General features: G+C 48.1%; 3 protein-coding genes and 1 long non-coding RNA gene across 7 annotated transcripts; 1 reads left to right on the top strand and 3 right to left on the bottom strand.

Annotated features, from left to right (window-relative positions):
• Positions 1 to 2,294: 2,294 nt before the first annotated feature.
• On the bottom strand, positions 2,295 to 9,570 carry RND1 (Rho family GTPase 1). Its single transcript, XM_035101064.3, has 5 exons — positions 9,436 to 9,570; positions 8,625 to 8,712; positions 6,681 to 6,790; positions 4,449 to 4,583; positions 2,295 to 3,327 (listed from the first exon to the last, which is right to left on the bottom strand). The coding sequence occupies exons 1-5, from the start codon at positions 9,553 to 9,555 to the stop codon at positions 3,082 to 3,084; spliced, it is 699 nt and encodes a 232-aa protein (XP_034956955.1). The 5' UTR covers positions 9,556 to 9,570; the 3' UTR covers positions 2,295 to 3,081.
• Positions 9,571 to 23,382: 13,812 nt separating this feature from the next.
• LOC148686695 (uncharacterized) lies at positions 23,383 to 27,975 on the bottom strand. Its single transcript, XR_015947921.1, has 2 exons — positions 27,864 to 27,975; positions 23,383 to 23,879 (listed from the first exon to the last, which is right to left on the bottom strand). It is a non-coding gene; the product is annotated as an uncharacterized LOC148686695 (long non-coding RNA).
• Positions 27,976 to 39,746: 11,771 nt separating this feature from the next.
• Positions 39,747 to 52,325, top strand: DRC2 (dynein regulatory complex subunit 2). 3 transcript variants are annotated; one of them, XM_035102886.3, is made up of 10 exons: positions 39,747 to 40,497; positions 42,412 to 42,542; positions 43,215 to 43,354; positions 45,108 to 45,275; positions 45,716 to 45,885; positions 46,001 to 46,139; positions 47,884 to 48,081; positions 49,342 to 49,560; positions 51,077 to 51,229; positions 51,916 to 52,325. In XM_035102886.3, the coding sequence occupies exons 3-10, from the start codon at positions 43,223 to 43,225 to the stop codon at positions 52,207 to 52,209; spliced, it is 1,473 nt and encodes a 490-aa protein (XP_034958777.3). In that variant the 5' UTR covers positions 39,747 to 40,497; positions 42,412 to 42,542; positions 43,215 to 43,222; the 3' UTR covers positions 52,210 to 52,325. The 3 variants fall into 3 exon arrangements, with proteins under 3 accessions (XP_034958777.3, XP_060128125.2, XP_088518996.1); XM_088662870.1 differs by lacking the exon at positions 39,747 to 40,497 and adding an exon at positions 41,707 to 41,853; XM_060272142.2 differs by lacking the exon at positions 42,412 to 42,542.
• A 1,097-nt stretch (positions 52,326 to 53,422) lies between these two features.
• Positions 53,423 to 61,137, bottom strand: FKBP11 (FKBP prolyl isomerase 11). Of its 2 annotated transcripts, XM_035102905.3 has the most exons (6): positions 60,988 to 61,137; positions 60,529 to 60,594; positions 58,981 to 59,068; positions 56,565 to 56,598; positions 55,459 to 55,529; positions 53,423 to 53,662 (listed from the first exon to the last, which is right to left on the bottom strand). In XM_035102905.3, exons 1-6 carry the CDS (start codon positions 61,114 to 61,116, stop codon positions 53,445 to 53,447), a joined length of 606 nt encoding a protein of 201 aa, XP_034958796.3. In that variant the 5' UTR covers positions 61,117 to 61,137; the 3' UTR covers positions 53,423 to 53,444. The 2 variants fall into 2 exon arrangements, with proteins under 2 accessions (XP_034958796.3, XP_088518998.1); XM_088662872.1 differs by lacking the exons at positions 60,529 to 60,594; positions 60,988 to 61,137 and adding an exon at positions 59,722 to 60,419.
• Positions 61,138 to 69,750: the final 8,613 nt, after the last annotated feature.

The following is a 69,750-nucleotide window of genomic DNA, read 5'->3' as shown; positions in this document are numbered from 1 at the left end:
TCTGCCAGGTCTACCCAAGGGATTACTTAGTCTTAGGGCTTTGGATTTCAATGATTTTTAACCCTGTAACAGAATTAGGTTGCTACAGGATATTCATGAACCAACAACTTGGAAAGCAAAATGCTTAAAGCTTGCTCTAAACAGGATAAAACATGTAAAAACTAAGCAAATAATGATCAGCAAGTGAAACACAACTCTGCAAGTGTCAAGCTATTCAAACAGGGCTGGCTCTAGGCCCGCTCCCGGTGGCGCGGGGCGTCAGGCCACCAGGGGCACTGCTGCGCCCGCTGAGAGGCGCGGCTGAGGCTGCCCCAGGCGCACCTCCGCTGTTCAGCGGCGTCAGGCCACTCTCTGGAGGCGCGCAGGCCTGGGGCCGCCTCCACCGCGCGCAGGGGCGTTGCAACCCGCCCCCTGGCCAGCCCTACGGCAGGCTGGGTGGCGCAGTGCAGCTGCGCCCGCGGCAGCCCCCCTGTGCGCGGTGCCCGCCCGCCATGCTAGGAAACAGGGCCGGGCATGCTTAAGTATTCAAATGTACTCTCTTGTTCAGGTATTCTGATTGTAGATATGCAGAGCCCTTTTAACAAACAGTGGGTAGAGTTCATCATAAGGAGGGCTAGGACTCTTCAATCCTTTTATGAGGAAAGCTGGAATTCAGAAGACTGACTCTGGAAGGGCTCCTGCCCGTTTCCTGAGAGCTGCAGTTGTAACACAAGCACAGCCAGGCAGTAACAGCAAGATCACAACTTCTATAGGTGTGCCACTGTCTGCAGAATACCCACCATGCGGCAAGTTAGGGCAGCTGCCCTACTCTAGAAGCAGGGCTGGTGGGCAGAGGCGGAGCACAGCCCGGCGGAGCGCGAGTTCGCCATTCCCGCGCCGCACCCTCCCTCCAGCTCCCCGGCGCGCCCTCAGGCAAGGCCAAGCGCGGCGGGGAACCAGGGAGCGCGGCGCGGTGGGCGGGAACGCCGAACTCGCGCTCCGCTGGGCTGGGCTCCGCCTCCGCCCACCAGCCCTGCTGCTAGGGAGGGGCACAGCCCGGCGGAGCGCGAGTTCGCCGTTCCTGCCCGCCGCGCTGCGCCCTCCCTCCAGCTCCCCGTCGCGCCCTCTGGCAAGGCCAAGCGCGGCGGGGAACCAGAGAGCGCGGCGCGGCGGGCAGGAACGCTGAACTCGCGCTCCGCTGGGCTGGGCTCCGCCTCCGCCCACCAGCCCTGCTGCTAGGGAGGGGCACAGCCCGGCGGAGCGCGAGTTCGCTGTTCCCGCCCACTTTGTGGCCCCTCCCCTTCCGTGCCTTGGCCCCTCCCCTTGCCCCCCCCCTAGTTTTGATCCTGGGTATGCCCATGGCCTCAGACATTCTCAAGTTATCTTCCAGCAGCAGAGGTCAGGTAGTCAGTCATGAGGCCTCAGTGAGCTCTTTTGGGTAAAGAGAAGAGTACAGACAGCCTCGGGTGAGAAGCTTCTCTTACTCAAAGCAGTCCATTCCTTGAAACTACAGGATTAAAACTTCCATACTATATTCCACTAACCAAATTCAGAAATGGTGAAAGGATGCAGAATTCTAGCCCAGCTCAAGCTAAGGCTTCTTGTAGTGCAGGTTAACTGTGGAACACAACCAGGTGGGGGCTTAGATAACCACAAGGAAGGGAGGCAGTATGCAATTCAACATCATTGTTACCTGCAACCACTTTGTACACCACCACTGAAGTCTGCTTCCATAGTTGGTGCTTAAAAGGGAGCCACGACCTCCAGCATCCCAGCTTAATTAGATAGTGCTAGCATCACCTTACATTAACCTTTAGCTAGAGAGATTGCAAAAGGTATGCCCCTCAATATTATTCTAGCTGTATTCATTGTATTCCCCTCCACCCTAGAAGTATTGCATTTGCTAGGCTTTGGTATGAAGAAATGGTTTGGGGACTTGTCCATTGTACTGGCCAGTTAAGAGAATCAAAACTGCTGCACGAACTAATCAGAAGATCTGTAGCAGCAGACAACCTGTCCTAGAAATACAGCTATTCCTGAAACACACATTGTCACAGAGCATTGGGCATGTTCTAGAGCGCACGGAAGCAGAGCACCAATGAGGCAGATTTGGCCAACTGACTGCTCACTCGAGAACATCCCCCAGAATCTATTGCAATGGACAGAGGCACCATAAGACATGTCAATGAGGAAAAGGATTCCCTAAAAGGCTCACTTTGGTTTGGGCTAGGTATCTACAAGTCAATCTCTCCCAGTTTCCTCCATGACCAGGAAAATCCAAGAATGAAACCAACAAATAAGAAACCCCTCAAATGTGGATGTTAATCTGCATTATATTTTCATTAATAAATAAGTTTTTTTCTTTTAATAACACTGAACATTTAACAGATTTACCCCATTTCCTTTCCTTCCCATACACATAGAGACAATGTCTATAAAACAACCACTCCCTCGTCCTGCCCTCCACCCCCCTCCACCTGCAATTGTAGAGGGTGAAGAAGAGGGTACCCGGACACCTCTCCTGTTAGAGGGAGGAGGGTAAAAGGAAGGACATAATATTCGGAAGGCTTGGGGGGGGGGAGAAGGGAGAGGTGATCTGCACTCGGCCTGCTTCACACAGGCAATGGAGACAAGCAGCTGATGGGAAGAGGTGATCAGGGCCAAACGAAGATATTAACTGTGCATCAGAAAGGGGGCGATTCTTTAGAACCTTCCAAATCTATGTGGAACGACCACCAGAGCCACTGCTGTCCACGATGTTGCTATGCCAAGGCCCAAGGCTTTCCGGAGCAGGGTTGGTCTTGAGCCAACCTTCACCTTTGCAGTCCAGCCAAACTCCCCCTCCCTGCTTCATGTCTATCAGGAAGAAGCGCACACTGCAACTGCATGGAGGGAAGCATTGCAATGCGGAAGGGACGGCAGGCTTGCTCAAGCCGGCAGGGGAGTTGGGAATGGGATCCTTCTGGAGTCTCCAGGCCTGGCCCATGGGAGCCAGGCAGCCCCCTCCCTTCCCCACCCCAGAAGGGCCAGCTGGAGGGCCCAGTGTCCGCAATGGTTCCGCTGCCACCGCCACCCCCTACTCCCCGGAAGTAGGCAGCCCCTTCACATGACAGAGCAGCTTTTTGCTTTCTCCTTCTTGAATGTGGAAGAGATGAGCTCAGATCGGCTGGGAAAGTGGAGGAGTCTCTTGGGGAAACTTCGGGCTGGGCTCTTGGGGGGCTGGGGGCCAGGCTTGCTCAGGCAGATGGACGCCGCTGTCCGGAAGATGCTGTGGATGCTTTTCTCTGATGTGAAGGCTGAACACTCCAGGTAAGTCTCTGCTCCTAGCTGCTTGGCCACAGCACAACCCTGAAAGGGGGGGGGGGAAGAGGAGGGCATGAGGACCCAAGCCAAGGAACAGAGCTAGTGCTCCAAATTAGGACACACATGTTGAGATGGTTGGCACATCATTGTTTTTGTCCGCTATATATTTTTGTGTTTTTATACTATAAATTGCCCTGCAATGAAGGGTGGTATAAAAATGTAATAAATGAAATTATTAAGCCATAGTTAGATGGAGCACTATGGTTTACTATGAACATGCAGTGCACTGGTGCAGCATGTTGCTGAAAAGTTCTCACTCCCCTCCTGCCCCACTGGGAAACAAGCCAGAGTCCGGATTGTCATTTGAACCCAGGATCATGGTCTGCTTTCCCCAAAACAAACCACAAACAGTAAAGCCAAGATGCAGATGCCAGAATGTAGCCTTCTGAAATGCATCACACTTGGGCATTGGATTTGAAACAGTCCTATAGCCAGTGCAGCCAAAACACAGCCCAGGTGCCATGAAGCTGCCAAAATCCATCTCAAGGAGGGATGTTCCCATGGTGGCTTGTTCATACCAGCAGTTCCAACCATACCCCCAACATACAAGATGTCAAAGTTCTATTAAATTTCAAATTCCTCAGCATGTTTGTATTTCAGCAAGGTCACTTTATTATAGTTGGAGGAAGCCTTTGCAGAGAGGCTTGTAGGTTATAAACCCAGTGGATTTTAAAGAAATGTTTGTAGTTGGTATATGCAGTTGGAGTGCTATTCTACCCAACTTAGGACTTCTAAGACCACATAGATATATATATCTATACTTATCTATAGATTGAAAATATCATTCTTAGTTAGAATCATTTTGTGAGGGTATGTTCAGAATGCCTTTTTAAGTTGTATACAAAGCTAATTTCAGTTTGCAAGGAAGCAAATTCAAGCTCAAATTCCTTGAGGGATAACTTAAAACAAAACAAAAAAAGTATGATTTGAAGAAAGAATTTGAGCGTGAATTTAATCATGTGTGCCATCATATCTACAGGTGCAAGTAAAACCCTAAGCATAGAAGACTAAAAAAACTGAAGACATCTACTGCTCAAGGAAGGGATTCATACTGGGGTAGGTGTGTAGGTGTGGAGTACGTCACAGGTTATAAATGCAGACCTTACCTGTTCATAAGAGACAGGGGCTTGCTTTTGGTGGGACAGTTCCATCAAGGTGCTGAGGTCAGTACGCAGATCTATCTTGCAGCCAATCAGCAACACTCGGGTGCTAGGACAGTAGTCCAAGATTTCTGTCTTCCACTAGAAAAACATACCAGAGGAATTGAATCCTCTAGCGTTCCAAGACTGAAAACGTGTTCCAGGTAGATATATTGCCACATCACTATGACACAAGCTGTTTTGCTAACTGGGAGAAGTCTAACTTGGTGTTGACATTGCTTAATTTCTGCAGTGGGCATGGGATTTTAAAAAACACGAGTGTAAAAAGTTCTGTATGAAAATTCAAACGCGTATTCTCTCCCCCCCCCCCCACTCCCATAGACTGGGCACACCTGGAAGCAATCTCTATAGCCCCCTCACCATCCAACAGTTCTAACAGTTATGCATGACAAGAATTACAGAGCATTTGTGAAAATAAGAATAGAGAAGCAGCCCCGGAACCTAAAAAAACCAGGATCACAGCCCTAAATAGCTAAAGGCAGAGTTTAATTACTACCAGAAAAGAAACTGAAGGATAATATCCTTTATAGATCAGTTGGTTTGGTATTATTAATATGGTCATATCTTAGGCCAAACCTCTTTCAAAAGACTTTAAAGACCTCCTCTCTTCCTTTGAGCAGGATAGGCTATGAAAAAAAATGCAATTTCTAACAGAAAAAAGTACTGTAACACTAACTTAGCTGTCAGGCAGTGTATCCTCTGCAGCTTCCTGAAGAAGTGGATCAACTCACGTTTCCCCCTTAATAGCACCCAACACTGGGAAGCCATCCTATACTCCTTTGGCAATTGACTTCTCCGGATTTGTGCTTTTAATGTGTTTTCAACCCACCAAAGAATCCATTAGATGCTACCAATGAATTTGTGTCATATGGCTCACAAGTAATGTGACTCAACTACAGGACTCATTGACTGCCTTACTATCCAAGGAGTGCTTAGAAGACTTTCCACATAGATTTAAAGCAGCAAGTATGAACAAACATGAAGGGATTCTGAACAGAGACGTTTCTAAATATAACAGCTCAAAGTGGCAAGAAATTCAAGTTAGAAACAAAGAACTGTTATTCATATTTTAGTCTGATAGAGACCAGGAGTTTAGGGATACCTTGCTCTGGAGTATTATTGAAGACCAGGGAGGAAAAGTTAAATAGGGGGAACAGCAGCACTATCCATTTCTAATTTTCCAGATGGCACTTAGAAATTGTGGGTTCTGGGGGCTTTTAAGGAGAGGCAGACATGCATTTGTTTAGGTGGCTGGAGGGAGAGAATAACTAGATGAAGTCACTTTCAACTCTGGGGACACAGGATATGAGGCAGGGCCCTGGGCTCAGCAGGCCTGCTTTGCATGCAGAAGGACCCAGGTTCGATCCCTGGCAGCCCCAGGTAGGGCTTGAGAGACAAGACTGGGCAAGGCAGCTTCCCATGCTGCATTTTATGGCCTTTAAAACTATTGTCGCATAATTCTCCCAGACAACCTGGATCTCCAAGAAACGTAGTCTTGAGGGCCATTCTTCTTCAAACAGTGGTTGGGAAGGGGTGGGAGGAAAGACAGGGGTGAGTTTTGTGGAATGGGCAGACTCCATAATAAAGTTGGGTACCTCGTTTATATTGTGCTTGTGTATGCCCAGGCATAAATAGCCCTCAGTATTGGGTATATCTGCATGTGAAGTTAAAAGGGAAGAAATATTAACAGGGAGCGAGTTCCCCCTGCGCACCACACTTTGACAAAAGGGTCTCTAAGATCCGGGTACAGCTGGGATAGCTCAGCTGGTAGAGCATAAGGCTCTTAATCTCGGGGTCATGGGTTCAAGACCAAATTGGGCAAAAAAAATTCCTGCATTGCAGGGGGTTGGCCTAGATGACCCTCGTGATCCCTTCCAACTCTACAATTCCATGATTTTATGATTCTACACTGGGGGACCTGCATCCAACCTATTAGAGTTTCTACACCCCTAGTATAACTATGCCTGGTGGATGCGCATGGATTTCACAAGATCTGAGAGGAAGCATGGATGCTTCCCATGTAGGTCAGGGACCAATGACCCCTTTAAGGATGCCTCTCTTCCCAGGAGGCATGTAAGTCTGGTTTGTGGAGAATTATGTCAAACTATGTACCAGCAGGTACCCCCAATCCGACTCTTGGGCCTTATAGTAAGGGGGATCAGCACACATCTCTCTCACCTTCTTCAGTGCACTGTCCATGGTCTCAGGGCGGCTGACATCAAAGCAAAGCAGGACCGCATCGGAGTCGCTGTAGCACAGGGGGCGCACATTGTCATAGTATGGGGATCCTGTGCAGAGAAGAAGGTCATGGACCAGCTCAGGAGACTCTCCTCCCCCACCTCCACCAAAAATCAAAGCCAGTAAGCAGCATCCGATTCAAATAAGACTTTGATAAAGCTGCCTTTTTAGGTGAAAGGAAAAAAGAACCCACCCAGGGCTCTGCATGTTTATTCGCACCTATTTTAATATTCAGCCTTCTTAAGGAATAGCTTCACCAGGCTTTATATAACCAAGGCCATCTCTCCACTACCCTTCTGTACAAGCAGTATTGAGGGCAAGGTGTGTGTGTGTGCAGGGCTCCCATTTTTTTCAAGGGATTTTTTTTTGGGGGGGAATACAGGAAGGAACGGGTTGCTTAGCAACATCACTCATCAGCAAGAATAGATGAAAAAAGGTTGCATGTGTGCAAGGGATGTTATGGATGCAAGAACTGGAGGTGGGGGTGGGGAACTGCTGCGTAGATGCAAGGGGGTGGAAGAAGAGGAATAGGATCGCACAGCACCCCCCTTTTCGAAGCAGCAGCAGCAGCATCCAAAATGCTTCTGCAGCCCAGACACTGCGTGCCCAGAATAGCAAGCAGCCCCTGGCTCCCTGCACCAGCACAATCACTATGGCAACAAGGGGGATCCGAGTAGCCAGGGACCCCCACCACCTCCGGCCCCCTTCAAAAAAGGGGATGCTGCAGCCATTCCCCACCCCTGGTTGCTAGGGCAACTCCACTACACCCCTCTCCATGTGCACACACAATACCCTTTAAGAGCCCCTTATTGTTAGTGTCCATTTCCTCCCAATTTCACTACCAAAGTCCACACCAAGCCCCTTCTGCCCTGGGATCCCTCCTCCTTAACATGCACACAATGGACAAATCTCCTCCCCTCTGCATTCTACAGGAGGGGGGGGGAATGCAATAATAGGCAAAGCTGGAAGAGAGGGGGCATCACAGACCTTACAGCAGCTTCCAGAGGCTGCAAAAGATGTGGGAACAGACAGGAGTGTTGGGGAAGCCAGAGTGGGGGTGGCAGGAAAGAGGATTACTGCATTTTTACTTCAGCCCTGAGGGACTGGAGTCTCTCATTCTAACAGCTAGAAGGGCAGATTTAAGATATTGCCCACAGCTGTCCTGCTGTCCTGCTCTCCACACACACAAACAAGTGCGTTTTAGGGGAGCGCCCCCTGAACATGGGGTCTTGGTTCTTTTTTGGCTAGGATTCCAACTCTAAGACAGTCTAAAGTCTTTGCCTCTCCTACTCCTCCCTCCTTTGCAGGAGCCACCAGCTCTGCATACCAATGCTAGGTGCCCCCTTTTTCCAGCTCAGCACTGCAGTGCATAACACATTCTCCCTACCCCAAAACTCTGAATTATGAAGAAACCCCCACCCCTTCTAACACACACACACACACACACACACACACACACATAAAAAATTCAAAGCCATTTACTCGGGCTAGCCAGATCCTTCCTTTACAAGATCTAGGTGGGTAGAACAGAATTTAATCCACACCCACTATTATCATTGTATTCTCCCATACCCAAAGCTAAGGTAGACCAAGAAACAGAAACATAGACTGGACAGGATGCTCCCCCCGCCTCCCCCCCCCCCGCTGAGCCCTTGAGAAATCCTCCCTTCCTCATCTATATCTGTTCTCAGAACTGATTCACTTGTATTGTTCACCATTCTGGGATCTTTTGATAAAGGGTGGTATATAAGCTGAACTACTGTACTGTATTATTATTGCCACAAGTTACCCCCTCTACAAAGGCTGCTTGACTGCAGCGAGCAGAAGGGTGTAGCTTGGTCCTTAGCAGTGGGGCAGAGTCCAGAAGGGAAAAGGGAGCCTCACCAGATGTGTCCCACAGACTGAGCTCCACCCGTTGCTCCTCCGTCTCCAGGCACGCCGTATAGTTCTCAAAAACCGTGGGCACGTATGTCTAGCAATGGAGACAGGATACACAAAGGCATTAGCTATAACTTTCTGGGTTGCGGAGTGGGAGGGGAAGAACTATCAACTACAGTGTCAAGCTCTGCCAGGAGAACGTTACCGATATCCAAGGATGGAGAGGGCAGGGAGGTCAGTACCTTCAAGTACAAACAGCGGTGGGGTCAGCCCCCGACGACGTGGGTGTTCAAATGATGCCCATCAGACGCATCACCAGACGCCGGTGAGCAGAAGCCGTTTAGTGCGCAGCTATGTGCATCAAGCCCATTTCACAAAAAGACCGGGGGGGGGGGCGGACCGAGGCCATATTGCCTGCCGTGCGAGCAGGTGAGATACGACAGCAACGCGCGCGCCCCTTCCGAAACTGCAAGCCCTCTCTGGCGCTAAGCTCCACAGGGCAGGCAGGCAGGGAGAATCGGTGCCCAAGGCGGAACCCGAAGGGGGCCTGGAAAGCCGGGGAGGCGACGTCGCATCGTAGTCCCTGGAGGCGCGGGACACCGTTACGCCGTCGAAGCTAAGTCGGTCTCCGCAGGATCGGGAGCCGCTGCGTCGCAGCTTCTCGAAAGTTAAAAGCAGGGCGCGGGCCGAATAAAGATGGGGCAGCCAGGGAGCGCTTTGAACGATGCAGCGTCTCCCCTCCGACGATCCAGGACAGGCCCGACCCCCGACGACGCCTCCTGCAAATGGAGGCCCCGATCCCGGTTCGTCCACTTACCTCCGGGTAGCAGTCCTTGGCCAACACTTGCAACATGGCAGTCTTCCCGCAGTGCACATCCCCGACGAGAACCAGCTTGCAGCGGGCCACCACCGGCTGAGGCGTCCTCCTCTCCCTCATGACGGCGCCGAGGAGCGAAGCGGGCGCACCGGCAAACGTCTTTGCAGCTCCAAAGGGAAAGAGAAAATCCTGCGCGACTCCCTCCCTGACTGCAGGACTCTACTAAGCCCAGCGGAGGGGGGAGGCTACCTTTATAGAGAACAGGAGACAGACGCCAATGACCAGCGGAGGCGGGACTCTGCGCAGCCAACCAGAAGAGGCCGGGCTCCAGCCTGATGACCAGTGATAGAGACCAAGGTGGCTGAGTCAGAGTTTCTTTCCCTCCTTCCTCCTCAGGTTAGAGATACATTCCGGGGGCTGGGAGGATTTCTCACCTTTCGGCTCAGGGTAAAATTGGGGGAGAGCCTGAGGGGGGTTACGGCAAAAGAAGAGCGTTCAAGGCACCGTGGGGCAAATAAAGTTGAGATTCCTGCATTACAGGGGGTTGGACTAGAACTCTGGGGATCCCTTCCAGGTCTAGAGGTTCTATGGTTCTAAGTGTAAATCATTTAAAGGGGATCCTTGGTGTTTGCTTTTTCATGTGGCTAGAGCCACATGAAAGCAGGCTTAAAGCTTAGGTTTTTGAAAGGGAGTTAGAATCATAGAATTGTAGAGTTGGAAGGGACCTTGAGGGTCATCTACTTCAACCCCCTGCAATGCAGGAATCTTTGGCTCAAGATGGGCCTCGAACCCAAGAACCTGAGATTAAGAGTCTCATGCTCTATTGACTGAGCTATCCTAGGAGTTGTCAGGATTTTTTTCCTAATCAACCAGTGACTAAGTTTGTTGGTTTAATGACCAAACAATGTTTTGTTTTGCTTTTTGTTTCAGTGTCACACCTAGGAGGAAATGGACAACATCCTGCCAAATATTCTTGCTCCCCAAACAAGTGTCATTAAAATGCTCAACTTTGAATTCATTTACACATTCCTAGATCCCAAAATCTGTCCTAATTCGGGCCTGGGTTGTTTTTTTTATAGCAAGTTAATAATTTATTTGCTGCTGGCTTCCAGGTTAAAAATAGCTCAACAATAGAAAGAAGCAGACGCAGAATCAGCTGGTTGGTAGTTTCCAGAGGGTATGGCTGTTTTGCTGGCTGGAAAACATACTTGTTTTGTATGTTGCAGGTAAAGGAACTGGGAACACAATACATTTTTATGGTATAGGTTTATTCTGTCTGTCGATGAGGCAGAGGCCAGAGGCAGAGCAAACAGCAACAGAAGGCTTTGGCTTGATTTAATTTGATTAGGTGGGATGAGAAGGGAAGGAAAAGGAAGGTGATGGGGAAGCAATGGATACCTGAATGCCAGGCGATGCCCCACAATATTGTAACCTGCTCTGTCAAGAATGCTTTGATGATCTGCCTTGCTTTTGTCAAGGTACATCTTTTCCTGGAAGATATTGTCTTGAGTACTGTTATGTATGTTATGTATGTTGTGTTTCTTTTTCTTCTTTAAAAAACACCCCTAAATCTAGAAATCTCAACACTTGCATTTATATTTTCATTTTTGAAATGTAAGCCTCAAGTACAGTCTTTGAGAGATGTGCTTTGATATATTTGGTGAGTCTGCATGTGTGAGTCTGTGATCTCACCTCAATGATAGAATTATAAAGGGCAATAATATCCAGTGCTGGCTATAATCAGAGCAGTGGGCTTAAGTCCATTCACCAGTGGGGGTGCTCTGAATATGACTTAGTTCAATGAAAAACAATTTTTTTAAAGTCATAGTTCGTTTTCGCCTTTGCTCCTGAACACCAGATGTTCCCAGATAATAATTTGTCAATATCTGAGTCTGTATTTCAGACGAGAAAGAATATTTTGATAATATTTGTAGGTTCAATAAAATAAGTTTGAGAAAGACATTCAGTTTTCTCTATTGTTTTTCTAAATGTTGAGAAATTTATACAAAATTTCATTTTAGCTCTAAGGAAAAAATGGAAACATCGCCCCCTGCAGGAAACTCATAGAAACAGCAGACACAAATCGAAACTGATACGTAATCTAAATTACTGTACAGTAGATCAAGTCCTGACTTGTCCTGTTGCTGCTTTGATGCATACCAGTTTCTGTGGCAAGCTAACCTACTTGTTATATTATTCTTTTTTTTAAGCAGACTTGTTCCTGTCACAGAGGGTGGGGCCCAATCTGATGCTGACCTCCTGATCCAAATTGGTCCCAGCACCAGTTTCCCACCAAAAATTGCTCTTCCTGGTGGCGCTTGGTTGCTGAATGTGCTATTGGCAGTATATAGCAAAAGCACTCATCCAGATCAGGAGGGGGGTGGTCCCACGTGCCTGCTTTTGCTTAAAAATAAAGGTACTTTGGGTGATGTGCCTTATCCCACATCCAATCAATTTTTAGGTTCCATACCCTCCAACATTTCTCCAATGAAAATAGGGATGTCCCATTCCATAATGAAAAATTTACTATTTATACCCTACACATTTTATTTGTTTGCCCCAGCACTCTGGGAAGCTTCCAACGTATATAAAAACATAATAAAACATTCAACTTAAAAAAACACCTTCCCTATACAGGATTGCCTTCAGAGGTCTCAGGGGTTGGATAACCCCATACCTTCAACATTTCTCCAGTGAAAATAAGGACATCCTAAGGATGGTGGTGCTGTGGTATGAACCACTGAGCCTCTTGGGCTTGCCGATCAGAAGGTCAGCGGTTCGAATCCCCACAATGGGGTGAGCTCCCGTTGCTCGGACCCAGCTCCTGCCAACCTAGCAGGTTGAAAGCACATCAGAATAAAAGTAGATAAATAGGTACCACCGCTCTGGCGAGAAGGTAAATGGCATTTCTGTGTGCTGCTCTGGTTCGCCAGACCTGAAGCTGTATGCTGGCTCCCTCAGCCAGTAAAGTGAAATGAGCGCAGCAACCCCAGAGTCGTCCACAACTGGACCTGATGTTCAGGGGTCCCTTTACCTTTACCTTTTAAGGAAAAGCGGGAGATTTCATGATCAAATCAGAAACTGGGATGGCTTCTCTAAATCAGGGACGTCCCTGGAAAATAGGGACACTTGGAGGATCTGAGGTTCCCAAGTGAGCATATACCATGAGAAACTCTATGCTGAGTCAAACTCGTGGTCACTGGTGAATGATGGTCAGATTGTGGCTAGGAATGGTGAATCAGATCAGTATTTTAAAATAACTAAGTGTCCCAACCTTCTTTGTTTTGGGGACCAATATGTGAAGCAGTTGAAACACCTTTACTGGACCTTGGGTCAGTGACTGAGAAAACACAGACTAACATTCTAACCCTCTTCACTGTCAAGGAAATTTTGGACGACCTGGTGGGGATTAAGGGAAAGCTGCACTATTACATTATGGCCATGTGTGTAATGTTAGCCCAACAGAGCCATGTCTATTGTCACACCAACATTTTTCAGGCAACCCCCCCAAAACAAACTCTCGCATCCCATGGAAGCAGACATGGAACCAGGGTGCTCCAATAGCAGGAGAAGCAAACAGAGTTACTGGGAACTCATAAAGGGCTTGGATGGCAAACAGGATATGAGCCCCAGCGGCAGCAGCAGCAGTCCTGAGGACCATACACATAATTAAGTGTAATATGACAACATGGCAGGTGAGGGCACATTGCTTTGAACACATTTGCCTAAGGGGGGGGGGAGAGACGTGTAGTTTTCAAGCTTGCAACTTCTAAGGACCAAGTTGGCTCAGCAAAACATGCCATTTTAGATGTGTTTGTGTCTTAAATGGCTCCAGGGTAAATATGTAACTGCCCAGGAATGGGCAGGGATAAACAATAACTTATAAGACCAGGACCCGGAATGGGATCTTGCCTCTAATCTAGGGGAATAACACTCATCCTATTCCCAGCAGTGATCTAAGAACGTTGCCTTCTTACACTTGTCCACAAACTGTCACTGAACCAAGCTGAGTTTTGAAGGCTACGTGGACACTTGGTTGCCACTTTTTAGTCAATGGTCCGAACGCCACTGATGTTCTGGAGTGAACTTCTCACCTTGCTTAATGCTTGTGAACTGACCAGGTGTATTTCCGGTGAGAGGGAGGTAATCTTTGTTGCATTTCTAATAGATAGTTTTTACATTCCCATGCTCCAGCAGAGAGGAATCCAAATTTGTGTCATGTTTGCATAGCTGCCAAGTTATCCCTTTTTTTAAGGGAAATTCCATTATGCTGAATAGGCTTCCTCGCGAGAAAAGGGAAAACTTGGCAGCTATGTGTTTGCTGGACTCATGTTTGCTTAAGTGGCTCACAGTTTGTTACAACACTGTGGAGACTCACTAACTAAACTGAGTAATTTGACAATAATGCCAGCCCATTTAAAGAGTTGTCTTGTGTGAGTGAGGGTTGGTGTTTGCCTCATCTCGCTTTATTGGCCGAGGGAGCCGGCATACAGCTTCTGGATCATGTGGCCAGCATGACTAAGCCGCTTCTGGCACCAGAGCAGCGCACAGAAACGCCATTTACCTTCCCGCCGCAGCGGTACCTATTTATCTACTTGCATTTTGACGTGCTTTTGAACTGCTAGGTTGGCTGGAGTGTATGCCTAGGATCTCAATAATTTACCTAGGCTTTAAAATGGAGCTAGATTCTTTCAACTAGAGATTCTCCTACGAAGTTCCCTTATATATGGCAGAAGGAGAAATCATCTGGTCCCATCCACCAAGCTGAGAAGGAGAAGCTATACAGTTTGCTTTCCACATAAATACCAACACACAGTTGCCCTGGGCCTGTACATACAAGAGGAGACTGGTCAGCTTCCCACCCTCACAAAATTTTATTCAGTTATTATCAGTTATTAAACAACCATTGTTGTTGTTGGCATCCAACAGTCTTGAAAGATAATGAAATGCATCTCCAGGAGTGAAGAATCACAGCACCTTCCGTTGCTGCAGAGACTACGCATAGCTGTCAGGTTTTCCCTTTTCTCGCGAGGAAGCCTATTCAGCATAAGGGAATTTCCCTTTTAAAAAAGGGAGAACTTGACAGCTATGGAGACCAGGAAGTTGTAACTGCTGCTTCCCTTGTTTTTGTTGTTAGCAGCACCGAAGTGACCTCTCTGGGCGCAAGCCTAGGCAGTGCATATGGAGGTCCAAGGCTTCCCAGACAAGAAGACCCCTCTCTAGCAACTGCATACGAAGGGAAGCTGGAGCTGTTGAGTGTGTGCTGGGCATCAAGCTGTCAAATAACATGAGAATAGAAAGAGAATCCTTCTGGATTTATTTGTTTGTTCAGTGTACTGAATTAAATGTTTATCCTCCCAAAGGTGCATAGGGATTAGATGGGATTAGTCCATCTAGTCTGGCCAACCAGTTGCCTCTGGGAAGCCCAAAGACAGGACTCTGTCCTCTCAGCCCAACTGTACTCTCCTACGTATTATTATTTCCCCAACCACTGAAATTCAGAGGCAGCCTCTGATACTGAAAGCCTCTTATTAATAATGTCACATATCAATGCTGCTCACTGATTGGTACCCAAGGGTGGGGCTAGTGGCCAAGTGAATTGCATAATAATACATGCAGTGTCAGTGGCTCTTCCCATTAACTGAGCAGGAAGCAGAATTCCCAAAATAGCTTATCATGTATAGTAACTTGAAACAGATTTGGCCCTCATGTGTCAACGAGCTGTGGCATCTTCCACTTTCTGCTCTAGATGTTGATTCACAGTCTAGTTCCTGTCATTAGCAACATCAGATAATTCATATCACTTTTACAGCTGGGCTGCAATCTATTCTCTGCTGTTCAAACGGTTGAGCTTATGAATCGCCTTTCATAGAACAGATAGGGAAACTGAGGAACAGAGCTATAAAAGTGATTTCCCTACAACCCATAGGCAATAAATTGAGAGCAATTATGTTGTTGTTGTTTAGTCGTTTAGTCGTGTCCGACTCTTCGTGACCCCATGGACCATAGCACGCCAGGCACTCCTGTCTTCCACTGCCTCCCGCAGTTTGGTCAAGCTCATGTTCGTAGCTTCGAGAACACTGTCCAACCATCTCGTCCTTTGTCGTCCCCTTCTCCTAGTGCCCTCCATCTTTCCCAACATCAAGGTCTTTTCCAAGGATTCTTCTCTTCTCATGAGGTGGCCAAAGTATTGGAGCCTCAGCTTCACGATCTGTCCTTCCAGTGAGCACTCAGGGCTGATTTCCTTAAGAATGGATAGGTTTGATCTTCTTGCAGTCCATGGGACTCTCAAGAGTCTCCTCCAGCACCATAATTCAAAAGCATCAATTCTTTGGCGATCAGCCTTCTTTATGGTCCAGCTCTCACTTCCATACATCACTACTGGGAAAACCATAGCTTTAACTATACGGACCTGTGAGGGACAGGGGATATCGCGAAGTCCCTCCCCTCCTGAGTTCAAGCCCATCCCCGAGCACAGGGGAAAGCAGAGAGAGTTCCGATGCCAGTGGGGAAGCAGGAAGTCGTGTCCGAGGCTCAGGCAAGGTAGAGGAGCCAGGGTCCCAGGTGGGACAGGAAGGGGCGAATAAGGGGGGGAGACCCATCCCCCAACTCCGGAATTACGCAGAAAGAGGAGGGGAAAGAGGATGGGTCTGCCAAAGCTTTTGTGTTGGAGAAAGACGCGCCAAAAGCCATTCGGAGGTTCTGAAACCGACTGACCACACCACTCCGTGTAAATAGCAATGACTTCAGCACTGTAAATACGCAGCACCAATAAAAGAATAAAATGCAGAGCTGCGTAGCGTCGTTACTCTGAAGTAGCCCACTCCGGCCACTGTGACAGCAACCTCCGAATCCTTTTTGGGCTACTTTGGAGTTGCCGGGATGAGCGTGTCAGAGGCGGAGAGATGGCGGCAGATCGCGGAGCAAGCCCAGCAAGAACTGCAGCAGCTGTCGCTGCAGGCGCAGGGGGAATTGAAGGCAGCTAAAGAAGAGACTAAGAAGGTCCAGGACGACCGGCTACAACTTGCGGAACAGGTGAGAGCGCTATAGGAAAGAGAGCAGGAATTAAGGGCGGTGGCGGTAGACCTCCAAAACAAGCTGGATGCAGAGAAAAACAAGGCGGGAGGGGCACCCCAAGTCCAAGTGCTGCCAGGAAGGAGAGCCGGGACCCTAGTAAGCAAGTTCAATGGAGACCCGAGGGAATATCAGGGCTTTGAGACTGAGATTGTGTATGCTCTTGAGCTGCACCACGATGAGTTCCCTGATGATGAGCACAGGGTAGCGTTTATTGTGGAGCACCTTACCGGGGCAGCCAGAGAGTGGCTAAGACCGTTAATCGCAACAAAGAATCCTTGCATGAAGAATGTCAAACTATTTCTAGAAGGTTTGAAAACGATGTATTCGTCCGATAGTCATATGGACCAGACTAAGGAGGAACTTCATAATTTATGCCAAGGAAATATGACAGTTCGCGCGTATTGGGCGAAATTCACCATGCTGGTGCACAGATTGGGGTGGGAACTAGAGTCACCCCCAATGCAAGCGGCGTTCTACTTGGGGTTGCATGAGGAGGTGAAGGATGAGCTCTCGAGAGGTCCAAAGCCCAGTAATATGGATCAGCTGAGCAAAGCGGCTCTGGCGGTGGGGGTGAGACAGGAATCCCGGTGGAGCGACAAGCAAGCAACGCGCGCAAAGCGGGCTTGGTTCCCACGGTCGCAGGAGAAGCCACTCCCCCAACAACCCTTTCAAGCCACGCCTGGGGCCAGCCAGGACCAGGAACCCATGCAGATGGATAGCGCGCGCGCGCGGGCTTTTCAAACCCCAGCGGCGCCAAGACGCAAGGAGGGAAGGGGTGGGAATTGCTTTCTCTGCAACTCCCCCCAGCATCTCGTCAGAGACTGCCCTCATCGCAGAGAGTGGCAAGGAAAGGCGGGAACGGTTGTGCCCTCCCCCACTGACGCAGCACCACAGCAGGGAAACGGGAAAGCCTGGCTGCAGGAGACAAGGGGCAGCAGCCAGGCACAGTCAGCAGACAACAGCCCCAGCCCACCCACCCGCACAGAGAGGAGCAGAGCCAGCCCACCCCTCCCAGAGCAGGAGTGGTTCTAGAAGTGACGCTCACGCTCCCAAATGGCTATCCCCTGACGGTCCTCGCCCTAATTGACAGTGGGGCGTCAGCGAACTTCTTCTCGAGGAACTTTGCAGAACAGCACCAGATCCAGCTTCTGCAGCTGGATTTTCCTCTGCACGTGGCAACCATTGACGGCAGAGAGTTGCTGGGAGGGGCCATCACCCATCAAACCCCCCCCATGCGAATGACGGTGGGAAGGCACTCAGAGACACTGGCATTCAACGTCACCACCATCTCAGACCCCCCCATCGTCTTGGGCATGAGCTGGCTGGCGCGCCACGACCCCTCCATCAGTTGGCACCAGAGATGCATCACTTTTGGATCGGACTTTTGCCTGGAACACTGCATGCAGCACCAACCAGGGGAGGGGCCTCCGATAGCCACGGTGGCCACCATGCACATCAAAGGGGGTGAGGCGATACCCAAGCCGTACTGGGACCTGCAGGAGGTCTTCAGCGAAGCGGAGTCCGACCACCTACCCCCACACAGGCCTTTTGACTGCCAGATCAACCTGGTGCCAGGGGCAACTATACCCCCAGCCAAGCCGTACGCCATGTCAGACCAGGAACTGGAGGATCTGCGCGCTTTCATCGACAAGAACCTCAAGCGGGGGTTCATCAGAGAAAGCAAGGCAGCAGGGGGCAGCCCGGTCTTCTGGGTGGACAAGAAAGACACGCAACAGCGCCGTCTTGTGGTGGATTTTAGACGGCTGAATTCAGTGACAGAGCCAGTGGCTTTCCCCATGCCCAGAGTGGATGATCTCCTGACAGCGGCACGCAGGGGCAAGATTTTCACCAAGCTAGACCTGAGGGGGGCGTACAACTTGATCAGGATCCGGGAAGGCGATGAATGGAAAACCACGATGTTCACGCCTCTGGGCTCTTTTGAATATCTGGTGATGCCCTTCGGGTTGCAAGGGGGCTCAGCATGCTTCCAGGCCTTCATGCACCACGTCCTGGGGTCCCTCCTCTTCAGGAAATGCTTGGTCTTCCTGGATGACATCCTTATCTATTCCGATGACCCAGTGCAGCATGTGAAAGATGTCAGGGAGGTGTTGCAGCGCCTGAAGGAGAACCACCTGTATGTGAAGCTGGAGAAGTGCAAGTTTCACACCAAGGAGGTGGACTTCCTGGGCTACAAGCTGTCAGACAAGGGGCTGGCGATGGACAAGGACAAGGTGCAGGCCATCCTGGACTGGCACAGCCCCAGGACGCGCAAAGATGCCCAACGCCTACTAGGCTTTGCCAACTTCTACAGGAAGTTCATCAAGAACTTCTCTCGCGTTACGGCTCCCATCACTGACTGCCTGAGAGGCAAGCAGAAGTTCAGGTGGACACCAGAGGCGCAAGCAGCGTTCGAAAGCCTCAAGAGGGTGTTCGCCTCAGACCAGAACCTGTTCCACGTGGTTCAGGACGCGCCCCTACGCGTGGAGACAGATGCTTCTGATAAAGCTGTGGGCGCCATTCTGTTGCAACTGGACGCCAACAGAGAGTGGAGACCCTGTGCCTTCTTCTCCAGGAAGTTGACCCAGCCAGAGCGAAACTACACGGTGTTTGATCGGGAACTTCTTGCGATCCACGCTGCGTTCCAGCACTGGAGACACTTCCTGGTGGGCGCCAAGCACCCCATCCAGGTGTGCACAGACCACAAGAACCTGGAGTTCTGGAGAACTGCCAGGGTGCTCAACCAGCGGCAGATACGGTGGGCAGAGTTCTTCTCGAACTTCAACTTCTCCATACACTACATCCCGGGAGAGCAGAATGTCAGGGCGGATGCCCTATCCCGCAAGCCAGAGTACATGGAGGAGGAGGCGCCACCGGCACCCAGGCACATTTTCCCCCCGTCAGCATGGTCCTGCGGAGCAGCAGTGGTGAGCGAGGCAGAACTCACAGCACTGACGGCAGCGGATGAATTTGCCAACCGCATCTTCAGAGAACTGAGAGGGGGGGGGAGCACGCAAAAGACTTTGCAGAACGCAGGGGGCTGCTTTTCTACAAGGGTGCACTGTACCTGCCCACCACCCAGCTTAGACGTACGGTCCTCAAGCAGATGCACGACAACCCAACGGCGGGTCATTTTGGGAGGGACAAGACCACACACTTAGTCATGAGACACTTCTGGTGGCCGGGGGTGCGGGAAGATGTTCGAGACTATGTACGGGGCTGTGACACCTGCCAGCGGGCAAAGGTGGTCAGAGCAGCGCCACCGGGATTGCTGGAGCCCTTAGCCACGCCACACAGGCCGTGGGAAGTGGTGTCCATGGACTTCATCACAGATCTGCCTTCTTCCAGGGGCAAGACCGCAGTGTTGGTGGTGGTGGACCTCATGTCCAAAATGTGCCACTTTATACCGTGTGCCAGGGCGGTCTCTGCAGAAGAGACAGCCAAACTGTTTGTGGATCACGTATTCAGACTGCATGGATTACCTTTAAGGGTTATTTCGGATCGTGGCCGCCAATTTGTTTCCAGGTTCTGGAGACGGCTCATGAACCTCCTGCAGGTGGAGGTCAGCTTGTCGACGGCTCGGCACCCGCAGACCAATGGACAGGCAGAGAGGGTCAACGCCATTCTGCAGCAGTACCTGAGATGCTACGTCAGCCAGAGGCAAACGGACTGGGTGGATCGCCTGCCACTGGCAGAATTTGCCTACAACAATGCGGTGCACGTCTCCACAGGGGTGTCGCCCTTTAAGGCCAACTACGGGCGCGACCTCAGATCTTTCCCGGAGAGGGAGGGAGAGGAGGAGGAGGAGGGCCCGCAGGCAGAGGATTGGGCAGAGGAGCTGGAGACGGTGCACCAGCAGCTCAGAGAACACTTGGAGAGGGCCAAGGAAGCGTACAAAAAGGGGGCAGATCGCCACAGGCGACCGGGGGAGGTCATCAGGGTGGGGGACAAGGTTTGGTTGTCCTCGGAGGGCCTTCCCACCAGAGGGAGGTGCAAGAAGCTGGCACCCAGAAGGTTGGGCCCTTTCACGGTCACGCAGCAGGTAAACCCGGTGGCATACAGGCTGGCACTGCCAGAGGACATGAGGGTGCATCCAGTGTTTCATAGATCGCTGCTGTCGCCGTACAGGGAAAGCAGCAGGCTCCGAGACAGCGAACAAACCCCCGAGGGAGGGGGGCAGAGGGAAGGCAGGGAGCAACTCAATGAGGCCACGGCCATCCTTGATTCACGGAGAGGGGTGGGGGGCCTGGAGTACCTCATGGCATGGGAGGATGCTCCACCGTCCCAGAATGAATGGGTCCCAGCCACTCAGATACAGGAGGAATTCCTGGTAGAAGAATTTCACGCCCTCTTTCCCCACAGACCCAAGCCCTGGCACATGGAAAGGGAGGGGGAGGGGGAGGAAGCACGGGAGAGCAGTTCACCATGGCGCTGGGAAGCGGAGTTTGAGGAACCAGAGGATGAGATATGGGTGTCACCGAGATCCACCCAGTCAGAGGAAGGAGCAGATTGGCAGAACATTTTTACCCCTACCAGCTCTGATGCCACGGACTTTTTGGGATTCCCGTCCTCCCAGGCGGAAGGGGGGGGCTCGCAGGACTGGGGGGAGGTGTTCACACCAACGGGCTCGGAAAGCACTGAGTTCTTAGGCTTCCAGTCGTCACCGACACCTGGGGGGGACCTGGGGAGGGGTGAAGGAGAGCTTGGGAGGGGGGTGGATGTGAGGGACAGGGGATATCGCGAAGTCCCTCCCCTCCTGAGTTCAAGCCCATCCCCGAGCACAGGGGAAAGCAGAGAGAGTTCCGATGCCAGTGGGGAAGCAGGAAGTCGTGTCCGAGGCTCAGGCAAGGTAGAGGAGCCAGGGTCCCAGGTGGGACAGGAAGGGGCGAATAAGGGGGGGAGACCCATCCCCCCAACTCCGGAATTACGCAGAAAGAGGAGGGGAAAGAGGATGGGTCTGCCAAAGCTTTTGTGTTGGAGAAAGACGCGCCAAAAGCCATTCGGAGGTTCTGAAACCGACTGACCACACCACTCCGTGTAAATAGCAATGACTTCAGCACTGTAAATACGCAGCACCAATAAAAGAATAAAATGCAGAGCTGCGTAGCGTCGTTACTCTGAAGTAGCCCACTCCGGCCACTGTGACAGGACCTTTGTAGGCAAGGTGATGTCTCTGCTTTTTAAGATGCTGTCTAGGTTTGCCATTGCTTTTCTCCCAAGAAGCAGGCGTCTTTTAATTTCGTGACTGCTGTCACCATCTGCAGTGATCAAGGAGCCCAAGAAAGTAAAATCTCTCACTGCCTCCATTTCTTCCGCTTCTATTTGCCAGGAGGTGATGGGACCAGTGGCCATGATCTTGGTTTTTTTGATGTTGAGCTTCAGACCATATTTTGCGCTCTCCTCTTTCACCCTCATTAAAAGGTTCTTTAATTCCTCCTCACTTTCTGCCATCAAGGTTGTGTCATCTGCATATCTGAGGTTGTTGATATTTCTTCCGGCAATCTTAATTCCGGCTTGGGATTCATCTAGTCCAGCCTTTCGCATGATGAATTCTGCATATAAGTTAAATAAGCAGGGAGACAATATACAACCTTGTCGTACTCCTTTCCCAATTTTGAACCAATCAGTTGTTCCATATCCAGTTCTAACTGTAGCTTCTTGTCCCACATAGAGATTTCTCAGGAGACAGATGAGGTGATCAGGCACTCCCATTTCTTTAAGAACTTGCCATAGTTTGCTGTGGTCGACACAGTCAAAGGCTTTTGCATAGTCAATGAAGCAGAAGTAGACGTTTCTCTGGAACTCTCTAGCTTTCTCCATAATCCAGCGCATGTTTGCTATTTGGTCTCTGGTTCCTCTGCCCCTTCGAAATCCCTTCGAAATGAGAGCAATTATACAGACACCCGTTTCCTATATCTTTAGCCCTTGGACCCATTTCGAAGATGGGCAAAGAGAGAAACAATCCTGCTGGCTCTCAATCTCCTTTGTGTGACCAACAGTGGCCTTTGACCAAATAGCATACTGTACAGAAATCATCTCGTGCCCCATCCCTATTGACTCAACTTTTGGATACCTTGTGTTGTATATGCAGCCCATTTAATGATTTTAATGTAATTTAAATACAAGCTGATCACAGTTGCATACATTGATCTGATCATAATTGCTTGTGTGTGCACCCAGGCATTAATTATGTAAATAAAATAAAATAAAATAAATGAACATCAATGGAATCCTGGCCACACTGGTTCGTGTCACTAGCTTTACAAGGGAAAATTAACGATTTGGACTACGAGTGGGACCTGCCACAAAATGCGTGGAGTGCTCCTGTTCAGTATCCCAGACACACAACCTTCTTCCAGGATACTTCATTCCTTCTCTCTCCTAATCTCCCTACCCCCCCCCCCAACATTCACTCAACATGTTGTGTCCACTGAGCATGCTCAATGCTGATTGGGTGGTTCTGCAGCAATTCCTCTCCTTAGTTTTTCTTCTTCTTACATACAATACTTTTTGTACTCCTGCAAAACCTGAGGTTCCACAGAGCCCACTGATACCACCCTCTTGTGTGTTTTGGCTGCATAAGGATCTACACTCCCACCCTTAGGAAATGGTCATCCTCCAGAAGGTGCCCTCAGAGACTTGGGTCCCAGGTCCAGGAGGTATAAGCCTCCAGGGCCAGATGGAGGTTTGATGAGGCCCTAAGCTACTGAAGGTAATGGGGCCCTTTATATGTCCAGCTGTCCTTTGTCAACAACAAATTGTTGCTGTTTTCTGTGTTGAATATATGCTATATGGAAATGAGCAAACCCGTGATATCTTAGGGAGCAGGTCTTACATTACTCACATCATAGGAGCCTACACAACACAAAACACTGTTGCTGCATGTAAGTTTTATTTTATTTATTTATTATCTTATATTTTGGAAATGTACATCCAGTTCTTTTTTCCTTTAATTTTTTGGGCCCCCCCAAGAGAGTGGGGCCCTAAGCTATAGCTTGTTTAGCTTATACTGTATGTAAATCCGGCCCTGTAAGCCTCTCACCTAAGCACGCACTGACTCAGGAAGTTCCCAGTGCAGTGCAGGGCAGTCTAAATCAAGCAAAGGTCAAATGCAGGGAATCAGTGTAGGTCCAAACATGATTCGGAAGCAAGCTCAGGAACCAGTCCAAGATCAATATCACAGAGAGTTCAGTAAGGCAGGGGAACTAGACCAACGACTTGAAGGCTCAAGAGGGAGGAGGTGCAAAAAAGAGAAATGAATCTCACAGATGAAAGAAAAGGGATGGGTTCTTTAGGTGTTTCGGCCAAAAATGCCTTTGCCACGCTTTGACTTATTCCTTAGTTTCTTACCAGACCAATCTCAAAACTTTCTGTTGAGGAAGAAACAGAAATGGTAACATCCAAGAGAGAGGATGCCTATGTACTCTGGCCTCCTGACCTCAGGGAATGCTTACTCGCAAGTAGACTCTGGTCTGTAGAGGCCTACTATGTCATTACTCATCAGCCTGAACCCAAACCTTTTGGCGCCAGCATCCTTGAGAACCAGTGGGATGGTTCCATTTCCTCCTCCACAGCCCCAGGGATTCTTCAGCAGGTCCAGCCAACACGGGGGGTGCCGCAACCATGATTTACAGTGGAGCGGGACAGGTGGAGGGGCGCCAAAATTTGGCGCCGCACAGGGCGCTGTTGAAATTTAAGACCCCAAGACCTGCCACTGCCTCAGCATTGCCTCGTCCACAAGGTTCTTGACCTGTGGGGTGTTGGGTTTGTCTCCAGAGGTTTCCATGCCTGGTAGCAGGTCAGAACAGGGCAGAAATAGAGGAAAGGCTTTGTTCCAGGTCTTCAGTAAATAGCTGAGTAGAAGCCCATTGAAATTCACTCTTGACTCCGAGTATAAGCCTGCTGAGTGCGTCTGCGTGGCCCATCGCCTTCCCAGGGCGGTGGATTAGTGCATACTGGTAGCCGGCAAGGAAAATTGACCACCTGAGGACACGTGGAGACAACACTTGGGGGGTCTGCTTCTCGGGGGCAAACAGGCCAAGCAACGGCTTGTGGTCAGTCACTATGGTAAAGGGCCGCCCGTACAAGAAATCATGGAATTTTTTTACGCCCTTCACGATTGCCAGACCCTCCTTGTCAATCTGTGAGTAGTTTCGTTCGGCTGCAGCAAGCGTCTGGGAGAAGTATGCCACCGGCACCTCTCTTCCATCCGGGAGTTGGTGTCCCAGGACAGCGCCGATGCCATAGGGAGAGGCGTCGCATGCCAGCACCACTGGCAGCCTCTCGTCGAAGTGTGCCAAGACCGAGTTTGAGACGAGCAAGTCCTTGACTGCCTGGAATGCGGCCCTTTGTCGCTGGCCCCACACCCAAGGGGCCCTTTTATCTAGGAGTCTGTGTAGGGGCTCCGCTACCGCTGCCTTATGGGGAAGGAAGGCATGGTAAAAGTTCAATAGTCCCAAGAATGACTGAAGTTCGGGCTTGCTCTTGGGCGCTGGGGCCTCACAAATGGCCCGTACCTTGTCACCGGTTGGATGGACCCCTTCTGCGTCCACCTTAAATCCCAGAAAGTCCACCTGCGGCACTCCCAGTAAACACTTTTCCCGCTTCACCTTGAGGCCCGCCGTCTGGAAACGGTGCAGGACGGAGCGGAGGCGGTCCTCAAATTCCTCTGGTGTGGGCCCGGCGATCAGTACATCATCGAAGAAGGGGGTGACGCCAGGAATCCCTTTAAGGAGAGAGTCCATTAGATTCTGGAATATGCCTGGTGCCACGCTAACGCCAAATTGCAGCCGCTTTACTCTGAATGCCCCTCTGTGCGTCACAATCGTCTGAGCCTCTGCTGTGGCTTCGTCCACAGGCAACTGTTGATACGCTTGGGCCAAGTCCAGTTTGCCAAAGATTTTTGACCCAGCCAGGGTGGCGAGGACATGGCTGACCACTGGCACTGGGTATGCATGGGCCGTGAGAGCCTTGTTTATGGTGCATTTGTAGTCTGCACAGATGCGGACCGAACCGTTAGGCTTGACGGGTGTGACAATTGGAGTTTCCCAGGGGGCGTTGGGCACCGGCTCCAGCACTCCTTGCTCCACGAGCCGGTCCAATTCCTCGTCTATGCGGGGTTTCAGGGCGAACGGGACCCGGCGGGCCTTGTGCCTGATGGGTCGTACAGCGGGGTCTAGCTGTAGGGCAATGGGGGGTCCTGTATATTGTCCCAATGCCCCATCGAAAACCCCTGGAAACTCTTTGCATATGGCGTCCACGTCCACTTGTAAGCTAGTGCGGTTCACCCCGGTAACGGCTAGCCCCAGAGGTCCAAACCATGCCAGTCCCAGTAAGCTAACGTAGGGGCCCTTAACTACCAGCAAGTCCAATTGTTGCTTTCGCCCTCGATATTGCACCCTGAAGGTCCCCACCCCCATTGTAGGGACCTTACGTTTCTGGAAGTCCCGGAGGGTGAATGGGGCCGGCCTTAGTTTGGGACCCCCATTAGGGCACAGTTCCCTTAATGTTCGGGCCGAGATTATGGATAGAGTTGAACCCGTGTCCAGCTCCATGCGGCATGGGGCTCCCTCTATCTGTACCTCTATATAAATTTTCTCTGTGCTGGGATGGGGCAACTGGAATACCTGGTAGTCCGTGATCTCCGTCGAGTTGCCTTGGTGCATGGTGCCGTGTGACCTGGGGCTCCTGGGTCGGTCATCTGATGCTTGTCGACGGGTGAGTCGAGCCCGACACACCCGGGCGATGTGTCCCAATTTTCTGCACTGCCTGCACTCTGCGTTGCGGAAACGACAGGTCCTCCTCTCGTGGTTCTCCCCGCAGCTTGCACAGTTCCCTCCTTCTCGTCGAGGCTGCTGTGGTGTGTGTGCTGCTTGAGTGCGCCGCTGTACTCGGTGTACTTCCTCCCTGTCAGATTCGGATTCGTCGGTGAGGTCTTCGTGGTAGACCCTCGGTTGGGATGGCGGGGCCGGTCGTGCCTCTTGCGTTGACCTCTCGGCGGCTTCGGTTGCCAGGGCTTCCTCCAGAGCAATCTGGAACGTGAGGTCTTTTTTGGCGTAGAGGCGTCGTTGCAACATCTCGTCCCTCAGGCCACCGACGAGGCGGTCACGAAGCATGTTCTCCAACTCTGAGAAGTTGCATAACCGGGCGGCTTGGCGGAGGGAGGTCACAAACCCAGTTATGGTTTCCCCCGGGGCTTGCCGCTTTGCGTAGAAGGCATTTCGGCAAGCTACCACCGAGGGCTGTGGTGAAAAGTGCTCCTTCAGCCGTTCCATTATTGTTTTGTAAGAGACGGTAGCGACATCTCTAGGTGCAAGGAGAGCCCGGGCGATTTCAAACGTCTCCTCTCCACAGACGCTGAAGAATGTCGCCCTCTTCATGGCATCGTTGGTGACTTCTTTCGCTTGCAGGAGGAAGTTGAAACGGGCGGCGTACCCTTCCCAGTCTCCTGATGCTGGTTTGAATGGCAAGAAGCTGCTGTCGGTTGCCATTCTGGGTTCCTTGGGTCCTGGAGCTGAAACCTGGATGCACGGTGCGATGCAGCGGTGCAGCAGGTGGCGGTGCTGCGGTGCAGTGCGTGGTGGCGGTCAGCTCAGCAGGATCCCACCTTCGTCGCCAGTGAAATATACTCGGAGTCAAGAGTGAATTTCATGCTCTTTATTCAGCTCATAGTCATCAAGGAGGAGAAGAGAAGACGAATGGCTCTTTTCCCAAAACCATCTGCTTATATACATTATTTACACAATGGGCCTTGCGTGATTGGCTACTTCAGGGCTACACCTGTGGGCCAATTATATTGTGGATTGACTTCTGCCTGCAGCCTGATTGGCTGCTCCTACAGGCCAATCAGGTAGCAGATTCACTTCTGCCAGCCGCCTGATTGGCTGCTCCAGCAGGCCAATCAGGTTGCGGATTCACTTCCACCTGGAGTTGGATTGGGTAGCTCCCGCTGATTCTGAATCCTATTGTTCTAGGATTCAGCTCAGTACATAACACCCATGAAACCCAAATCCTGCATAAACTGGCCACTTTGATACTGAATTTTAAAAATAACAGCTGGAGGTCCCAATCCAGAATGGGGCCTTGTACCAGTTTCCTTGTGAAAAACACCGACAGCCTGGATAGCTCAGTTGGTTAGAGCTTGGTGCTGATAACACCAAAGTTGCAGAATCGATCCCTGTTTGTGACAGCTCCATATTCCTGCATTGCCTATAATATGATTCTCAGGGTCCCTTCCAACTCTACAATTCCATGAATCTATGATTCCCACCTGCTGTTTGCCCCCCCCCCAAGGTAAACAGTAAATAGCGTCATCAGGGGCAAAAAATAGGGGGGATTTTCAGCAGAAAACTTACTGTGTTCAGCTCATCTTGAGTTAGGGGGAGGATTTTCAAGCTGATGTAACTTCCAGGCAGACTTAAATCCTGCTTTGTTTCAGAGCTTAAGCCTTGCTTGGTTTATTCAGAATTTCATGTATGTTGCAATGTCGCTGTTGAACATTAACCAGAGTAGGAACTCCCCACAGAGAGAAAATCCCCTAGCTGTACAAACTTTTCCTTCCTACATTCCGAGATGGTTCTTAAAATGTCAGTGGTGTGGGAAAGAAATATGGTTAGATTAATAATGGTAGGCCTGGAGAAAATGGGGAAAGGGAGGAAAGAAACTGAGTTGGCTACAGCAGGACCATCCCACAACAAAAGTTAAGGAAGAGTTTAAGCACCACAGTAACTCGATATCTCATTTGCTTCTGTCCCATAGAAGTGAAAGGGAGCTAGGAGAGCCTCTGTTACATTTGTGATATTTTGGTTGGGCTAAAAAAGGTATTAGAATAATAGAATCATAGAGTTGGAAGAGACCACAAGGGCCATCCAGTCCAACCCCCTGCCAAGCAGGAAACACCATCAAAGCATTCTTGACATATGCTTGTCAAGGCTCTGCTTAAAGACCTCCAAAGAAGGAGACTCCACCACACTCCTTGGTAGCAAATTCCACTGCCGAACAGCTCTTACTGTCAGGAAGTTCTTCCTAATGTTTAGGTGGAATCTTCTTTCTTGAAGTTTGAATCCATTGCTCCGTGTCCGCTTCTCTGGAGCAGCAGAAAACAATCTTTCTCCCTCCTCCATATGACATCCTTTCATATATTTGAACATGGCTATCATATCACCCCTTAACCTTCTCTTCTCCAGGCTAAACATACCCAGCTCCCTAAGCCGTTCCTCAGTCATAAGGCATCGTTTCCAGGCCCTTGACCATTTTGGTTGCCCTCTTCTGGACACATTCCAGCTTGTCAGTATCCTTCTTGAACTGTGGTGCCCAGAACTGGACACAGTACTCCAGGTGAGGTCTGACCAGAGCAGAATACAATGGTACTATTACTTCCCTTGATCTAGATGCTATACTCCTATTGATGCAGCCCAGAATTGCATTGGCTTTTTGGTTGAGCTGCTCTCATGCTGACTCATGTCAAGTTTGTGGTCTACCAAGACTCCTAGATCCTTTTCACATATACTGCTCTCAAGCCAGGTGTCACCCATCCTGTATTTGTGCCTTTCATTTTTTTTGCCCAAGTGTAGTACCTTACATTTCTCCTTGTTAAAATTCATCTTGTTTGCTTTGGCCCAGTTGTCTAATCTGTTAAGGTCATTTTGAAGTGTGATCCTGTCCTCTGGGGTATTAGCCACCCCTCCCAATTTGGTGTCTTCTGCAAACTTGCTCAGGATGCCCTCAAGCCCATCATCCAAGTCATTGATAAAGATGTTGAATAAGACTGGGCCCAAGACAGAACCCTGTGGCACCCCACTAGGCTCTACTCTCCAGGATGAAGAGGAGCCATTGATTAGCACCCTTTGGGTTCGGTCAGTAAGCCAGTTAAAAAATCCACTGAATGGTAGCATTGTCTAGCCCGCATTTTACCAGCTTCTTTACAAGACTATCATGGGGCACCTTGTCAAAGGCCTTGCTGAAATCAAGATAGGCTACATCCACAGCGTTCCCTTCATCTACCAGGCTTGTAATTCTGTCAAAAAATGAGATCAGATTAGTCTGACATGACTTATTTTCCAGAAACCCATGCTGACTTTTAGTGATCACAGAGTTTCTTTCTAGGTGCTCACAGACTGTTTGCTTAATGATCTGCTCTAGAATCTTTCCTGGTATTGATGTCAGGCTGACTGGGCGGTAATTGTTTGGGTCCTCTCTTTCCCCCATTTTGAAAATAGGGACAACATTTGCCCTCCTCCAGTCTGCTGGAACTTCGCCTGTTCTCCAGGAATTATCAAAGATTATTGCCAGTGGTTCTGAAATCACCTCTGCCAGTTCTTTTAATACTCTTGGATGTAGTTCATCTGGCCCTGGAGACTTGAATACATCTAAACTAGCCAAATATTCTTGTACTACCTCCTTACTTATTCTGGGCTGTGTTTAGTTACCCTGATATAGATTTGGGGTTTTTTCTTATGGGACAGTACAGCCATCTTTAATTATTTAAAATTTTCAAATATATAAGGAAAAGAAGCAGAATAAAATCCACAATCCAACTGAAACAAAACCTTCCTCTAACAAAGGATGTTGACATATATGGCCAGTAAATCACATTTCAACCCCAAGCATGCAGGAAGAATTAAATGATGCATATAAGAAAAACATACGTAATGAGTTCCATACTGATAAAGATGCAGAAGATGCTCACAACATATAAACTCACAATATATTGCTTAGAATTTATCTGTCTTTGCTGATTCCGTAATAACTGATATTCCAAGTATTTTTTTCCTATTATCGCAATATTCCAGGTGTTAGTCAGCTATCTTTACTTTTTGTGTTACATTTGTGTAGCAGAATATCCCTATTGCAACCACAGCATCACACTGCCCCCTTGCTTGCCTCCCTCCCCACCTCCCTGCCTTCCAGCCGGAGTCATCAGAGGATTGTGAGCTCAGTTTCTGAGAAAACAAAAGCCCACTGTCATGTGCACAAACAAATCCAAAGCAAAGTTGATGACTTGGGATAACTTCAACGCAAACTGTTTGGCAACCACCCCCCTCTTTTCTCTAATCCCAGCCCAGCAAGTAATGCAAAGAAGCTTCAAATTTACAAGCAGGAATGTCTTCTCTAAGGCTGGGTACACACTACTGTTTATTCTGGCCCCAGTGCACTCCTATCGTTGGATTGAAAACTGAGTAATCAATCCATATGAATCCTCTGGTTTCTTGAGAAATGCAGCTGATTGGTGTACTGTCCCTGAACCCTGGTGTACTGCCCTGGCGTACTGTCCCTGAACCCAGCTTCCATTCAATTCGGAAATGTAAGGTGTGTACTTACAACTGAGACATCCATCACATATGCTCAGATGAGAGCTTCATTGAACAGCAGCTCATGGGAATCAAGCAATCAAGTACAGTAATGGCATGTGCAGCAATGTTAAACATGACTTGAAATGCACTAGTAGAGGAAAGGGGGAATGACCTTGATGCATTTTCAGCCACTCAGGTGCACATGCCTAAGTGTGTCTGCACCGAGGGACAAGCCCTTCTGGGCACATGGAAGGGGATCTGTTGTGTCCCCATCTTCATATTCTCCAACTGCCCCGTTTATGAAGCACAAACCCTGCTTCCCTTGTAAAAACACTGTCCTGGTTTTACCTTTTCTTGGGGAAATGATGTGTCTTTAAAAGTCAGATCTCTCTGCGTAGGGAGCAGATGCATCTTGAGTCAAGTTAATACACATGTCAAGATGTGGGCGGGGAAATGCCATGGCTGCACTGCTTTCCTTCCTGACCCTTTCCCTTAACCACCTAATTGACAGTGGAATGGAAAAAACAAAAAGACAAATTCCTTGCTTTATTTTTGAAGACTCTGGAGAAGACAAATTATGTGCCTTATTTCCTGGCAATGCTTTCCTGGCTTTGGGACCACACATGGAAATTCTGATGTCTTCCATATAAATATGCAATAGTAAAAAAAAAACACCTTCATTGCCTGGCAGTGGTGGAAAGGAATGCAATGGATCAGAGCCAGCCTAGTGAGAAAGTGGGAAAGTCCAGGCTGAGGGTTTTTCCTTCTCTTATATATCATTTACTTAGAAAGACATGTTCTGAGCAAGTTTAGCAGCTGACAGATGGAACTTGCTCATCAGGAAGTCCCTGGTTCAAATCTCACCTCAGCCAGGAATTCACTAGGCAAGCAAATCTCTCAGACACATTAGAAATTTCGGGATAATAATACTGACCTGCTTTAAAAGGTTGTTGTAAGTTTTTTTAAAAAGTATTTATACCAGGGCAGGGGACCTTTTTCAGACCAAGGGCCACATTCATGGGCATAGCTATGGGGGGCAGCTGCCCCCATCAAGTAAAACAATAGAAATACTTAACTGATCAGTTGGTTCTCCTCCACACACAAAAGTCCTGCCCCCCCCCCCACGAAAAATCCTGGCTATGCCTATGGCCACATTTCCTTTTGGGGAAAATTCCAGGGGTCACATCAGTGGGGGGGGGGAGGCAAAAGTGAGCAGAGCAATTTTGCCTTGGAACAGGACACTACTTTCTTCACATTCACATATCCCTCTTTATGCTCCAAGCAAGAAGCACCCTTAGAGACGAGTGTTTCTCAAACTTGGGACTACAACTCCTGCCATCCATGAACACTGATCTTGCTAGCTAGGGGTGATGGCAGCTATAGTCCAACAACAGCTGGTGGCCCAAGTATGAGAAGAACTGCCTTAGACAGACAAAAACACTCAAGGAGGGTGCAAAGGAAAGGAAGATTGGTGGTGAGTGTGGCTTGAGGGAAATCCTGAGGGTCAGATAGAAAGACCTGCTGGGCCACATTGCCCTATAAAAGTTCAGGGCAATTCACAGGAAACATCAAGGACAGCATAGCTGCATCTGAACCACTTTGGACATTCAAATGTGCTGCATGTTAAGAAAGACGATGCTCTGGGCAGGAGGCCCCTTTGTGCCACTTTCTCCCCTGTGAGTGTTTGACAGAGGTAGAGAAGTATGGGAAATGGGGACATCTGTGAAACACCAACCTGTGCAGGTAGCTGCAGGGGAAAGAGGACACAGGGAAGAACTGATCTGTGAACGGGAATCCATGAGAGATGCAGTGGCGGCTGAAGAGATGATATTCAAGAGGCAGCTGAAACGGAGGATGAAGCAGAGCTCTTGATGAGGGGTTGAGAGGGGAATGAGAGGAATGATTTTTTCAAAAGAAGAATTACACTGCTGGGTGAGGACAGAGATAGGTGGTTGCATCCAATCAAATCCCCACCTGTTGCCATGGCAAACTGCGCTGCAAAGCAGCCCTCTTCAAAGATGGGAACCAAAGGGAAAATATGCTCTAATGTGCTACCTCTCAACGATGTCAGGTCTTGAGTGGTGTGCTGGCATTGTGGAGAAGTCTTCTAGCGGGCAGCGCTGTGTTTGGATGATCAGTGACTGACTACTGTATATTCCTGCGTATAAGACTACTTTTTAACCCAGGAAAATCTTCTCAAAAGTCGGGGGTCTTCTTAAACGCTAGGACGTATTTCTTATACGGTGAGTATATCCCAGACTCTATATTTTAACTGGAAGAGTCGGGGGTCGTCTTATACGCCCAGTTGTCTTATACGCCGGAATATACGGTAGTTCTGACTGAAGTGATTCTGGACTGTATCTAGAATGGTGCATGTTCAACAAACTTTCTAAGAAAAATATGAAGGCTCTTGAGTTTATTTTTTTTTGTTAAATGTCCTTCATCTGAGGATCACACAAAAATACATAACATTAAAAACAAACAAAACAATACACCCCCCCCAGTAATCTCACACCTCTTTCCCCACACCTGAGATCACTGCCAAAGTCTCCCCTCCCCTTATCGTATCTACATTGGAAGAACATAAGGGCGAGACCAACATGGCTCCACCCACAGGCCAGGGAAGAAGTGCTCCTATGTTTGCTTTCATCCTCATTTTTTTCCTTTTGTGTGGTGTATATTAGATTGCGAGCTTGCAGGCAGGAACTGTCCTGTACAGTACTTAGAAGATTTTAGGCAAGTTTTAAGTGAGTCACATGACAGAGAGAGTTGTTCGGAAAGAACTTTGATGGCTGCTAGCCACCATGGCTATGCTCTGCCTCTGCAGGTGGAGGCAGCAACTCGCTAGAAACAGAAACCGCAGGAGGGGAGAGGGCTCTTGTGCTTGAATCCTGCTTACTAGTTTCCCACACACAGGCAACTGTTCAGCCACTCTGAGAACAGGACGGTGGACTAGATAGGGCAGTGGCCTGATCCAGCAGGCTCTGCTTATGTTCTTATGAACTTACACATAAGGATTGAAAACTTAAACAGTAAACAGGCAGTAACCAGTAACCCCTAAGCCAACTTGTATCAATACCATGTATTAACCAACAACCTCAACAATCCATGTCACTAATAGTTCAGAATAAATCCTGAAGCTATAAACAACTGAAAAGTATTTAAATTCTCCTGCCATCTCTCGCCCTATATTGACAGGAAGCTCTTCCCGAACTGGCTGTACCTGCCTTTGAATGCTCATCATCATTCTTCCTCATCCATGTTCTAAAAGGGCCATGGCATTAGTTACTTGTAAGTAAAGCAATGATAGCAACGGCCCTTTCAAATATATTTAATGAAGTACGGTAATCAGTCTGATTAAACTTATATGCAATAGCTGTAACATAAACACATCCAGAATCTCACACTCCAGGAAGAGCCAACATTGTGCTTTCCAGATGCTGTGGAGTACAACTCTCCTCATCCCTGACCATGGACCATGTTGGCCTTCAGGAGTTGCAGCCCAAAACATCTGGAAGACACCACATTGGCAGCACTGGCTTTACACACTTACCTGGGAGCAAGTCCCATGTAACTGCTTTATAGGGATGCTTCATGGGAAGTGATTAAAAAGAAAGGAAAACTCAGGCAAAGCTTTCTCCTGCACTTCATCATGCTGGGGAAGCAGCATTATTGAATTTCTACCTGCATTCACATGTTAAAGATACAAAAGTTTGCCTGAAAATAAAACGATGGCCCGGAAAAGAAGGGAAGCAGCTTGGTAACTCTTAGGAAGTGCTGCCACCTTGTGGAATCAGTTTGTTTTGGCATTTTCTGATGGTGGAGAAGTGTGCATGCACATGAAAGCTTATACCCAGAACAAACTTAGTTGGTCTCCAAGGTGCTACTGGACAACTTTTTAATTTTATTTATTTATTTCGACTGTGTTAGACCAACACAGCTACCTACCTGAATCTGGAAAAGTCCTATAAGAGCTCATCTCCTGCACAAAGGCTTCAAATATTGTGAACAGTGATCTCTTATCCTTCTGAGCAGTTGGGGTACAGGCACTGAGATAAGGGGTGGACTAACGGAATCTTTCAGAAAACCAAGCCTTCATTTAAAGGGCATGGATTCCACCCTCTCCAACATTTCTCCAATGGAAACAGGGGCGTCCGATTCTCACCCAGGGCAGTATAAAGAAAGGTTTCTAGGTGGGGTGTGGGGACACTTGTGGGCTTCATGTTTAGGTTTATAGCGGTGCTTAGCACTGGCACAAAGTTCCATAGCAGAAAAAAAGCTTTAGACATTCAACATTTCTTCAGACTTGTCTGTTTCTTGGAGCTGGGGTTATTTACCAGTCAGTATCTGCTGGCTCCAAGCTATGTTCTGCCAGGAGCACTCCTACTCTGGTGCTATTTATCCTAGAATTATGTGTCATAAAAGTGTGTGCCAGCGATACACGTTTTTGGGAGGTCAATAAAAAAATGATCAAACAGCAGTGTAATAGTCATTATCCTTTCAATTTGTATACTAACAAACTTTTTTTCAGTCATCACCTGGCAATATATATTATTATTTTATTATTTTAGTAGTAATTATTCCTGTTGTCATTATTTCATTGCCCATGAACATGACAGGTCCCTGCCCCAAGTAGCTTCCAGTTAGAAGCAGAAACAAGGGAGACAACAGGGGGAAAGGAAAGAAATGGAGGCAGGAGTAAACGGGTGGCGCATGTGTAATCACGGCAGTTCCTATATTTAGCCTTATATAATTACAGCAGGGTATGGCGACTGGAGTTGGTTTATTAGTTATTATCAAAAGAAGAAAAAGTACTTTGCCACACCACTCACTATAGAAGTCATTGAGCCAGGATGTTGTGTCTGCCCAGGACCGGATTGAGGTGTGATGAGACCCTAAGCTACTGAAAGTAATGGGGCCCTTTATATGTCCAGCTGTCCTTATGCACCAAATGAAAATAAAGCTGATTTCTATAAGAACCTGGAGGAAAGATTGTTAGAATTTATGGACTGCGAAATGATTTTGATGGGGGACTTTAATGGCGTGGTATCTCTGGAACTTGATAGGACAAGGAGGAGGAAAAACGAGGGAAAACTACCAAAGACTTTTTTTGACTTGGTGGAGAATCTGGGGCTACTGGACATTTGGAGATTAAAACACCTGACAGTAAAACAGTTCACCTTCTTTTCAGAACCAAATCAATGTTCGGGAAGAATTGATCATATGTGGATTACAAAAGAGCTGGTTCCCAGAGTAGTAAAGAATGAAATAATACCACGGACATTGTCAGACCATAATTCGATATTTATGGAAATAAAAGGAAAGGAACAAAATTCATTTAGATGGAGAATGAATGAAGATTTGTTTGATGATTTGAGCATTGTAGAAAAATCTAAGGAAATGTTAAAGGATTATTTCCATTGGAATTTACATAAAGAAACTGGACTTGAGATGGTTTGGGATGCTAGTAAGGCAGTGATGAGAGGTTTTCTAATACAAAAAACAGTTTCCTGAAAAGATCGAAGGAGAAGAAAAAAGAAGAAATTCTGAAGTACCTTATGGAGAATGAAAAGAAATTAATCTTGAAACCAGAAGACCAACAGATTAAAGACAATATTAAAATGTTGCAGACACAGTTTTCTATGTTGGTGAACCAGGAAATAGAATGGAAAATAAAACAAATAAGACAAAAGAATTTCGAATCAGCAAATAAAACAGGGAAATTGTTGGCTTGGCAATTGAGGAAGCGTCAAAATCAAAATGCAATTAATAAAATCAGAAAGGAAGAGAAAGTGATAGAAGATCCAAAGGAAATAAGGATTTTTTCCCCAGAAATTCTACAGCAATTTGTACAGGAAGGGAAAAAAAGAAGGAGAGAAGATAAAAGAATATTTGGAAAAATATAGATTAAATCAAATTCCAGAAGTTAAGAAAAGAAAATTGAATGCAGCGATAACAATACAGGAGATACAGAACACAATTAAAATAATAAAACAAGGCAAGACACCAGGACCGGATGGGCTCTCGGCAAGATATTATAAAACATTAAGTGGACAATTGGCTCCAATATTGGCAGAAGTGATGAACAATACATTGAAAGGAGGAAAGATACCGAATACGTGGAAGGAAGCCTATATAACATTGATACCTAAACAAGATACAGATGGAATGGATGTCAAGAATTATAGGCCAATATATTAATTGAATAATGATTACAAACTCTTTGCTGATATAATGGTGATGAGATTGAAAGAAATTCTTAATGAAATAATACATAAATATCAAGCTGGATTCCTTCCTGGTCGACAATTAAAGGATAATGTAAGACATATCATAGATATAGTAGAATATTTGGAGACCAGGATTGATAAACCAGCGGCTATAATGTTCATTGATGCAGAGAAAGCTTTTGATAATATTTCTTGGCAGTTTATGATGAAAAATTTAGAGTTGATGGATGTAGGAGGATCTTTCATGAATGGAATAGAAGCCATATATTCACAACAAAAAGCGAAATTGATTGTAAATAATGTATTAACAGAAGATATTGAGATTACAAAAGGTACTAGACAAGGTTGTCCACTATCACCATTATTGTTCATTACGGTCCTGGAGGTATTGCTGAATAGACTGAGAGAAACTCCAAAGATTAAAGGAATTAAGTTGGGTGCAAAAGAATTTAAGTTAAAAGCCTTTGCAGATGATTTGGTCTTAACTTTGGAAAACCCTAGCGAAAGTGTTGCAGAAGCATTAGAAAACATTGACAGATTTGGACAGTTGGCTGGGTTTAAGTTGAATAGAAGGAAAACAAAAATGGTGGTTAAAAATTTAAGCAAAAAAGGAAAAGAGGAAATTCAACAAAAATATGGCATTGAAGTGGCTAAAAAAGTAAAATATTTGGGAATTTGGATAAATCAGTGTGGAAGGGGATAAAGAAAGATCTAGAGATATGGAACAGAATGAAGTTGTCGTTTATGGGAAGAATAGCTGCTATTAAGATGAATGTGTTGCCCAAGATGTTGTTCTTGTTTCAAACAATTCCTATAATAAAAGGGACAGGAAAATTCAAAGAATGGCAGAAAATTTTATCAAGATTTGTCTGGCAGGGGAAGAAGCCAAGAATAAGATTAAAGTTATTGACTGATAGGAAAGAAAGAGGTGGATTCTCCATGCCAGACTTAAGGTTATATTACGAAGCGTCCTGCCTCTGTTGGATAAGAGAATGGATAACACTGGAAAACACTGATTTGTTAGACCTAGAAGGTCATGACAACAGATTTGGATGGCATGCCTATCTATGGTATGAAAAGATTAAAGCACACAAAGGTTTTTCAAATCATGTGATAAGGTCATTATTTGAAGTTTGGGAAAGAAATAAGATGCTGTTAGAGACCAAAACGCCTTGGTGGATCTCACCAGTAGAGGTGCTGATGGTTAAAAAGTTAAATATGGAGGGGAGGAGGGCCACTTATGAATAAATGTTGATAAAGTCAGATAGAGGTTGGAAATTAAAACCATTTGAAGAAATTAAGGAGGCTTTGACTGGATGGTTACAACATCCAGTGAATGATGTTTTGACAAAAGATAAGAAATTAGGATTTGAAAACAAAAGGTCCAAATTTCAAATTTGGGAGGCAGAGTAAAGTTATTGTCAAAGATGTACAATTTGTTGCTTGAATGGTGTACAAAAGATGAGTTGATGAAAGATGTGATGATAAGATGGGCAAGAGATTTTGCGTATAATATTGAATATGATGCGTGGTTGAAATTATGGAATGAAACATTGAAATTCACTGCATGTACCGCCTTGAAAGAAAATGTTATGAAAATGAGGTATAGATGGTATTTAACACCAGTTAAATTTGCAAAAATGTATAGAACAAGTAGTAAAAAGTGCTGGAAATGTCAAGAGAAAGATGGTGAATTCTATCATATGTGGTGGACATGCGAAAAGGTGAAAAGATACCGGGAAATGATATATAATGAATTGAAAAAGATGGTTGATTGATATTTATTACGGCCATTGGCCCATCATGCAACAATTTCCCAAACCAACATATATGTACTTAAACTTCCAAATTTAAAACCCTACGCCAAAGGATAAATGGACATAAATCTGACATCAGGAATTACAAGACAGAGAAACCAGTAGGAGAACACTTCAATCTCCCAGGACATTCTATACAAGATCTCAAAGTAGCTGTCTTACTACAAAAGAATTTCAGAAATACAGTAGACTGGAAAGAGAAGTTGCTGAATTGCAACTTATCACCAAGGTCAAAACAATGGAGGGACCTGGTTTGAACAGAGACATATGATTCTTATCTCATTATACATGATAAAGCGATCTTCAGCCATCCCAACCCTTGCATTTTCATGCAAGACCATTTGCAGTCGTTCAGTCATCAACAGCTATCAGTCAGTCAATCACCCATTTCCACCACTCTTCTGAGTGATAACCCCCCCTTTCCCTACATAAGCGCCTGGGGACTTCTGCTTCAGTGTATCTGAAGAAGTGTGCATGTACACGAAAGCTCATACCAAAATAAAAACTTAGTTGGTCTTTAAGGTGCTGCTGGAAGGAATTTTTTTATATGCTATATGGTAATTTATGGACCTAATAGGTATCTAAAGCCATTTCACATAACAAAATATGTATTTTATCAAAGTAATTATTGAACTGAAATACAATTAAGAAACAGTATATGGGGGGGGGGGAGAGAGAGAGGGGCCCTAAACTATAGCTTGTTTAAAGGTAAAGGGACCCCTGATTGTTAGGTCCAGTCGCGGATGACTCTGGGGTTGCGGTGCTCATCTCGCTTTATAGGCTGGGGGAGCTAGCGTTTGTCCGCAGACAGCTTCCGGGTCATGTGGCCAGCATGACTAAGCCACTTCTGGTGAAAAGCCGTTTACGTTCCCGCTGGAGCGACCCCTATTTATCTACTTGCACTTTGATGTGCTTTCGAACTGCTAGGTGGGCAGGAGCTGGGACCGAGCAACGGGAGCTCAACCCGTCCTGGGGATTTGAACTGCCGACCTTCCAATCGGCAAGCCCTAGGCTCTGTGGTTTAGACCACAGTGCCACCCGCGTCCCACTTGTTTAGCTTATACACTTGTTTAGTTACAGGTAGGAAGCCATGTTGGTGGGGATGCGGGTGGCGCTGTGGGTGTGAGCTGTACGCCGGGTCCCTCAGGCCAGTAAAGTGAGATGAGCGCGGCAACCCCAGAGTCATCCACGACTGGACCTAATGGTCAGGGGTCCCTTTACCTTTAGCCGTGTTGGCCTGCTGTAGTCAAAACAAAAGAAAAAAATTCATTCCAGTAGCACCTTAGAGACCAACCAGGTTTGTCATTGGTATGAGCTTTGCCAACAACAGCAGGTGCAGCAAATAAACTGCCAGCACCTTTGCAGTGCAAAGCAGGGTCCGCCCGGCATGGTTTCAAAGTGGATTGGGGATCCTGCGTCGACATCCCTGCATGGCCGCCCGGGGGTTGGACTAGACGGCCCGCCCCTCGGGATCCCTTGAAAAGTCTCCGGACGCTGCTGGCCTCGGAAGGATCGCCGGAGGCCGCTTTGCCTGGAGGGCCGCTTTGCCAGAGGGAGCTCCGGCTCCTCCCTCCACGCCCGCGCCGCTCCGGCTCTGTTGCTAGGAGACCGAAGGGACTCGGCCTGCAGCGACGCGGGGGAAACAGAGAGGTAGGCCCGGCGGGGCGGGGGGGGGGGGCGAAGGGGGCGAAGCCGGGGGGGGGCAGGTTTAACCACGACGGGAGAAATTCCTGGGGGGCTGGGAAGATGCTTTGCGCCGCATACAAGATCCGAAGCGCCCGCCTGCCTGCCTGGGGGTGGTGCCACATTACCATATCCAAATTAGGACTGCACAAGGGGGAGCATCCACTTTAATATGAAGCATTTCTCTTGGGTCCAGGTGACAGGCTTTTTTTAAAAAAATTAAAACCATGCATCGTCATCCGTGTAACCAAAAAGCCTTTTCCTCCACCCCATTTATGTAAGAGTGAGAATTACCCACGCTCAGGGGAGCCGTGTGTTTTTGCTTCACGTGCCTGGAAGCAGGTGATCCCAGAGATGCTCCTCCCTTCCTCCCTTCTCCCCTAAGGCTGGGGAACTGGCTCTAAGGCAGGGATGGCTGACCCAGCAGCATCTGAGGGAGAGGCGTCACAGACCAGAGCAGGGAACCAGGCAAAGGGCACTGACTGTGAGCAATCTTTGCTTGGTGCTTTGGGGTCTCAGGAGCCCTTGATTATGCCAGTTTATTTCTTGTGGCCATTAGCAGTTATGTCAGGCCACACCATTTGGGGATTAGTGCTTTAAGAGCTTCTGACAACAAACCAGGAGATACTGTAGTCTAGTCGTGAACATGGGTTAGATGGCAAAAATGATCCCAGGAGGGAGGGATACTTTATAGGCAGGATAACACATCTAACAAGAAAGAAAAGGGGATTATCTCCAACTTATTTGCTACTCCTTTAAGGGCTTTAAAGGTAATCATTTGATATGGACAAGGGACAGGTAATCATTTAGAATCATAGAATCATAGAGTTGGAAGAGACCACAAGGGCCATCCAGTCCAACGCCCTGCCAAGCAGGAAACACCACCAAAGCATTCCTGACAGATGGCTGTCAAGCCTCCGCTTAAAGACCTCCAAAGAAGGAGACTCCAGTCTCCACCACACTCCTTGGCAGCAAATTCCACTGCCAAACAGCTCTTACTGTCAGGAAGTTCTTCCTAATGTTTAGGTGGAATCTTCTTTCTTGTAGCTTGAATCCATTGCTCCGTGTCCGCTTCTCTGGAGCAGCAGAAAACAACCTTTCTCCCTCCTCCATATGACACCCCTTTATATATTTGAACATGGCTATCATATCACCCCTTAACCTTCTCTTCTCCAGGCTAAACATACCCAGCTCCCTAAGCTGTTCCTCATAAGGCATCGTTTCCAGGCCTTTGACCATTTTGGTTGCCCTCTTCTGGACACGTTCCAGCTTGTCAGTATCCTTCTTGAACTGTGGTGCCCAGAACTGGACACAGTACTCCAGGTGAGGTCTGACCAGAGCAGAATACAGTGGTACTATTATTTCCCTTGATCTAGATGCTATACTCCTATAGATGCAGCCCAGAATTGCATTGGCTTTTTAGCTGCTGCATCACACTGTTGACTCATGTCAAGTTTGTGGTCTACCAAGACTCCTAGATCCTTTTCACATGTACTGCTCTCAAGCCAGGTGTCACCCATCCTGTATTTGTGCCTTTCATTTTTGTTGCCCAAGTGTAGTACTTTACATTTCTCCCTGTTAAAATTCATATTACCTGGCATGAAAAAGCAGTGACAGCAGTGCTCGGCAGGGGGTTGGACTGGATGGCCCTTGTGGTCTCTTCCAACTCTACGATTCTATGATTCTATGACATGAGTTGTTGATTTCTGACCTCTACACAATGCTTTAAAGAAAGCACAGAGCATCTGTCTGTAAACAATGTGGCAACGCTAATTTTTAGGAAGTCGGGCCTCCCCAAAGGACAACCAAGTCAGGCCACCATGATGTTTGATTATTTGCCATTTCTAGGCTCATCCATGCTTGCTCCCTCTCCTCTAATAGGCATTCCTGGCAATTCTGATCTCATCAGACGTGTCGCTCACAAAGCTTTGGTAGTGTTGGTGGAAAAGCCTTCATAGCTAGCCTGTGACAGTGAGACAGTGGATTGACCCAGATTTGAAGCTTCAGGCAAGGTGAGCTTCAGGCAAGAAAGAGAGAGCTAGTGGACTTAATCGGAGGAGAGCCAGGTTCCAATAGGGACTTAGCCATCAAGCTCGCTGGGTGGCTTTGGACCTGCCGTGATTTCTCAACCTAATCAATGTCACAGGATTGCATGTGGGTGAAAGGGGGAGGGACCATGTACACTATGCATGGTGGCCCTCCAGATGAGGTTGGACTACAACTCCCATCATTCCTGGCCATTGATCATGTTGGTGGGGGCTGATGGGAGTTGGAGTCAACATCTGTAGGGCTACAGGTTTCCCATCGCTGATGTTCATAATCCTGAGATCCTTAAAGCAAGGCCAGGATATTAAAGAGGGAATGGGTATGGACAACAAGTTAAAGGAGGCTACAGTAGAGCCATATTGGTGTGTCTATACCAGTGATGGCCAAACTTGGCCCTCCAGCTGTTTTGGGACTACAACTCCCATCATCGCTAGCTAACAGGACCAGTGGTCAGGGATGATGGGAATTGTAGTCCCAAAACAGCTGGAGGGCCACGTTTTGCCATCACTGGTCTATACATCTGTATACTATACAGAAGTGGTCTGACCATTAGAGCTGCCCCCCTTTAGCATAGACCAAAGGGGTAGGAGGAGGCTTGGGTTCCTCTTCTTTGTACTTTGTACTTTCCTCCATTATAGGTGCAATCATGCCGAAGAAGAGAGGACGCAAGCGGGCACCCCTGACTGATGAAGAACGGCTGATTATGATGCAACAGAAGCGGCTGGCTGAGGAAGAAAGGACGAAGAAGAAGGAGGACATGCTGGCTCAGTTCCTAAAGGTACCATTTGTTTGCCTGGACATAAAGGGGTTTGTGTTGCAAGGAAGCATGAAGATATGTGGCGTGTTGTGGGGAGAGGAGAGGAGTGTCAGCAGACCTACAAACCTGCTCACAATTCAAAATAGTGCTCCAGGGGTCTTGTTTCCAAATGTGAGAGAACAGGGTGAATCACATAATCTTAGGGTGTTCTCAGCAGTGAGGCTAAGAACATCTTTTAGTCTGCAGCGTTCCACTTGTAAGATAATGCAGGATGGAAAACAGAAAGAGTCATTTACTGTATTTATATTCGGTGTTAGCCACCCTGGGGAGGGCAGGGTATAAATAAATTATTATTATTATTATTAAATCATATGCTCTGACCACAGCATTTTATGCAGTCAGGATGTGAAAGAGCTTGAAGCTAGCATGGTAAATTGTAGTGAGAGTTTATATGTGATCTCTGGGAGGTAAAAGGTCAAAACTGGGTTAGTGGTTTGGAGGCAGGTGGGCAAGGCCAGACACAATCTTTATTGGGAAATCCTAGAATCTCAACACATTTTGAGCTCAGTACTTTTCCCCAAAGGAGTATTTTTTGAGAGCAAAATAGATGTTTAATTAAATGGCTGCCTGTATTGTTGGAGTTTATTTTAAAACTACTTTGAGGAAGTCTTTCAAGCTCAACACCTTTGGGAGTTTTCTATAATTACTGTTCTGTACCATTTTGGGGGTCTTTGCTTCTGTTCTGCTGTAAGAGGAAAGACATAGAAGGCAAGCAGATGGGTAAATAGATAGATGCAGGCAGGCAACAAGTTACTCAGATGGAAGAATAGTGAAAGACTTTGGAGCTTATATTGGAGAAAGTGAGCTGCGGCTGATTCTCATGGTCACCTGACTTCTCAACTCATGAAGATTCAGACCAGTGAGCAAAGTTACAGTGCAGCCCTTATTGACGCTTTTGATATTAAATTGAACTGATTGCTGCTACAACAATAGCCGATGCCAGGCATATATTACTTCCGCCACAGAAATCCAGTGAGAGAGCATTGACCCTATGTGTGCCATAGGTGAATTTAAATTTAGTACCAGAAGCTTAGATTGTGTGTCACTCTAGTTTTTATCATATCTCTCTTGTTCTGACCAAAGGTTTCTGCCAATTAGCCCAAAATGCTTTCAGTTCCTTTTCTCACCAACTGACTTGGTGGCACATTGAGTATGAAACTGCAATTGGGAGATGTAACGAATAGTTTCAGGTAACCATGGCAATAGAGTTGGAAGACCCCAGTGATACAAATCCCTAAATTTAAAGTGGTCCTACAGTGTCTTCATGGACACTCTGAAGACTTTTCATAAGTCCCCCAGTCTGTCTGTCATGTTGACATGGCCTAAGGGGCGTTACATTTGGGAAGTATTTCCTGATGATCATTTGAAGGCACTCCCACATCACTCTGAAAGGATCAGTGCTATTTCAGTACAGTTGATCAGCACAGAACATGCTCAGGGTGTTCAGTTGACACTGGGGCTAATATGTGACCAGTGTAAGTGGTGTCTGACTTGTGGAGGAGGTTGCCATCCTAAGAACATAAGAAGATTCCTGCTTGATCAGACCAAAGGCTCATGTAGTCCAGCATCTTGTGTTTATTGCTCAGTCACTAGTTTTGTGATCACAACGGTTTTAGGAAACAAATTTTACTGCCTACTATCTCTATTCTTTGTCTGGTTGCGATGTCTGGGCTGTGTTGGGCTTGCCAGGGTAAAGCTGTGGCTCTCAATGCAGGAAAAACTGGCCAAAGAGGAGCGCAACAGTGAAATAAACCTGCACAAGATCACCCTACAGTGGCGAACGGTGCTCCGTGAAGTCAAGGCCAGGGAGCTGCGCAAGGACATTGAGATCCTTAGCCAGACCTTTGAACGTGTGGTGGACTGCAAAGACAATGTCATTAAGGTGAGCCCTGGCCCAGAAAAGCCCTTGGAAGGAGACTGTGAAACTGTTAATGGCTCTCTTAGAGATTGGAGAGGGAAGCTCTGTGGCTCTGGCCAATACAAAGGGGAATAACAAAGGGCACATCTGTATTGTAGGAAAAAGTTGTTGTTTGCACTTTGTACAATTCTGCAATGACCTCTTAACAGTTCTTTATTATTGCTTATCAGTGGGTCCCAGTGGTATAAGAACTGAATGCAGTGTGGAATGCTAGGGCCAATCTACAGGAGATTCAGTTCAGAAGCTTTATGTGTGTTTACCAGCTGAATATAAGTTATTTCAGATACCACAATTTATTACTTTAGATCATAGCATTCTCAATATTCTTAGCGTGGAATTCTTTAGCTCTTTAAAACAGATTGGTCTCCTGCTGTGGTTGTCTGATCCATCTCTGTTCCCTCCAGTCCCTCGCTAAGGACCTCTCGGAGGCAGAAGCTCAATATGCGCATGCTTTGCGGAGCCACTTGCACAACATAGACCAGCTGTTGCAACTCCAGCGCTGCCGCATTGGCTACTTAGAGGAGGATTACCAAACGGAGCTGCAAGCTCTGCAGAAGGAGTTTGACACAGAGAGGTAGAAGGGAAGAAGGGAGGGAGGTGGGGCTGGGAAAGATGGTGGCTCAACAACTGTGAAAAACTGTGTTTTGTTGGACTCTTAGAACTCACGTGGCTTTTCATATTTTCACCAGGAAGATAATTATAGGTCACCATAATATAGAGAGCCGGTACCTGCAGGATGTGCTGCTGGCTATGGAGCAAAACTTTACTGACAGTGAATATGAGGCCAGGCTCGACTTCCAGAGTACAAGAGATGACGTCAAGAACAAGGTCTGGGTTAAAACTTGGGAAGGAAATTTTATGGCAACTTCTAAGTTTGCTAACGAATGGGAGGATTTATCATACTTTGAAACGGACAATATCCTCAGAAAAATATATATGCACGTTTTAGCAATGGCATAGCCCTGAAACCTGCCTTTCATAGGCCTTTAAAAAGTTATTTAATATGCAAGTTGGGGCCTTATTATTTCATACGTGAGTTTTAATTAGTTACACTGATTTATCTGTGAGTGCCAGTTGCTGGGAATCACGAGTGGGGAGAGTGCTGTTATGTTCAGGTCCTGCTTTGAGGCTCCCCGTAGGCCTCTGGTTGGCCATTGTGAGAACAGGATGCTGGACTTAATGAACCGTTGGCTTGATCCAGCAGGCTCTTCCAGTGTTCTTATACATCTGCTATGTGCCAATATGTTTATATATTGGTTAATTTAAAAAAACAAAAACAAAGATAGAATGTGAGACTGGTAGAAGCTACATGGAGATGTTCAACGGAGGTTTAGTCATGCCAGGGCTTCCTTGAAATTATAAAGGTTCTAAATATATCACCTGTACCCAATATCAGGCATTGGCACCTCATTTGACTGGAAGCCTATGTATATTCTTTCAACTCTTTGTCTGTTAATACTCATCATCATATACTTCGTTTGGGTTTATTTCCCCTTCATTGATTTGTAGCTGCCGCTAATGATGAAGGGCCCCAGCCCAAACACATGTTATGTAATCAAAATGCACCCACCCTGTGTTTTTCTGGCACATGTAGCTGTAGTCAGTGGCTGAACTGATCCACAGACAGAACTAGACATTGAAAGAAACATGAAACCACCTCTGCTGTATATTTCTTTCTCTCTTCTTCCCAGTAATGTGTAGTAAACAAACTCATGACCTGATTTCGTTGCCCCTTTTCTCCTCCCATATAATTGGCTGGCAGGCTGGGGGAATGCATGGGCAGATGGTGTCATTTACATGCATTGTGTTATGCCACACATTACTGGGCGGGGAGGAAGAAAGGACCCACAGAGCCGATGCTGTAAAATCTGGTTCCATGTAAGATTCCAAGAAGAGCCATATGAGAGATTCTGGTGCTTAGGGAAACAAGACTGTGGCTGAAACGATGTGCAGGTCCTTCTTATTTTCATTGTTTTTCCAGGTACTGTCCCCAACCTCAGCCAGGCCTAGTACACCCGCTGCCTCAGCCTCAGCCTGGCCAAGCCCATACTCATGATTTTAAAAACTCCAAAGAAAACCAGTTGGGCATACTAAGGCTATCTGTTTATTTTAAATTTCTATACTGCCTTTCATCCAAATGTGACAGGGCAATTTATAATCTAAAATTACACAAATATACAGCATAATAACAAACAATAACAATACCCCTCCCCACATTTTTAAAGGGCAGATCCTCCACACCATACATTTAGAGCACATCCGATGCACATTTAAAGCTCATGACTTCCCCCAAAGAATCTTCCAAAGTAGTTTCCTCCCATAGAGCTACATTTCCCAGCATCCTTAACAAACTACAGTTCCCAGGATTCTTTGGGGGAAGTAATGAGCTTTCAGTGTGCATTGGATGTGCTCTAAATGTATGGTGTTCTTTTGCGTGGGAAAGGAGTTCCTGGGCAGGCTGATCTAGGGTTAGTCCAAAATGAGTCAGTTAACTGGAAAACTCCAAAGCAGACCAGAACAGGACCGGCTGTTCTGCTAACAGAATACTAATCTGTGTTCATTTCCACCCCAGAACTTGGAGGACAAGCATTACCTGCGAATGCAGTTGGAGGGTAAAGTGGAGGAGCTGTGGAAACGCTTCCAACAGGCCTTGCGTACTTACACAGAGGCAACGGAAGACCGAAAGATTGCCTTTGAAGGCCTCAAACGCAGAGATGAGAAGAGCACCAGGGAGATTGAGATGCAGATGAGGAAACTGCAGAAGATGCAAGTGAGTGGGCCTGCTCATTTGGGCTTCAGTCAGGCTGTGCTGTCCCTTCTACGCAGTGGTGTTCTTTCAAAATGGTAGCATTAACAACCTCCCCAAGTTACCTTTGTTGACCTATATCCCCACCCCCACCCCTTACAATTCACCATCGAGAGAGATACCTAACCGGTGGCCCAGTTTCTATAATTGGCAGCCCACTTGCAATGACTTCCAGGAGTGGGTGAGGTTGCCACTTGGCACACAGCTTAGTTGGGTTCACATGGTGGAGACACTCTTTGCTGGGTCCGAGGCCTTTACCTGCATTAGTGATTATCATGGCCTTGTCTTGAAGAAGTGTTGTTCTTGATTGCAGGAAACAGGGTGTCTGTGGATTAATTTATCCCCTCTATGTAAGGGACGCGGCTGGTGCTGTGGTCTAAACCACTGAGCCTCTTGGGCTTGGTGATCAGAAGGTCGGCAGTTTGAATCCCCGCAACGGGGTGAGCTCCCGTTGCTCAGTCCCAGCTCTTGCCAACCTAGCAGTTCGAAAGCACGCCCCAAAAGTGCAAGTAGATAAATAGGTACCGCTCCGGTGGGAAGGTAAACGGTGTTTCTGTGCACTGCTCTGGTTTCGGTGTTCTGTTGAACCAGAAGTGGCTTAGTCATGCTGGTCACATGAACCGGGGTGGGGGGGGGGGACTGTCTGCGGACAAACGCTGGCCCCCTTGGCCTGTAAAGCTAAATGAGTGTCGCAACCCCAGAGTCGTCTGCGACCGGACTTAACTGTCAGGGGTTCTTTACCTTTACCTTTTTACCCCCTCTATGTGGGTAGATCCTGGCCTGGCTGCCATTCAAGTGGTAGCCATGGAGGGAGCACTGAACGTTTGATTTGGGCCTGCAAAGCTCAGTGGACAGAATCGGAAGGCTGGAAAAGATCAAAAATTCATCAGCCTCCAGCACTCCTCTCCATAAATCTACCTTCTCCCCCTCATCCCACCAACAGAAGAACCTGGGGAAAAATAGATTCATGGGCAAACGTCTGGTGATGCTTATCAGTGGAGGGCAGAGCAACAGATCCTCCTGAAACTCCCCCCCCCACAGCTCCCATGCCTTATAAATATCTGCAGTTGTTCCTCATCCCATTACTCTGAACCTCCTACAACAGTAAAATCTCACACCACGAAAGCTGCAAACCAAAATGGCCATCTAATCGCACCTCTTCCTGCAGCCATGAGTTTGTTTATAGTTGCCTGTCAGCTGACTAGATCCCTCTCTTGTCACCAGGACCTCATTGGCATCCTGAAGAACAAAATTGCTATTCATGCACGGGAGAGCGAGGAGCAGAACCGGCGAGTCCGCGAAGAGAAGGAGGTGGTGCTGAAGCAGCTGCAGAAGCTCAAGAGCGAGATGAACCAGGCCAGAGCCAAGGCCAGAGCCAACCTGGCTAAGCTGTCCAGGGAGAGCAGTGGGGCTCTCAAAGTGTTGGAACATGTTATGCAGAAGGTAAAACCGGATGCACTTCTGGGTAGTCATGGTCTCAGGCTCCTTCCTCCCACAAATTGAGAAAGTACATAGGATGGGGAGAATGAAGGTAGCTGAAGAGAACATGCATCAATCAAACTTTGGTGATCTCTGGTAGCCCTTGGGAATTCCCAAAATGGAGTTCAGTCCAGGAGAGTTCTTGCAGATGATGTGCAAGCACAGCTTTGGCCTGTAAAAATAGCACCTGGTTGGCTCCAAAGAAAGCTGTATTAGTGGAGACTAGCTTTCAGGGGAGGCTACTGCCTCCTGAATGGACACAGATGCCTATACTGCTGACATTTCCAAGGCAGGGGGGAATCAGCCAGGTTTTCCCTCCCTTGCTGAGAAGCTCCCTTGCTTAAAGGAATTGCCCTTCGTTTCCCATCTTGCAGTCGTGAGCAGCTGAGGTCTGGTAATCTGGAAAATAATAGGGTTTAACCCCCCCCCCATTTCCCCCCTACCTTTCTTTAAACTATTTTAAGAAGCAATGCCTACTCTGTGTGCCTGTGCTCCCACATGACCTTGGAGAGCAGCGGAGCTTGGCTTTTGCCTCTCTTAGTCCTAGCCATGCTGGAACAGAAAGCACTTCCAGAGGAGGAGTGGGGAGGGAGCTGCGTAGTCTATTGGGGGCAAAGATAAGGTGTTCTTGACTGGGGAAAGGAACAAACTGTGGCTGGGATTGTTCAAACAGAAGAGATGGCTGGGAATTCCTGCAAGAATAATAAATGGTGAGAGTGAGGGAGAAGCAGCAGTAGTGAAGGCTACACCTTATGCTTCTGGGCTATATGGAGGTTTTTAGCATGTGGTTCCTTTTAGCCATCACCCCTGTTGAATGCATAGCTTTCTTGCGCAAGTTTACCCTGATTATTAAAGTTGGACCCTTTACTTTTCTATCCTACGATGCTGTTTTATTTTTGAATTTCAGACCCTGGTTTGTTTTTAGTGGTTTTATATCAATGGTTTTGTCCATGGAGTTTTCTTGGCAGGGATACTGGAGTGGCTTGCTGGTTCCTTCTCCAGGTGGATCACATTTGGTCAAAACTTAACTTCTCTAAGTTATTTAAGCCCCTTCACCGCGACAAGGCAGTGATCCATGAAATTTGTAACCTACATTACAAATTTATATTGGTTTTATACTCATTTGATTGCCATGGCTCTCCCTAAAGCAGGATTGGGGAACTTACGATCTTCCCGTTGTCAGAACCACCAGTTCCACCAATCCTGACCACTGGCCATGCTAGGAGTTCTGGGTGCTAGAATCCAGCAACAAACATCTGGAGGAGCACAAGCTCCTCGCCCTGCTCTAAAAAATCCCGGGAATTGCAGTTTGGTGAAAGTGCTGAAAATTATGTGAAGGCATTCCTAGCCCTCCAGAGAACTCAAACTCCGACTTTAGGACTATACAGAGATACTCCAGTGCAAGACCCAACCCTGGGGGGTATATCCTGTTCTAGATAGAGGAAAACAGAGTCTGATTATTGTTCCACATCCCCTATAGGCAGAGCTGATCCTGCGCCGGGCTGAGATGTGCCGCAGGCTGGAGTCTGAGGAGGAGAAAGTGCTGCCATTTTATGTCAGTTCCCTAACCTGGGAAGAACAGAAGTCTGTGGATAAGGTGGTTCTGGAGAAACCAGAAGAGCCATTAGCCCAGGTGAATTGTCTGTGTGTGGAAAGGGGAGGAAGGCAGGTCTGCCTGGTTCACCAGCAAAGAGGAGGAAAGTTCTTTCATTTCAGTGTCTAGGTTAATGCCTTTTGGAACTTCAGGATTATTCTGTGTCTCCAGTTTAGCATTCAGGGCTGTTCTTTCCCAGAAGGAATGGTCAGATTGAGGCAATACAGCCCTGGCACCAATGGGAGCACCCACCCCAAGGCTAGCAGCAGCAGCAGCTGGGATGGAGGGGTTTGCAGACCATGGCAGGGGCAGAGTTAACCCCCATGTCACAGCCCCAGTCCTGATCAGGCTTCCTATGTCTGCTCTTCACAGCAGAGGAACCACCATACTTCAAGGGATGCACTTAGCATCATGAAAGATTTCCCCACAACACTTGCTCAACCTTTGCCTCTGGTTCTTTCCCAGAATGCATTCTGCCTGCCCCTCTATCCAGGCACACCCGACTTTGTGGTGTTTGCTTGCCGCACAGCTATAGGAAATAATCTTTGCTACAAGACCTGTAGCTGCTACATTCACAAGCAGCATTTCCTAATTTAGCAGGTGATCAAGAGCAGTTTGTTTCTCCCAATGTAGCCCCCGACTCAAAGCAGGGATTCTTGTCCAAAGACAGCATTGCAGCTCTTTAGAACCAACCCAGAAGCCTCTCTTTTCCATGTCTTTTACAGATGATGCAGGATTACGTGGGGCTGGAGCGCTTCTGGCAAAGATACAACAAGGTGAGGCTGGAGCAGCTTTCGCTGGAGCGGACTAAGCAAGCGCTGCTCCAAGACAACCTCAGGCTGAGGGAGCTGCTCAAGCAGTACCTGGATGGCATCTCAGTGAACGACGAGGTTCTGAGCCAGATCAATCCACTGATGATTGTCAACCAGCAAAATATTGCCCCCCCTTCGTCCCAGCCTGCCAAGCAGCCTATCTACAACGTGGTTGAGGCAGCACTCGAGGTCAAGCGGATCCTCTAAGTCAGCGGCATGTGATTTCAAATTAACAGACCACTGGGCATAAAGAGGAGCGAAGCCATCCCAGCCAGAAGCCTGTTGGGGAAGGGCCAATACCTGCCATTAAACAGTTGAACATAGCTGAGCTGATGCATACTAGAACCTTTTCTCCCCTCTGCAAGCAAAGCCCCCCCCAGGCTGGTATATTGGGAACTCAGATTTATGGTGGGTCTACTGCCAGTGGTTTCTTTTATAGGCTTGTGCACAGGCCTAAGAGCTGTTGTGCAAAGGCAGCAGCTAAGCACTTGTGCAGGTGCCAACTTTTGTGTGCAATTCCTTTTCGGCGTGCTAGCTTTTTTATTTAATTCAGAGTAGAGGTAGGGTTTAGCTGACTTAGTTACCCACAGCCCTGCCAAATGCTGGGAGATCAGATCTATCGTGTGCTGCAAAAAGTCCTTCACTTTGCAGGACTACAATTCCCAGGGCCTCCAAGGAAGATGTCATTAGTTAAAGCTCATTGTGCAAATCAGGGATGCCCTTCAGATGCTGCTGGGCTTCTGCTCCTGAAGTACCTGGCTTCTGTCCATGCTGGCTGGGACTGGTGAGAGCTGGAGGCCACCGACGTCTAGAGAACATATTGCAAATGTGCCTGAAGGATTGCAAATGCATCACTCTGCCCCCTGTTGCAGCACAATCTAGGCCAGGCATCCCCAAACTGCGGCCCTCCAGATGTTTTGGCCTACAACTCCCATGATCCCTAGCTAACAGGACCAGTGGTCGGGGAAGATGGGAATTGTAGTCCAAAACACCTGGAGGGCCGAAGTTTGGGGATGCCTGATCTAGGCAATGGGAATTTTAAACATGAGTACTGCTCAGTGTATATTCTGAATGGCTTGCCAGTGCTTTGCTAGACGTGACAGCCATCTGTCAGGAATGCTTTGATGGTGTTTCCTGCTTGGTAGGGGGTTGGACTGGATGGCCCTTGTGGTCTCTTCCGACTATGATTCTATGTGACTCTCAGAAATAGGCAACCTTCAATTGACAAGCGAGACTGAGCTGCTTATATATTGCAACAATACCCCCTAGATACCCTTCCCTGGTTAAAGACAGTTCAAACCACTACATCCTAGTAGGTGAGACCAACTATTCACCCAACCTACCCCTACCCTCTGCTTTTTTGTGAAAGTGTGAGCACAACAGAGCAGAACCCCTCAACAGAAGCAACTGCAAAGCCATGTCCAAAAAGGTGAGGGGGCACTTTATTTCTTCTTCGCCTTGTTTCTCTTCTCCTCCTTGAGTTTCTTCTTGGAGACACGGGGGGCCCGGGCTTTCTGGTACAGGTGGTAGCCAATGAGCCCCAAGAGCGCAGGGACGAGCCCGATGCATAGCAGGGGCAGCACGACATTCAACATCTTCTGCCAGTAGGTGGCTCTGGACAGCCCCACCAGCTCCACCTCAAACTGCAGGGCTGCATCAGCTGGAGAGAGAGGAGGGAGTTGGGTGAGGCAGCACTGGGAGACAATTCAGGCAAGGCAGGTCCCTAGGAAATCTGTCCTGTCCGTGTTATGCATCTATGGCAGCTAGAGAAGCACAAACAAGGCTTTGCGCTGCTCAGTGGTGCCATCAGGACTTTGGGGTCTCACTCAAAAGGCCCTCCTCAATATCGTAGTCCAAACTGCCCCACTGGTGCTGCTGCAACTGAATGTCATTTCTAGCATAGGAGAAAAGAGAAACTTTGTTCTGCTTCTCTGTGCTAGGCAATCAGTCCCTCCAGCCCCTTATCCTGTATTGGCAAAAGGTAACTTTTGCAGAAGGACTGTGGCTCAGTGGTAGAGCACCTCTTTTGCATGCAGAAAGATGCACGCCCAGTCCCTGGCCTACACAGGTAAGGCTGAAAGAGAATCCTGCCTGAAATCTTGGAGAGTCACAGCCGGCCAATGTAGACCACACTGCGCTTCCTGTGTTTCTCTGAGGGTCTGTATTGTCCACAGGATGCTCCACGCGAGAGACCCAAAGGGTTGCCTTCACCCTCTTTATGCCGTCATCTCTGCATTGGTGCATCCCTGCATTGTGTCAGGGCACAAAAGCCAGCAGAGAGCACGGCCATCAACCTGCATTTGCATGGAGGCTCAAAATGCATGGCTCTACAGACTGCATGAACTGCCAGGCCAAGGGCAGAACGTAAACAGAACCATAGCTGCTTGTCTAACTGCAAATTATATTCAAACTGATTCAGACTATACGCAAACTAATTCCTAGGGGAGTATATACTTCGCCCAAGCTGATACCTGGATTGCAACCACATATGCCAGTCACACTTAGGGGGCAGCCACAGATCCTTAAAGCAATGGGGTTAATGTGGGGTGATGAGCACAGGGCAGCTTCAGCTGTGGATGCCATGCCATTCAGCCCCAATGCCAGCAGCTAGTAAGTCAAACATCCTAATTACTTACTGAACTGGCCAGATACTCCATTGTGAGCTATACAGGTTGGCAGCCATGTTGTGTGCATGCTCCTCTTATCTCACACGTTCAGTTGCCACTCTGGGCTTTCCACACGTTTGTGTGACTTTTGTCCCATTCAGTCCACATGCCTGAATTCATCTCGTGTTAGGGCGCATCTTCACTAGAAATGTGAAACCACGGCTCAGCCCAGCAAACCCTTTTAAATGCCTTGTTTTGGCCCAGGAAATTATGAAGTAATAATAAAGGAAAGAGTGCTTCTGAGTGTGTGCAGAGTACCTTTCACCATTGCTTAACTACAGCAGTTCTTTGCTGCATGCTGCAGCAAAACTATAAAAGCATTGGGCTCTGCTTCAGGCAGGAAAATCTTGAGCCAACACTGCTTCTGTGCAGGATTCAGGCTTAGCTCAGCCCTTTTTAGAAGTTGAACCTACTGCTTGCTACTGCTGCTTCGTGATAAGCAGGAGATGGGAGAAGGGAATGGAAGGAACTAAATATCTTGCATTTAAAAAGAAGACTGATGGAGAAATACTGTACCAAGCACCCCACATCACCTCTTTCTCATACAGCCACCCAGTGGTACTTCACATCTAGCTATCCCACAGCATCAAAATGCTATAACTGACCACCCCCCCCTACAGTCAGTTGCTATCCAGGCTCCCCTTTTCAGTTTCTCAACCCCAAATCAGAGCCCATGTGCCATCTGTACATCCAAAGGCAATGGAAGCGGATGGACCAGCCTAGAAAAACACAGCCTGCCAAGATGTCCTGCCGAATGGCCATCAAGTAGGTGCTAGTTGCTGGATCGTACCTGGGACAGCTGGCGGGGAACCTCGTTTGCCGTATGCCAGGTGAGGGGGGATGAGGACTCTGCGTTTTTCCCTGCCAGGAAGAAGGAATGCCATGTCAGCATTTGAGGACAGGACAGGACACGGGTGTACAAAGCTGTTGACTTCAGTGGGGATTCATTGGGCATTTTTTTAAAAAAAAAACCCGGGCAGAAAATTGCAGTCATCAGTGAAACAATCTAGAAATCCCTTGTCTGGAGGGAGCAGGGTTCAAATAAATGCTCTACAGATGCTTCACACCACTTTTTAAAAAGTTTGATTTCCTTTTCACATTTACTTATACATAAAAATATTTGTATGCTGCTTATTGATATATAGAAATAAATCATAGTGGTTTACAACTCTATAAAATCATAAAACCATACAGTAAAATAATAAAAAACCAAAAACATCCTAAAGTCAAAACAATTTAAAACAAACATCTTTAGAGCATTGTGGGATATCAATCATTTTATTTGCATGCTGCCTTTCCAAAGTTAAAGCTCAACATACAAAAAAATTTACACAACTACAAAAATAACAAAAGTAGTCATAAACAATAAACAAATGAACAGGAAGTGCACAACCAAATTGAACAACTTCTACATAAACCCAAAGATCCAAAATAAAGATCCAAAAAGGTAACAGTAACAGCAGCCGCAACAACCCTCTAAACCAGGCTTCTTCAACCTCAGCCCTCCAGATGTTTTAGGCCTACAACTCCCATGATCCCTATCTAGTAGGGCCAGTGGTCAGGTATGATGGGAATTGTAGTCTCAAAACATCTGGAGGGCCGAGGCTGAGGAAGCCTGCTCTAAACAATACCCTAGCCAAAGATATGTACTCTTAATCACCTGCATATGCCTGGCAGGATAGAAAGGTTTTCAGCAGGAACATTTATGGGATGAGACCAAGAGTTCTTACACTGCTTCACAGGGAACCTTCCCAAGTTAAGAAAGGTTGGGCAAGGACACATCAGAAGAAGGTGATAAATTGTGGCTTGCATTAAGCTTGTGAAAGGTGCATTTTAGGGAAGGGGTTCAGAGATGTTAACACAGACTACAAGGCAAGTATACGGAAAGTTACTTACCCAACACACATATCCAGCAGACCCTGTTCTAAACCTGAGCAAAAGAAGAAACACAGATAAGAGTTAAGTATGGCATACATTCAGCACTGCTTATATTTGACAGAGAATGCAAGGCACACTGCTTTCAGCCAGGGTCAGATTCACTTGTGAGCTGCTGAGTGCATCAGTAGAGTAGCATGTGCAGAATTTAAATGATGCCACATGCAAGCAACATTTGTAAAGGAGCAACAGGAAATACAGGCTTCCAGTTTAACTTTTAAAGTTTTTACCTGGCACCTAAAGATATGAAGGTGCCAGGCGAGCCTCCCTGGGAAAAGCATTTCATAAACAGGGAACCACTGCTAAAAAGGCCCATTCTCATGCGACCACCCTCCAGACCTCACTTGGAAGAGGAAAATAAAGAAGGGCCTCAGATTATGATTGCAAGGTCAGTTCATATGGGGAGAGGCAGTCCTTGAGGTACTGTAGTTCTGAGCCATTTAAGAGGTGAAAACCAGCATTCTGAACTTCGTTAACAAATACGCGCAAGAGGCATACAGTATATACCTGACTTGTGCAATATATGCCTGTACCTAAACAACATACATGCATATAGGGGTGGCCAACTTCCAGGAGACTGCGATCCACTTGCAGAGTTACAAACTGGAGGTGATCTACCCCCATGTTATTGGGATTGGAGTTCAGGTCAAAGTTGTTGTTTTTAGAGAGAGGAAATGCAAAAACTTGATAAAATGCAGGGAGGGGAGGGGAGACTTAGACAAAAGCAAAGGAAAAGGAGCCCGCGATCAACAGCAGCCTATCCCTGTCTTAAGGTTACCAGATGTCCCCGTTTCCCGGGGACAGTCCCCGGATTTACAATGGACAAAATCCATTGAAGTTTAAAAGTGTCCCTGGATTCATTGAAAAAAAATCTGGTAACCTTAATATATCCCTTACATATGTACTGTGATTATAGTCTCCAGGTCCATTCCCTACATTTACTATGTGGAGAGCTTGAGAGAAGTGTTTTCCTGAACAGGACATGCCTGCAGCCTCTACTCCTTTTTTTGAACACCCTCCTTTGTAGAATGTTCCCTCAGCCTCCTCCCCTCTCCTTGGGAATCCTCTGGGCAGCCCAAAGAGAGGTGCCTCTCAGAGGCATCATTTGCCTGTGAAGCTTGTAGCCAGGGCTGTTGCTATACAGCTGTGCAAGCCTTTGAGAGGCAGAGAGACGAGAGGGCATCAGAGGAGGGAGGGAGGGAGGGAGGGAAGGAAGGAAAGAGGGACAGAGGCCAGGGCTGCTCACAGCACTCCTGACCATCATTCAAGGCACCCCAGGGTGCCACGGCACATTGGTTGAAAACCATTGTGCTAAATAGTTATCAAGCCTGCTCAGTTGCCAGGATAAAACACAGAATCATAGAGCTGGAGGGAGGCCTCGGTGCCTATCTTGTCCAGTCCTCTGCTCAGTTCAGGAAATGCAGGACTGCAGCACTCCACAGTGGATGGCTGCCCAGCCTCTGCTGGAAAGCCTCGTGCAAGAGATCCCACTTGTGAAACCATTCTCACTATTAAGAAGCTTCTCCCAACATTCAACCAAAATCTGCCCCCCTATAATTCAAACCCATTAGATCGAGTCCTGCCCTTCGGGGCAGCAGAGAGCAAACCTTTGCCCTCTTCTATGTGACAGGTATTTGAAGTTCTCTGTCTCCTACCCCAACCTTGCTGTCTACAAACTCAACATAATCCATTCCTTCAATGTTTCCTCGCAGGACTGGTTTTCCACATATCTGTTGACCTCCAATGCCCCTGAACCTGTTCCAATCTGGAACCAAAACTGCTGATCATTTTGTGTTTTTACATTTGGATCATTGCTACGGCAATGTTTGCTATAATATTTGCTAAGCCACTTCAAGAAACTCATTTGTGGAGTTGAAATGTGGGGTTTAATTTTTAGATAAACAAGAGGTCAGGTAATAATGGTTACTACAGTGGTAACTTGGTCTGCAACCGTTTTGGATTACAACCACGTCAAACCCTGAAATGTATGTCCCTTTTTTTGGATTACAACCCAATTTCTTTTGAGGCCCCATTGGCGAAAGCATGCCTTGGGCTACAACCTGTTTTGGTTTACAACTGCACCTCCAGAACGGATTATGATTGTAATCCAAGGTATCAGTGTAATTGAAAAGGTCCAATAATGCAGTGTTTCCCAACCAGTGTGCCTCCAGATGTTTTGGGACTACAACTCCCATCATTCCTGACCACTGGTCTTGCTAGCTAGGGATGATGGGAGTTGTAGTCCCAAAACATCTGGAGGCACACTGGTTGGGAAACACTGCAATAATGTATAAAGTTCCTGCTCCAGTTCCTGTCCAAATTGCATGGGAAGTTCATTAGCCAAATTGGCCTCAGAGCGCGAGTTCCAGAGATGTACCTGGGATGACTTGTCTTTTGCCCAGCTCCACTTGCAGTGGGTCACGGGACAGAGAGCTGTCAATGACGCGGCCATCTTCAAGGGTACCCTGCAAAGAAAGAATGCAATGATCCAGCAATTCAGCGGCTAGATCCCACCAAAGCCCCAGCCAGTCCAGCAGCTAGTCTAGTCTCATGGCAGCAAAGCAATTTCCTAAGGGAATCCCACAAGCAGTTGCTAAACTGCACGGAAAAACAAAACTTGCAGAAGTGTGGAAACTTGTGGTTTGAGACAAATGGAGCAACACGGTGTCAGGAAAAAGGCTGCTAGTGATTCCCACCACGACAATGTCATTTTCCATTATTATTTTTTAAAATCCAGATTTTTACAAAGGAGAGGCATTTGCTTTTCTCACACTGACAGAAATCTTGGTGTTGTGGTGTGTGCATCATCTATCCCAGCAACTAAGAAAATATGCTTCCCTCCCTTCAGAATACTTGTTCGACTTTCAAGGGACACTTTCTACACCAGGGGTAGCCAATGGGGTCAGGGACAGACTTTGGTAATACAGCACCATGAACGAGGACAAAATTTGGCACCTCACCACATATTCTTATTTTCACAATAATTCCTTTTTGGTGCAGTTGCTTTTTTATGGATTTTCTCAGTAGGCTGTTGTTGGCATCTGTCTGTCTTGAGAGGCAATGGAGTGCACCTCCGGGGGTGAAGTCAAACGGTGGTGGCGTGTATGGAGGTCCTCACCCAAGCCTTGCTGATGTGGTCCAAAGGAAAGCAGAGCATTTGGAACCAGCTTGGCTGCAGGAGTTGCCTAAAGGAGGCAACCATCCTAGGGACTCCACTCCAGATTTGTGTAGGGTTGCCTCCTTAGGCTTTTCTTCTCCAGAAGATGTCCTGCATGGCAGCCAAGATTGAGGATCAGTTTCCTTCTCTGAGATGGGCGACCTTCCCAGGCGAATAAGCCCCATCTGCTCCTTCTCAGTAAGTACCCATATAAATCTGGGTGTTGTTGTTGTTGTTGTTGTTTTGTGTCCCCTAGACTGGGTGACCTGTGCGGGGTAACTGCCTGCACTGCCCTAAATCCCCTCCATATGTTGGGACTCTCAGCTCCGCCAGCCCAGCTTGCTTGCAGGACCAGCGGTCCAGAATCCAACATCTGGAGGGCACCCGGCTGCCCCACGCCGAGTTTGCATCAGGCTGCCCAGTGCCCGCAACTGAAACCAAGTTCTTCCTCTGCCTTTTTGCTGGGAGCCTCCGCCCGGACTCCAGGGCATGTCCCGCTGTCCATGTGGCAGCCGAGCAGAAGCCTATTGGGCCTCGTGACGCGGAAGGCTGTTCCGAAAACACGCGCCCGGCAAAGGGAAGACTGGCAGCAGCGGGGCGCACAGCTCGGCTCTCCAACACAAAACGCACCCACTCGCCCCCCGCGGCCCATCTTTCCAGCCGAGCACCCGGAGGGCGGAGCCGCGGGAAGCCCCTCCCCACGCGGCAGGGAAACGCCGGTGCTGACGTGTTCGTGCGCGGCTTCCCCTGCGCGCGCCCTCCGCTTACCGTGTAGTGAATGTGGAGCGTGTCTCCCACCGCCGAGCGCTCCGCGCAGTCATCGGGGGGCTCCACCTGCGGAGAGCGGAGAGAGAGAGAGAGGGGAGAGAGGCCGTGAGCGGGGGCCCCGGATCCGAGCCGCACGTGGCTCTCCATCCGTCCAGCAGCGCGCAAACGGGAGGCGGCGGAGGGGCCTCTCCAAAGAAAGACTCCGCTGCGCCCCGAGAGTCCCTGGTCCCGGCCGGCCCTGCTGCTTCACTCCACCCATCCCACCCGCCGCCGACCGGCCGCGCAAGAGGCCCGGCCGAGGACCACGCGCGTCCCCGGGCTGCCGTGGGCCTGCGTCTCCCTCTCCCTCCTAGCTTCGCCGGCGGCATCTCGGGCGGCAGCGCCCCGAGTCGGAGGTGTGCCGGGCACTTCTCGCTGCCGGCCGGGCAGGAGACACAGCTGCGCCCGCGCCCTCCTCACCAGGGTTTCCAGCTGCAGCGCCCGGAGCGCACTTTCGCTCGGGCTCTCGGGCTCGTCCTCCGCCCGCTGCGCGCGGCTGCCGGCTCCGCACAGGAGGACGAGGACGAGGCCAAAGCGGAGAGGTAGCATGGCGAGAGGGAGAGGGAGGGAGAGAGAGAGAGAGAGAGAGAGAGGTGGCCCACAAAGTCTGAGCAGCTGCGGCCGAGCTTGCACCGCAGGGCAGGGTGCCTCCTCCTGGCGCCGCCCCCTGCTGCCCGCTTCCCCGCCCCGAAGGAAGGAAGGAAGGAGGGACGGAGCGAGCAAGGGGCTCTCCTGGCACCGGGAGCGCAGCTGAGGTGCATCTCCAAGGCCTTCGAGCGAGAGACACGTGCTCAGCAACGCGTGCAAGTACAGTAATGCAGGAATGTTTCTGGAGAGGAATCGTGGAGTTGCAAGGGATCCTGAGGGTCATCTAGTCCACCCCTTTGCCATGCAGGTCTCCCCATCCAATTTGAAACCATACATGACCCTGCTTAACTTTGCAAATGTGCTAGCAGTTTTATTGCTGCAGAACAGGTGTCTCCTTCCTTGTTTGTGCCCTTCTGTTTTTAGGATTCCCAGCACTGGCATCTGGCTGTTGTGGGAAGGTGAGCTAAGCAGGCCTCTTTTCCCCACCCCCATCCAGGGCTCTGGGGAAATCCTGCAACAGGGAGTTCTGCAGGTCAGCTCACTGTTCCCCACAGCACCCACACAATGGCGCCCAGGAAGGTGCCCACCCTCTCTGAAAATATGATGATGATGATAATTTTATTTATACCCCGCCCACCTGGCTCTGGATAGCCCTGGGAGGAGGAGCACACTCTGCATATGCTCGCAGGGCACTTCTTCACAAATTGGAAGACTCAGCTTTGGTGTGGGAGATTAGCAGTCAAAAGCTAATAAAGGTATATTCTTGTCAGCATGAGAAAGTGCTAACACCACAGAGCTGTATTACTGATAGGCAGATGCTCAGACCATAGAAACACAAATGGTAGAGAGAACCCTGTGTGATGTCACTTCCCCTCCTCTCCTGGAGAGGAAGGAGCTTATACTGCTCCCTGTTCCCCGCTCTCTTCAACCAACCATGAGGGCAGACCTATGCTGCGCTTGCTCCAGTTCAGGCAAATGCCTCAAGCAGGTTACACTGTAAATGTACTGTAAGTCTTTTGCTTGCATGGCTTTAACTGCTGCCATTGCTGTAAACCAGTGCAATATCATAAAGTAAGCATTTGGCCTGGAGCCAACCTGATTCCCTCCCACTTTCCCCTTTTGCATGAGGCTGCATTTTTAATTTTTAATTTAATTTTGATGTATTTAGTTTTATTGTTGAGTTATATTTTAACCAGTTGTTTTATATTTGGTGTTAGCCACCATGAGCCAGGCTTTAGCTGGGGAGGGCAGGATATAAATAAAAAGTGCTTTTATTTAAAATGCTTCTATGGGTTATTTGTGGGGCATAGGAATTCGTTCATCCTCCCCGCCCCCCAAAAAATAGTCTGGCTTACCACATGGTCTGAGGGACAGTGGACCAGTCCCCTGCTGAAAACGTTTCCTGACCCCTGGCCTAGTCCCTATGCTTTTTAATTTTGCTGCCAAGGCTGGAATTTTAAAGCACTGTTCAAACCAACACTTGGGCATCTGGAAGAATAAATTGCAATTAATATATATCCTCTCTAACCTGTAAAAACCCACCCCACATTTCAGAATGAGAGAGAGGGCCTGGTCACACAGACTGCATGACCATGTGGAGGTTCTGCCATCCCTGCCTCACACTATTGGTGGACCTAAAGCGCATTCTTAATAACATGCTGTGCCGAGGATGCCCTTCTCAAGCTCTTGCTGCTGTCATATGTACACCAGTCGGCTGGGGCAGACAGACGGGTGATGCTGCAACGCAGTCTCACTCCCCGTCTCCTACTAGACTGGGTGTGTATTGAAAAATGCACATTTTTTTTAAAGTGAAGAAACTGAGGGTGTTGCATTGATGTGCAGTACTTTGCAAATGCCCCAACCTGTACATGCAGACAGTGACTCCTGCTCTTGGCAATATTCTCATGCTAAGGCACCCTTCATTTCCTGCCTTGTCCTATCCTTGTGCTTGGCCCACCCTCTCTTCCAGGTCTCTTTTCTCTTCCTTTTATATCCTCCCCGTTTGCTCTCCTCCAGTTCTACCACCTATAGCAGAGGTCAGCAAACTTTTTCAGCAGGGGGCCGGTCCACTGTCCCTCAGACCTTTGGGGGGGCGGGGCGGACTATATTTTGAAAAAATAATAATAATGAATGAATTCCTATGCCCCACAAATAACTCAGGGAAGCATTTTAAATAAAACACACATTCTACTCATGTAAAAACACCAGGCAGGCCCCACAAATAACCCAGAGATGCATTTTAAATAAAAGGACAAATGTTACTCATGTAAAAACATGCTGATTCCCGGACCTTCTGCAGGCCGGATCCGGCCCCCGGGCCTTAGTTTGCCTACCCATGAACTATAGCCCACTGAAGGGCTCCTACTCTCTTAAATTATCTCTCCCTGTTCTTCCAGGGCTGCTGACCCTTGCATGTACTGTTGCATTCACGATATGTGAACATGATGCCCACTCTCTCCCTTTCTTCAAAACCCACCTTTCCCACATTGGGCCTGGCTTTTCCTCTTAATCCCCACTCATTCCTAATTACCAGCATGCTTTAAAGAAGGTGACAGCATCTGGCTACATTTCCTCTGCCTTTCCTCCATTTGCCCTATTGTTTCTTCACTGTTTTAAACTGTAAGCTCTGTGGGTGCAGGGACCCGTCTATGTTGCTTGTTTAGCTGTATGGTGCTTTACACTCTGGCAGTGTGCTATATATGAAAAGACGCAACCCAGAAATGTGCAACCTGCAGTGTTCGCAACCCGAGGTATGACTGTAATTATAAGGGTTGTGAATATGCACAGGTGTGCACTGGTTTGGAGCAGCCAGGTGGAAAGGAGGACATGGGACTTCTGAACTTTTACTAATTGTTTCCAAAAGGGAATGTGTATACCTGCAGCTTTGCATATCCTGCAGAACAAGCCTGTCCGTTGCACCTAATGATTCAACCTCTAGCCCAGATATGGAGAAGCCTACCAAAATGGATACAATCAAACCTCGATTTACACCCACCTCAGCGAGTGACCGCTTTGGCGAGCGACCACCACGGACCCGGAAGTGTTTACATCTGGGTCCCGTGGCGTCGGATGTGCAGATGCGATCTGCGCAGTGCGTGCGTGCGCAGAAGTGCTCTATCGGCGCTTCGCGCACGCGCAGAAGCATGCCTTCGGCAAGTGACCGCTTCAGCGAGCGACCGCCTCCGCAGAATGGATTGCAGTTGCAAACCGAGGTACCACTGTATAATGCTTATTTGCACACTTGCAAATGCATGTGCAGATGCGTACACAAACTGATGTTGGTACTAGCATACAACTTTGAATGCACAGAGACACCTCAACTTGCAGCTAAGATGTGTCTGACTACAGAAAATCTTTAGACCATTACACACACTCAGCTACAGGGTTCTTTGACCATATGGAATGGAAAGGACTGGACAGTTCTCAGGCATTTGCTTTCACAGGTAGCTTTGCCTATTACTAAAGCTGACGTGGAAAGCAAACATGCCTGCCATTTCCTATCAGCAGCGCCTGTCACCTTGAGCGTGCTGCAAGAGCAGGTTTGCCAAAAAAAGATAAGGGGACTTCTCAAAGGTGAGGAAAGATCTACCGTAGTCTTGGTGATGTTTGGAGGGTCAAACAAAACAGATGTAATACAGCAATGTGTGTAATTTCACATTTCTAGAAGAAAGCAAAGACAAGTCTGGATTTCAAAGTGAACCCAGACAGTAGAGGAACAGCTCTTGTAACAAACTGGGAAATATGTTGCATTCTTCAGCAGCAGCAGCCCTGTATGTTTTCCTAATTTCTAGGTGCCAGCACCAAAGTCTGAAAACTCTTTCAGTCGCCAGCATCCCAAGACTTATCTAGCTCTGAACATGAACAGAGTCACTGCCCCCAATCACAGAGCAAAGTACAGGGGTACCTCTGGTTACAAACCTATTTTGTTCCGGAGGTCCGTTCTTAACCTGAGGCACCCACTTTAGCTAATGGGGCCTCCTGCTGCCGCTGCACCGATTGCACACAATTTCTGTTCTCATCCTGAGCTAAAGTTCTTAACCCGAGGTACCACTGTACAATTTTGTGGAAGAGAAAGCTAAACAGCACAAGGCACTCTTATAAGCCATTGGCATGTAGCTAAAGAGTGAGCACATTTGCAACTAACTTGCTAGCTACAAATTACTATCAGCTTATGTATTGTATTAACTTGTGCAAAACTGATCCTAGTGACTCTTGTTTGCACAATGGGAGGAGGACAATAAATCTGTGTTTGCAAACACATGTGACCTAGGCACATACCTCAGTGGTAGAGTACATTTTGCATCCAGAAGATTCTGAGGAATGGAAGAGATCCTGTCCGAAATCCTGGACTGCTGCTGTCACTCAGTGTTGGCAGTATGGAGTTAGATGAAATAACAATCTGTGCATTCATGATAATAATAATATGGTTATACATGATCCCACTTTCAATACAGTATGTGCCTGTGGAAGTTTTGGGGCAGACATACTTCTTTGCCTCTCATTGGTGCACATCCTGTAGCTTCCTGCTAAAATCCTGTAACCTTTTTAATAGCACAAATCATTCTAGTATATATCCACCATTAATACATTATTATTGTGTCAATGACATGTTGCAGGAAAACACAGACACACATACACATAACCCACACCAGTTTGGATGTGCCTTTAAAATTTCAGTACACAGATGAATCCCTCTAGCAAAATAGTGGCAGTTCAGAGGCATCCTAGCCAATTTTTATACTGTAATTACAGAATGCAGATTTTGCAAAGGTGCAGTACATGCTGTCACCACTGTGTGGCGGCAAAACACCACAAACCCTCTTTCCACCCCCCCCCACCGAAAATAAACACCCCCAGGTTATTCAATCTAAAGGCCTATGTGGTGTCCCTTCCCTCTAGCCATCTCAGTCTCTGACAAGACAGGTCGGTCTTCCCACTGGAATGCATCCAGGATCAATCACAAGGAACTAGCTCACTGTGCTTTATTGATTTCATCTGGCTGCATTTGAAGGGCACTCAGCAGCCCTAGAGCATTTTTGCCCCCTTGGGAAAAACTCCTTATGAACTATCAAAGGTGTGCAATGCACATACACCCAAATTCAAGTAGTTTTGTCAGGTCAACTTACCTGTGTTGTAACCCATCCTTTTACAAAACACCCAAGCCTGTTGGCTTCCAGGCATTGTCAAAGCCATACTCCCCACTCCAGTCTAGAGATACACAGGTGGGTGAGGATAACTGTCATCCAGGCATGCCCACAAATCCACTCCTCCCCCACCAGGGACCCCAGGATCCTTACTTAAAACCTACTGCTCTTCCAGTCATGCCTGGGGAGGGAGGGAGGGAGGGAAAAGAGAGAAGAGCTCAACCTGCTCTTGGACTCTTTCAACTTGATATGCAGAGCATGTGGAGACACTGATCTGTGAATATCAAGCTGCTCTGAGCAGCACAGCTTCGGTGGCCAGCTAAAAAGTTGTCATCCAAATACTGTAGACCCACACCCCTGCCAGCTAACTTGCCCCGCCCTCAGAGACCACGGCTTTGCGGAATCTGGATGGCGCTGTAGACCACTTGGCTCTGCCGACCCGTCATGAGTTAAGCAGGCCCAGACTGCGAATGGTGCTTAAGAGCGCTCTGGGTGCCCCCGGTGATGGGATAGGCATGCCAGCTATTTCCCCTGCTGTGCTGCTGCCCCCATTGTCATTCCAGGGCTCTGGCTGCCCCCCTCCATATTGACATACCAGCCCTCGTTGCTGTGATGAGCCGAAGACGGGCTGGCGGCATTTAATGGGATTACGGGCGCTTCCCCCTCCTCTGCCCGGAGACAATGCAAGATGGATGAGCCCAGAACTGGTGAGAAACCAGAGGCAGGCTCCAGCTCAGGCTGGGGGTAAGTGGGGGGGGAGGCACTCTGTCTCTCCCCGTCAATGTTGTCAGCTTGCTCCCCTTCTCTTCCATGATGTCGAAGAGCAATGGCTTCTCCACCGGTGCAGCAGGATTGGGTGCTGAGACTGGCAAGCTCTGTAGCCACAGTGACAGGCAGCCCCAAGTGCATCACAGGCTCCTCTGCTCTCATCCATTATCACCATTCAGTCCTGCTCCCAAGACTTCAGCATAGCACCAGCCTGTTCAGAGCTGTACACAGAATGGGAATGACCAATGTCGTCTCCAGATATTGGATGGCGCTTGTGCAAGATGGCCTCAGGGATGCATGAGGCCTCCATCCATCCGTTTGCCTCCACCCAAAGGGGGAGCGCAGGGCAAATGGAGAAGGCTGCTGCTGCTGTTCTTGTTGCTCCTTCTCGCTTGTCATGGCTCCCATGTTCGGCAAGGCGAAGGGCTTGGAGGTTCCAGGAGTTGGCAGCAGGCCCACGGGGTGGGGGGGTGGGCCTCATGCCAGTGCCCAGTAATCCGAGCCAGTCTAATACATTTTGCTGCCTGAGACAAAGCAGGGCACCACACCCTGCCCTGTCATTGCTTGCCCAGAAGCTGGCAAGACTGGCAGCTGAATCCCACTTCAGTACTGGCTGCCACCACTGCGCCTGCAGAACTAGGTTAGGGGGCACAGGGCAGGCCGGCCAAATGGCACACATCATTCTGCCCTCCCACACCAAACTACCACTACCTACTGCCTAGCACTTGTTGCCTGAGGTTGCTTTGCTCTGCCCTAACAGTGATTCCAACCCTGGATTGTTTTCTTCTTCTGCAGCAGTTAGTCTATAATAAAATACTGAGCAGCAACCAGCAGGGAGCATGACGTAAGAGAACCCGAAAAGAGAAGCATGATTAAAATGTCAGCTTTTGGGGGCAGTTTTCTTTCACATGAAAAATGGAAGCAATTACCTTTTCGTGACTGGATTAAAACTGGGTAGTAGAGTTACAACAGATCAGGTAAAATTGTTTCCTTAACAAATCTGGCTCACGTCCTGTCAGATAGCGAACTGTGGAACATAAAGAAAGAACACGGCTTTCCCAGGATTCACACTCCACATGATACACCAGAGAGAGAGAGAAGCCTCCTTTCAGATGTGCTGAAATGGGCAATGAGGCTACACTACACCCCACCATGTCTCCTGGTTCTGCCCTCTGACATTCACAGCTGGAGGGAGGCCTATGCATGAGGCTGGTGCTCTGAAGGCACAGGCAGCCAGTGGAATGTCTAGATTCTCTGGCTCTGGACGCCCATGCTCCATGCTCCATGCAGGGGGAGGCAGGGCAGGGCAGCAGGGTGACTTCAAGGGTGGAGGACCAAAAACCCTAATTACACGAAGCTGCTTCATGCCAACATGCCAGCGTGGAGCCTGGAGGTGCCAGTGTGCTTGCCAGTACCTACACAGTAGCCCCTCAACAATCCACCACACGCAAGAGGCTACTTGTTCTTCCTGCTCAGGAGTACCTCTTTGGCTGGCTCGGCCTCTCCTCTATCCAACTACAGACCCTTCAGCATGCTCCCATTACACTGGAGGCCAGAACTGGACACCCACCCTCTGAACAGAGAAGAGCAAAGGGCTTCTCTGTGAGGGGGGCATGGCAGTGACTGAGGCATGTGCTTTTTCTCCATTGATGGGGCAGTCGCTGATGCGGGGCATGCCAGCACAATGCTGTGGGCCCATCTCTTTTTCTGCTCTTTCAGGTGTGGCAGCCATTTTGTGTTATGCCCGGCCAGCCACCCTGATGGCAGCCATTTTGTGACTGGCGCCCAGCGTACTCAAGATTCCTGATGTGCTCAGTGGCCCCCCAAGGACTGCAGATCCTACATAATGGCTATCAGAGGCTCTCTAAGGTTTCAGCCCCACCTAGAGATGCCAGGGACTGAGGTTTTCTGCATGAAAAATAGGTGTTCTGCCCAACTTTGTACTCTTATCGGGGGTGGGGGGGATGCACGTTCTTACTCCATTTGCTTAGACTTTCAAAACCACCCAGGGCTGATCCCTAAACTTTCCCAGCAGGAGACAGAACACACAGAAATATTTTATCATTGGCCGGGGACACACAATCTAAATAGCAGGATTCCATTTAGATGCCAAGCAAGTGTGACTCTTTTCCTGCTTCTCTTTGTAACAAACGTGTTGGCTGTGTTTACTCTCCCTACACCCCACAACGCACATATGTGCTGGTGCAACTGTAGGCTTGATTCTCCATGACAGAAAAGTTTACACCTGGCTCTGGGTTGTGACCATCCCCCTTCCTTCATGGCTTTCTCTTCATCCAAGTTGCTTCTTACCTACTCTCCCCTGGGCAAACTGGAACACCCCCCCCCCCGAGTAACAGGTGAGAAGCAGGAGAAAATGTTGGCATAAGGATCCACAAAAGGGGAGGAGGGAAGTCAAAGGGGATTCATTGGTTATATCTGAATTGTTCTCTTTGTTGTTGTTGTTGGTAAACCTGAAAATCCAAAAATAAACTAATATAATTTGGGGTGAATTCTTCAAGTGGAGTATCAAGGGAAAGAGTGGGACTAGCTGGCAGGCAAGCTGGTTATATATGCCACACTGCAACTTTCCTCCAGGTCCCAGTTACTACAGTATATCCTTCTGTGGAACGCAAGGTGACATTCACACAAGATTCCCAGTTAAGTCTGCCATCCAGGCCTGACC

The sequence above is a fragment of the Zootoca vivipara genome, chromosome 2, assembly GCF_965207765.1.
Source record: "Zootoca vivipara chromosome 2, rZooViv2.hap1.1, whole genome shotgun sequence".
Classification (NCBI taxonomy): domain Eukaryota; kingdom Metazoa; phylum Chordata; class Lepidosauria; order Squamata; family Lacertidae; genus Zootoca; species Zootoca vivipara.
The sequence above is the reverse complement of the archived record's forward strand: the minus strand, read 5'-3'. Positions and strand labels throughout refer to the sequence as shown.

Bases quoted from the DNA above. Each gene is read 5' to 3' on its own strand.
- DRC2 (XM_060272142.2), top strand. From the start codon at position 43,223: ATGCCGAAGAAGAGAGGACGCAAGCGGGCACCCCTGACTGATGAAGAA. The intron at 45,886-46,000 runs GTAGAAGGGAAG...TATTTTCACCAG, and splicing joins AAGGAGTTTGACACAGAGAG to GAAGATAATTATAGGTCACC. The intron at 49,561-51,076 runs GTAAAACCGGAT...CATCCCCTATAG, and splicing joins TGGAACATGTTATGCAGAAG to GCAGAGCTGATCCTGCGCCG.
- FKBP11 (XM_035102905.3), bottom strand. From the start codon at position 61,116: ATGCTACCTCTCCGCTTTGGCCTCGTCCTCGTCCTCCTGTGCGGAGCC. The intron at 60,595-60,987 runs GTGAGGAGGGCG...CGCTCTCCGCAG, and splicing joins CGCTGCAGCTGGAAACCCTG to GTGGAGCCCCCCGATGACTG. The intron at 59,069-60,528 runs GTAAGCGGAGGG...CTTTCTTTGCAG, and splicing joins CGCTCCACATTCACTACACG to GGTACCCTTGAAGATGGCCG.
- RND1 (XM_035101064.3), bottom strand. From the start codon at position 9,555: ATGAGGGAGAGGAGGACGCCTCAGCCGGTGGTGGCCCGCTGCAAGCTG. The intron at 6,791-8,624 runs GTGAGGCTCCCT...TTCTCTGCACAG, and splicing joins CAGTCTGTGGGACACATCTG to GATCCCCATACTATGACAAT. The intron at 4,584-6,680 runs GTGAGAGAGATG...ATGTTTTTCTAG, and splicing joins TGGACAGTGCACTGAAGAAG to TGGAAGACAGAAATCTTGGA.